Source organism: Henckelia pumila, chromosome 3 (genome assembly GCF_033568475.1).
Source record: "Henckelia pumila isolate YLH828 chromosome 3, ASM3356847v2, whole genome shotgun sequence".
In the NCBI taxonomy this organism is placed as follows: Eukaryota; Viridiplantae; Streptophyta; class Magnoliopsida; order Lamiales; family Gesneriaceae; genus Henckelia; species Henckelia pumila.
Genome location: NC_133122.1, coordinates 185,033,942 through 185,106,030, shown reverse-complemented (window position 1 = coordinate 185,106,030; position 72,089 = coordinate 185,033,942). Strand labels below are relative to the sequence as shown.

The following is a 72,089-nucleotide window of genomic DNA, read 5'->3' as shown; positions in this document are numbered from 1 at the left end:
TGGAAAGATTTGGCGGTAAGGCCAAACGATATGCAACATCTCCGATCTTCTCCAGTATCTGGAAAGGTCCAATAAAATGAGGAGACAACTTGCCTTTCACGCCGAATCTCATCACCTTCCTGAAAGGTGATACTCGGAGAAACACATATTCACCAGGCTCAAACTGAAGTGGCCTGCGGCGAATATTAGCATAACTGGCTTATCTATCTTGAGCAACTTTGATCCTATGCTTGATCAAATCTACCTTGTCTACAATTTGCTGCACCAATTCAGGACCCTCGACTTGTCGTTCCCCGACTTCATCCCAGAATAACGGAGTACGACACCGTCGACCGTACAATGCCTCGAAAGGTGTCATATCAATACTACGATGATAACTGTTATTGTAGGCAAATTCGATCAAAGGTAACTAATCCTGCCAAGATAAGCCAAAATCCATGACAGAAGAACGTAGCATATCCTCCAGCATACGAATCGTCCGTTCTGACTGCCCGTCAGTCTCCGGATGATATGCAGTACTCAAACTTAGAGTGGTACCCAACGCCTCCTGAAAACTATCCCAAAAATGTGAGGTAAATCGCGGGTCTCTATCACTGACTATGCTCACTGGAATCCCATGTAATCGCACTATCTCCTGGATGTATAAACGTGCCATGCGATCATAAGAATACTCCCGGTTATAAGGAATAAAGTGTGCTGATTTTTTCAGACGGTCAAAAACGACCCAGATAGCATCACACTAACATGAAGTCATAGGTAAGTGGGTAATAAAATCCATAGTTACGTGCTCCCACTTCCATTCGAGAATCTCAAGATTCTGCAGTAATCCACCTGGTCATCGGTGTTCAGCCTTGACCTGTTGACAAACCAAACATCTTGAAACAAATTGATACACACTTCGCTTCATCCCCTTCCACCAGAATCTAGTTCGCAAGTCCTTATACATTTTCATGCTTCCAGGATGAACAGATAATCGACTCCTGTGAGCTTGAGATAGAATATCATTCCTGAGCTCCGCATCATTAGGTACAACCACTCGATTAGATAAGCACAATAAACCATCTGCCTGAAAATGGAATACAGATGTATTAACTCCATTGGCTAGACGTGCCAAACGCTGAGTCTTAACATCAGATATCTGAGCATCTCTGATTCGAGAATACAATGCTGGCTCAGACAAAATAGTATACAACCGAATCCCATTTCTCCCTTTCTTGTGCTTGAGCGTAAAACTCAATGAACAGCACTCTTGAATCATATGAGATATTTCACTAGTCTGAAGTGCAGAAAGTCTTACTTGCCGACTCAAGGCATCAGTAGTAAGATTAACAGAACCTGGATGATATTTGATTTCACAATCATAATCCTTCAGAAGATCCATCCAGCGTCTCTGTCGCATATTCAACTCCGTCTGAGTGAATAAATACTTCAAACTTTTGTGATCCGTAAATATCTCAAATTTCTTGCCATAAAGATAATGCCTCCAGATCTTGAGCGCAAATACAATGGCGGCCAAATCGAGATCATGCACTGGATAGTTAGTCTCATGCGTCTTCAACTGTCGAGAAGCATAGGCAATAACATGTCCATGCTGTGTCAGAACACATCCTAACCCCTGACCAGAGGCATCAGTATAGACAACATAACCTCCTGATCCAGAAGGTAGAGCTAGTACAGGTGCAGTAGTAAGACGTCTATGCAGCTCGTGAAATGACTCCTCACAATCCGAGGACCAAATGAAGGTAACATCTTTCCGAGTAAGCTGAGTCAAAGGCCTGGCCAACTGTGAAAAATTCTCGATGAACCGACGGTAATATCCAGCTAGACCCAAGAAACTACGAATCTCAGCAATCGTCGTCGGACGAGACCAGTTCAGCACTGCCTATATCTTACTAGGATCAACAGATATTCCTTCATTAGAAATCACATGACCGAGAAACACTACCCGATCAAGCCATAATTCACACTTGCTCAATTTCGCATACAGCTGCTTATCTCGTAACGTCTGCAATACAATTCTCAAATGATGTGCATGCTCATCCTTGTCATGAGAATAGAAAAGAATATCATCAATGAAGACGATGACAAATCTATCCAGATACTCTCGAAATATCTGATTCATCATATTCATGAAGACTGCCGGTGCATTCGTCAAACCGAATGGCATCACCAGAAATTCATAATGCTCGTATCTGGTCCTGAAAGCAGTCGTAGATATATCTGAGTCTCGTACCCGCATCTGATGGTATCCAAATCTCAGATCTATCTTCGAGTAGACAGAAGTACCCTGTAGTTGATCGAACAGATCATCAATCCGTGGTAAAGGATACTTATTCTTGATGGTGACACAATTCAACTGCCTGTAATCAATACATAATCGCATCGATCCATCCTTCTTTTTGACGAACAAAACAGGTGCTCCCCACGGAGAAACACTCGGACGAATATATCCCTTATCAAGCAGATCCTGCAACTGCTGTTTCAATTCCCTCATCTCTGACGGTGCCAGACAATAAGGTTCTCGGGATATAGGCGTAGTTCCTGGTACTAAATCAATACCAAATTCAACCTCTCGCACCGGAGGAAAACCAAGAATCTCATCAGGGAATACGTCAGGAAACTCGCTGACAACCGGTAACTGATCAATACCCGTACTACTTGTGGACATATCAACTGCATAGATGAGGTAGCCCTCCCCACCTGACTCCAAGACATGACATGCCTTCAGAGCCGAAACAAGTGGCATCGGAGGTCGCGCACCCTCACCATAAAAATACCAGCTATCACCCTCATCCGGATGAAACTGTACTAGACGCTGATAACAATCCACAGTAGCGTGATACAAAGTCAGCATATCTATTCCCAAGATACAGTCAAAATCTGCCATCGCTAATATCATCAAATTAGCCGATAACGTATTACCCTCAAACTCCAGAAGGCAACCCATCACTAGACGCTTAGTTACTATCTCTTGCTCCAACGGAGTAGATACAACTAAATCCATATCTAATGATACATAAGGTAATCTATGTCTCTTAACAAAGCGACTAGAAATAAAGGAATGCGATGCTCCAGTATCAATTAATACAAGTGCAGGAATACCACATAACAGAAAGGTACCTGCCAACATGCGATCGCTTCCCTCTGTAGCCTGCTCCTGAGACAGAGCAAACACCTGCCCTTGAGTCTGGGGATGATAACCAGAAGAACTCTGTGGTGCTGGCTGCTGACGTGGAACAATAGAAGCCTGAGATCCAACCTGTGATCCCGATCCACTAGCAGAACCCATGCGCTGAGGACAATCTCTCCGCAGATGTCCCTGCTGACCGCAAATATAACAAGCACCAGTAGCTCTCCGACATGAAGCTGCAGGATGCTTCCCTCCACAGTGACTACAAAACTCCTCCTTCTTCTTCTTCTTCCCAAAACGGAACATACCTCGTGAACCACGAGATCCAGATGAAGTAGTAGGAGTAGAAGAAGACGTAAGTCCAGATTGCACAACAGATTGAGCTCGAGGCTCAAAAGATCCACTAGGCTGTCCTGGCATCATCAACTGTACCCGCCTGTTGCTAGTCTCCACAAGACGGCAACGGTTCACCAAAGTCTCAAAAGATACCGGGTCATCACAGACGACAACCTGAGAGTAGATATCTTGGTTCAAACCTTGTAGAAAGATATCATACTTTGACGCATCACTCTCATTAATATGAGGACTGAAAGGTTGCTGATATTGATCAATAGTCATTGATCCTTGCCTCAGAGTAAGAAACTCCATAGATCGTGCTTGGCGAACAGCCGGAGGAAAATACAATTTCTGGAACTCCCGACAGAAATCCCCCAAGTCACCTGTCCTCTCTTAGTACGTGCCTGAACAGCTTTGGCATCCCACCAAAAACGTGCTCGATCCTCTAGAACAAATTCTAGAACTTCCAATTTCTGATCCTCAGTACAATCGAAAGCACGAAAAGTACTCTCGAGTTTAGACATCCAACTCCTCGCCTATTCAGGATTCTCACCTCCCACCAAGGGTTTCGGTCCTACTTGCATGAATTTATTGATAGAGTAGCGACTTCTACCCTCATGATGACGATGATGATCATCATGATAATGATGGCGACGATGATGATGACCACCTCCCTGGCCAACACTACCATGACTCTCGTCAGCCATATCCTGAAAAGAATTGCACAATAAAATCCCAATGCGCAAGAATTACTCAAGACTAAACTAAATCCCAAGTACTAATCCCAAAATCTAAGCATGCTCTGATATCAAAAATGTAGTGACCCTGCATGGAATCACCTACTAACTGGCAACTAATAGCATGCATTAAACTTAATACAGCAAAATACTTAACAGAGTAAAAACATGCGGAAACATAACCATAAGTTACATATCAGCTTAGTAACATAATCCAGGCTTAAATCTGTAGTGATACAACCAAATCGAAAACTTAAACAGTAAACATTATACAGCTATATCGAATCCTGTTGTATAATAAAATCCTCAAGGCTCCTGCTCCCTAGTCCTGCCTTGAACTACCAGCTCCGTCCAACCTGCGACCTGCCCCATGGAATAGGGTGTCCAAGATAACAACTAGGACGTGAGCGCTAACGCCCAGTACATAAACATGAGTACACGTAAATATATGATGCATGCAACATGATGACTGGTAACGGATCATCCAAAAATCATGCTCAGTACCGGCGCCACATGAGTGCTGCCACCGCACGGATCAACCTCTGGGTGCAACCACACTCGTCCAGTACACCAGAGTAGACAGACATAAATGCCCCCGCCGTCGTGGTACTCTCAGTGACAGACTATCGAATATAGAGCTGAGCGGCTCTATAGTCAGGTATAACAAGGTATAGGCTCAACGTGTATATGCACATGACATATGAATATAGAAAGCGGTAAATCATATATCATGCCATATAATAATGCCAAATAAATGAAATATATAAACATGTATACTCGCTGGCAATCTCAGTCAATGTGTACGTACCTCTAGGCTAGTTCAAGTATAATAAGATCCTAGGTTCCAAGCCTATATTCAAAAGTTCACCGTATCACTACATAAATTCTATAAGCCTTAACTAAGCTAATAAGTACTCCCAAAACTTAAATAGATTCCCGGACCATACCTTCGTCCGTAGTTAGCCCTTTGGAGTCGCTAGTACCGGATGACTATAACCACACCTTGGTTATTCCAGAACCTCTATTATAACCGATAGGGCCCTCAAGTGTATATCTCACACTATATAACTGAAGAAAGAAACTCGGGAATTCGTATTTCAAAATGAAATCGAACGAGCCCTATTTATAGGCAAAATTCTCGGCCAAGATCGGAACTTCCGATTTCAGGATCGGAGCTTCCGATCCAGCTTATTGCGTGCATGCAGGACACGCCAGGATCGGAACTTCCAATCCGACGATCGGAGCTTCCGATCTCACCCCCGATCAACACTTGTCAAAACTCGCGACTGAGTCATCGGGCAAAGCTGGCAGCCGGAGATCGGAACTTCCGTTCCTGGATCGGAGCTTCCGATCTCGGTGCTTCCGTTGAGCTTCCGAAGTGGCTGGGATTGGAGCTTCCTATCTGGGTTCGGAGCTTCCGATCCGGCCCAAAGTCAAAAGCCCAAATTCTCTTACGAAGTCCAATAATACTCCGAAATTGATTAATTACCAACCCTTAATCATGTTTAACATATTATTATCTTAAAATGGTCTCTGGGTTACTACAACAACCCTCTGACAATCAGGATATTTTGAATCAAGACCAGATAGCTTTTGAAAAACAAATCGACATGGTTAACTCTCCCATAAATCAGCCAAAAAACATTCAGATCAACTGCTTGAACTACCATTAACATCAACAGATGAGATGTTGAAGACTATCGATGAAATTGCTCTGCCTACATCAAATTCTACCACTCATTCGATGCATTCAATTATTCATGTCATTCCATCTCTACTGCATACAAATGATCCATCTGAAGATATGACTGTTAATGAACTCGCCTTAGTGGTTATACCAACTCCTCTGAGAAATCATCAGGAAGCAATGTCAGTTGAGGATACTACTCTCTCACCATCATCATCCGATCCACATCACATTGCAATCATTGATAATCTCTCTATTCATTCTCCGGTTTCTCTACAAGACATCAGTGAACCAACAATTGATCCGGATCTACCCAAAATTGCAGGACACTTACTTGGTTCCTTACTCACTGATTCCTTAGCAACCTGAACTGATCACTGCTGCACTTTTTCAACTATTTGAGGCCATCTCCTCTTTTCTATTAGACAAAGCTCTCACTCCTGATGATTTTGCTGAGTTTAAACACTCTGTTATGGAGAAGATTGCTGCCTTAACCACTTCTATTCAACATATGCATAATCTTCAACTCAGAGGAAACACAAATATAATCTGCCATATCAACAATGTTCAAGAATCAATGCAAGATCAATTTCAGGAAATGAGGTCTACTTTTGGCACCCAGCTCACAGAAATTATGGATTTTCTCCAGCACTCGGGTGATGATAAAAAGGAGAAAAGGGAGCCTCTGCATCCAAAGGAAAATGAAAGACCAAGCAGTAAGAGGACTTCATCCAAAGAAAAAGGAAAGACCAAGCAATAAGAGGACTCTATAGTCAAACAAACTCAGAGCAAAGATTATAGAATATCAAACATCTATACGCTTTACAGAAAATAGATTCTACCCTTCTTGTTCAAACTTATCTCAATCTATTAAAGTGATATTTGATCTACATTTATCAGTTTACGATATAATAACATTACTTGGTTTTGACATCACCAAAAATGGGGGAAATTCATGAAGAACACTTCGTAAATTTTGGTGATAGTTAAAACAGATAAATTGAACAAGTCAAAACAAAATCAAGAACAAAGTTAAATCAGACTGATATCAAATTCATACATTGATCTGGACATATTAAATAAAAGCTTATGGATCTCTCTTTTAACATACTCTTTGATCAGACAAGATAAGAGAGAACAAATCAATACCAGATTAGATCAAACTCTACAGCAAGTCGGTATCTTGATTGATAGGACAAAAAAGAGCAACACCAGACCACATCAAAGCTACGTAGCAAAGTTGTTAGAATAATAGACAAGGAAATTTGTTGATATATAGGCGTTAGTATCTGTACCCGACACTGATTCAAATGTTCCACTATATTTGGAAAGGTACTGTGAGAACCCAAAATTTCAATTAGCAGAACTAAGGTAAACGGATTTGAGGTAGACTGATTTTATGTAAACTGAATTGAGGAAACTAAGGTAAAGTGATTTGAGTAAACTGAAATGAGGTAGACTGAGTTGACCAAGATCAATCTAGTAGCTAACCAGATCTGTAACCGATACATTAAATCGGATTAATGACAGTTATGTCAGTTAAGGGCAATAAATAGGAAGTGTAATAGTTAGATTTGTGCTATAAATGGCACTTAGATTTCTGAGAGATGTTACACAACATTCTAAGCAAATACATTGTATAATTAGAGCAAGAAAATTCAGTTGAACAGAAGAGTTTAGTTGAAGCAGACCAGTTGAGCATACAGTTGAGTAAGAGAAACCTTTCAAGAACAACCGAAATCCTTTAGCAATAACTGTAAGTGGGCGTTTTAAAGTACCGAATTGTTTTTATATGTTTTAAAATTGATTCTAACATGTTATTGTATTCAAAATCCTGATTTTACGAAAACTGAACTACTGATTTCTCATGCATTAAATCTTGTGAATTACTGGTAGGAATATATATTTTGAACACTACTGAACTCTGATTACTAATTATTGGTCTCACCCTTTAGAGGTTAACATATAAAGGACTTATATCAATTAGCCACAAATTCATAATACAGTTTAGTGCAAAAAATGATTACTGTTATTTCTGATTACCGAATTTCTGTTCTGTTTTGATATATTTTTGTACATGAGATCACTATTAAAATGATTTTAAAAATCTGGGATAGTTTTTCCTCGTTTACTGAGTGACAACCATATCACTCACCCACCCAAAACTATCTCAGATAAAAACGAGAAAGAACTAGAAGAAGATGAGCAAATTCAGTTTTGGGCCTGTTAAATAATGACGATGTCAACTAGGCCCAGTTTCGGGGCGTGATAGATATGAGAACACGTGTCATCTTCTGATTCAATGTCGAATGAAACAGAGACAGACATTCTACTGACTACTTTTTTGAACGATAAAGAAAAGTGTCTATAAATACTTGATGATACTTAAAGATCAATAACTTTTGCCAACTTTTGCTTTCGTAATTCTAAGCTTAAAGATTATCAAGCTTTCCTTTGTGAATTTCACTCAGTCAGACAAGTAGCAGATCAAAGTTCAATACACAGAGTTCAAGCTCACTGCTTATACCAGATCGATTGATCAAGATCACTCTGTGATACTTAGACTAGATTGTTGAAGTCTATCTTACTTTGTATTCAAAGTTGTAACTCAGACAGATAGTTATCTGTATTTAGAAGTTGATACTAAGAGTTCCTTTCAAGGGTTGATCGGATCGGATTTGTACAAGTTGTTGTGTAAATCAAACTTTTATAGTGAAATACTTCTGGAAACAGAAGAAGGGGACGTAGAAGTAAACGTTTTAGCTTCGAACTTCCATAAAAAATCTCTTGTTCTTTATCTTTACTTACTGCATTTACATATTCGATCTGTCTTAAGCTTTCCAGTTCAATTTTGCAAGGAAGCTATTCTGCTTGATCAGATCAGTTCTTTCGAGCAAAATTGCGTTTAAGCAAATTATTTCAAATCAAGCAGTTGAGTCAGCTCAAGCTATCAAAATAAAAAGGTTTTTATAAAAACTTTTATTAAATGAAAGAAGCTATATTTTTGTCATTTGTTAATGACAAACTTGTACTTTGTTCATTAGATAGTATAGATATACAGTGTGCATCCTTGTTAGCAAGCTAATTAGGTCACGATTAATTCGACCCTATACTTTTAAATACATCCGATATATAGCTGTGCATGCTACGATTAATTTCGATTCCTTTCATGGCTCTTCATATGTATAAAAATCCTTTCATATGTATACAGAAAAATAATATTATTTTTTTACTTTTAAAGCGTTAAACGTTTAAAATATAATTGACTCGTTTATTTTTACTTTTATTTATATGATATAAACTTATATGAATAAATCATTAAACATAAAATTAAATAGGATGCAAAAAAATCACACTTATATATGTGCCCTGATTCGTCCCTAGAATTAATCTACCTGTTACTTTCCTTCATACTTCGGATAAAATAAATTGGGAATAGAAATAATTTTTAAGTTAAAAGGTTTGTTTGGTTCCATGGATTTCATGAAATTTGGTGGGATTTAGAATTGAAAATCCTATTTTTCGAGTGTTTGACATAATTGAATTTTAAAATGAGATTGGTATTTGGTGAAATTTGATAGATTTAATATAACTAAAATTAAAATCCTAGCAAAAATGAAATGATTTTACGAGATTTGAGTTATGTGGATGAAATAACTAATTTTTTCTTTAAAAAAAATAAAGTATCATTTTCTTAAAAAATATACATTTAATCACACATACTTTATCATACAAATGCAAAAATTATTTTGAAATCATTTAAAAAATTTATATATTTTAAATATTATGTAATTCTTTTTTTTTCTTTTTCTGATGGACTAGATTACTTTTTCAATATTAAAATCCCAATTATCATAATTTAACGACTTATCTTAGTTTTCTTGATGAACCTTTTTCAAATTAAAAAAATTATTTAATAAAAAAATATTTTTCTTACATTTATAAATCATTTTTCTCGTTTTTCTTCCAAAAAATCATTTTTCTCGTATATTATGTATAAACAAATTATTAATTAGAATGAGATTTAAAAAAATAAAAAGTAGAACAAAATTATAAAATATCAAATAACATTAATTTTAAGTATCAAATCTTATTTTTAAATAAGATTAGTCAAACATTATAGCTATGAAAATTTAAATCCATAGATTCCAAATTCAATTCGAAATTCCATTTTCAAAATTTCCAAAGAACACAGTGATCGGAACGCAACCAATTTCGCAGTTTTATTTCATAATTAAATTCAACAAATTTTTTTTATTATTATGTAAATTAAATTCAACATTTTGGGACGGTGACGCCGCACGCGGCTGCAACTTTTGGGCCGTTGGCTGAGTTAACATAAGGTGCGAGGGCTGGATCCTTGATGTAAGTGCAGAGGCACGGCACTTGCTCTCTCAGCTTCACACAACACTCCGCTGATGGTACGCCGGAGCCTTCCATCGCCGCCGTGCACGGGCTGAGCACCGTCACGTTGCAGACGACATCAGTTGTTTCCTCTGCTTCGCATATCAGCGCCAACACTAGGAACCAGAAAGCAACATTGGCAGCAGATTTCTTCATTTCCAGGTTTGTATTGAATATTGAAAATTTTGTGAATCATGGGAAAGATTTATAGGACTTTGATTTTTGTCATCTCGTAAGTGAATAATTAATTTATTGATATTGTTATGTTATGTTATATAAATTTATTTAGTGATAAATATACATTAACAAACAAAAAAAACAGACTATTACATTAATTAAAGCACGAGATTTTTAATAAAAGCATCATTGATACAGTCAATGACCATTGTGAATGTGACCATCTTATCCTAATCGTCGATGTTGAGACATCTAGATTGAAACATTTATATATAATGAGATTTTGTAGGACTTAGAGTGATTCAGTTATAAATTTCATAATAAATTATTTATACAAAACTGTAATTAAATCATAAGATGATCATATATAGACATATATTAATCCTGATGTGATTATAGATTCATGTTCATTTCTATACGATTCTTAATTTTTCTGTTTAAAGTTTGCAATTGTGCACTCTCAACACTTTCATTTTTCAAGAGTGGCTGAGAATATGAATTCACAAACACAAAATCTATTCGTTCTTGTGGGATGTAAAAAGACGATTATCTCATTTGTTTAATTCTGGAACTGAGTGTTAGGTCCAACTAGTTTATAACTGTGTTAGAAATTGAACAATTCACTATTAAATTAATGATAAATGAAGATAAGAAGTAATTAGAGAGATAAAATAAAAATTCTCAAGCAATTACGAATTGCCTATGGGTGATTAATCCATATATAATGATATCAATGGAATGCTCTTCTAGTCGAGCAAAATATTGCATGATAAATAAGAGTTCAATCCCATATTTTTAGTGGAGTAATAATGAAATTAATAAGTTGGATAAATTTTTTAAGGAGTTTAATCGTTTATCTGCTTTATTAGAACTTTTAATTATGGGTCGGTGGTCTCTAGCTAGTAAGCTTTCTTAATTAATAACTGACTTGAAATGCAATTTATAAATCAAATGTGAAGATGAAAAAAATATCTACTAATGTAACAAATATACTTAAATTTTAAACATTAGTTTAAAAAATTATTATATAAAAAATATTAATATCATTTGAGATAACACTAAATTAAGTATATCAATATTTTTACGGTCAAATTGAATTCTTATTATTATATTCGATTCTTAGTTAAGTTGAACTTGTTGGGGTGCAATAATTGTCTATTTTAGGTGGAAACGATCGAACTATGGCGCTTGGGCTACTGTTCGGTTTAAAAGATTTGAGTTACACGATTATCACCAACTATACCTTTTGATAAAGTGGCAAACACTCAGTCCTACGATTGGTATCAGAGAAATAATAAAAAAAAATAGAAAAACATATCTTAAATATAATTTATTATTTTATCTATCAAATTTTTAAAAAAATGAATAAATATTTTTCAAAAATTCAAAATATTTTTGTCATTAATTATATGAATATATTTTTTGAAAAATTTTTTTATAGATGAATAAATTTTGATTAAAAATTTAAATATTTTGAGAATATGTTAAAAATATATTATATTAAATTTTCGATTAAGATACATAATAATATTATAAATTTACAAACAACCAGTATACCAAAAATTATTGACGTTAGTCTTCAACAAAAATTTTGAAAATGTAATATCAAATAAAAATTTTATTTTATTCAATATAATATTTTAGAGAATAATGAGAAAATATATAAAACTAACGTATAACTAAAAATATAACCAAAATTAAAATTTTATAATAAATGCAAACAATTAAATGTAGCTTATATTTTAAAGGGACTCCAAATTCAATTTTGAATTTTTTTTCAAAAAAATAGAAAAAATTTCACATTTAGAGGGTGTTTGGGACTTGAAAAAGCTTATAAACTCTTGAAAACGACTTATAAGCTTTTTCAGAGCTTATAACCTTAGTTTGGAAAAAATTATTTTCCAAATAACTTATAAGCTGTCAAAATAAATTGTTTGACAACATATAAACTCTTTTTTAAAAAGATGTTCCACCCTTAATTTTTTAGAAAATTTATTATTTTAATATTTTACTCTTCCATACAATCCTTATAAATTTTCTTAAAATGTCCACCATACCCTCCATCTATTTTATTAGAATTTAAGAAAACAAAAGTATCAAGGTATAATTGAGAGATTTTAAAAATATCTTTTAATTGAACATATTAATGATAACATTAAATATATTTTTTTAAAAAATACCAACGAATATCAATTGTTCTAAATTAAAATATAAAATAATTTTATTTTTAATATATATTTAATTTTTATGATAAAATTCTAAAACTATTTTTGTATATATATAATTATTTGTATTATCTTTATAGTATTGTATATTGATCTTTTGGTGATTTTGTCAATAAAAAGATTTTTAATACCAAACACATCAATATTTTTAAGTTTAAAATAAACTCACTCAAACACTTTAACAAATTATTTTTAAAATAAGAACTGAGAACTTATAAGCTTCTAAACCATTTTATAAGCTTCTAGAGCATATATGATGTTTTTAATAAGTTTAGTCAAGCACCACGCACTTATTTACATATATATTTATTATATATTTTCTTTCAAATATTTAATACTGTAAATGTAAACATATATATTGATAATGCTTTGCTTTTATAAATTGTCATTTACATAGATTTACTATTTTTTACAACTCTGTTTTTATATGAGTAGTATATAGATAGATATAAAACAATGTGGAAACTTTCTAATATATATGCAAAAAAAAAAAATTAACTAAAATTAAAAAATAATGATAGAATTGGTTCAAATTTCAAATTTTAACTTGAAAATTTGAATATTATCCACATATATATTTTAAGCAAATGTTCGATATATATGCAAACATAAAAAATAATTGAAATTTAAAATTAGTGATAATATCTAATCAAAATTTGAATTAAAAAATGATATATTATCCATCATACATAACATTGATGGAAATTTTAATAGGGACACAAAAATATTAACTGAATTAAAAAATTGGGATAACACTCGATCAAATTTTAAATTTTGAATCAAATATTTGTACGTTATCAACTTATCATGTATAACATTTATGAAAATGTTCTAAAAAAAACAATTTAAAAAATTTAATACACACACATATAAACACAAAAATTAACTGAAATTTTAAAATAATGATAATTAAAATCTCATTAAATTTCAAATTTCGAACCAAATATTAGTATAGTATCATATATAGAGTTTATAGAAAATTTCACACATACCAAATTGCAAAAAAAAAATTTGGATAATTGCATATACTACCCCTATGAAATCATGACATTGCTAAAAACCCCTATGACTATAAACTCCTTGTGTTTTCAAATTTTGTGCACAAATACCTCTGAAAATACGTACGGACAAGGGGTTATGTGCTCAAATTTTGAAAACACGGGGAGGTATGTGCTCAAGATTAAAAAACACAGGGAGCTAGTAGATCATTATTTTTTCATAGGGGATTTTTAGCAATCTCGATATTTCACAGGGGTAATGTATGCAATTACCCAAATTTTGTTTTTTTACCAAAAATTGGTACATTATCATAGCATTTATGAATTTTTTTTTTTACATTTATATGGATTAAAAAATTAAATAAAATTAAAAATTAGTGATAACATACAATCAAAATTCAAATTTTGAATCGAAAATTAGTGCATTATCGACATAACAATACATAAATGTTCACTTATATATAGAAAACAATTAACTGAAATTAAAATGTTATGATAACATATCCAATCAAGTTTTGAACCAAACATGAATTAACACTTTATCATATAGTTTATTTATTGAGATTTTCACATGTATAAGAACATAAAAAAAGTGACTTAAATCTTGCTAAAAAAAAGTGACTTAAATTAAAAATTAGTGATAACGCCTGATTAAATTTCAAATTTTGAACTAAAATTTGTATGTTACCATATATATCATTTATGAAAATTTTCACAAATATATTAACACAAAAAATTAACTGAAATTTAAAATTAATGATAACACAAGATCAAATTTCAAATTTTGAACATAAAATTGGTATATCATCATATATAACGTTTATGTAAATTTTCACATATATTCGAACAAAAAAATTAACTAGAATTAAAAATAGTGATAACATCCGATTAAATTTTAAATTTTAAACAAAAAATTTGTACATTGTCATATGTAGTATTTATGAAAAATTTTCACATACAGGTAGACACAAAACAAATTAACTTTGAGACATTATTATATATATATATGTATATAATTTATTGATATTTTCAAATATATTTGGACACAGAAAAATTAATTAATTTTTTTTAAAAAAAGTGATAACATTTTATCATATCAAATTTTTGAACCGAAATTTGGTATATTATTATATATAATATTTATGGATATTTTACCCACAAAACAACTAATTCAAATTGAAAATAGTGACAATATATCCGATTAAATTTTAGATTTTGAATCGAAAATCATCATCATTATATATAACATTAATTAACATGATATTTTTAGTAAGTACGTTTTGACAAAAAATTACTATATTTAGTAAAAACTCGACTTATATAAAAATAATTAAATTTGAAAAGATAGCAGATCGCCTGTTAGCTATTGGAAGGGATTGAAATCTTTTTTTCAATTTTTAAAATTTGAATTTCGAGAATCTCTCAAACATCAAGATTTGCTCATCTCGGTTTTTTATATATAGGGGATAACATATTCATAAAAATTAAGAGAGTTTTAATAATAATAATAATAATAATAATAATAATAATAATAATAATAAAAGAGATATCGTAGTGACCCTACGCGGATCACCTAATAGGTGAATTAATAAGCATGCAATCAATATAACTTAATCATAGCGATAAAGCGAATTAAACATGGAAACTATAATCGGGTTTACAAACAAAACCGGCGGAATACAACCGATGACTAAAACCAAAAACGATAAATTGTTTATACAACCAAATCGAAACTCAATAACAACACCACTAAAATGAAAACTCATTGCAACCATAGCACCAACTTTCAACCCTTGGTAGTCATACCCCTTGCTGTGACTGCATAAAATATCGAGATTGAGGTAGCCTTCCCTAAAAGCCCATTTGGAAAAATCCTCCCAGAAACACCGGCATAGGGTTGCGCCTCCTCATCCGTCTCAATCAAAAACAGCAGAGTCCACAATATCTGGTACAAACCACCACCGTGCCCCTGATGAAACCTATCATCCATGGCAACAACCAATCAAGGTATTAATTTAAATCAACTGGTCTAGGAACCTACCCAGATCAAATCATACAGCAACTAGTATGAATCACGCCCCTGATGAAACGCATCATCCCTGACAACAACCTAAAAATTCGCATACTTACACCATCATTTTAGGAAAATGCCTAGAACTAATCACATGGTAAGTACTCACAATTGATTTACTCAAAAAATCTATGAATCACAATAGTTGAATACTAATCAACTAATAACAAGTAGATCACCCGAATGATCCAACACTGATAATAAACATTAAACCATTGAACCAGGTTTAACAAAAATTTTATTACAAATCCTTAGTTACTACCACCAATAAATTCTCAAAAATTTGGAATCAATAATACAATGATCCAAAATGCTTAAAACAGAAGTACTAATTACAACAAATCTTAATACAGTACTTTAAATCTGATTATATGCAGAAATCATACATCTTGTCTAACATACCCCATACAAATTATTGTCGTATGTATCTTGATCTTGAATGTGAGGTTTTCCGTCTGCCTGTACCAAGTGTCCATGCAGACTACTGGCAGAATCTCTTCCTCCCAAGATCTACATGACCTTACTAATCTACTGGATCCTTCCAATATTGTTGGGATCATTATCTGGTATATGAGCCAAGATTCTCATGACAATCTATCCAAATACTTGTGAAAAATCTATAAAAATGCCCTCCTAGGTCAAAACATAATGGAAAGTAGTATCTCATATGCTCCAACCAATCTTCTGCTACTCCTAAGATCTCGAACACGATCCTTATCTTAGGTCCCTGTTGGAAAAAACTGGCGGTCAGATCAATCACGATTGATACCCGGTGCAGCGAAAGTTTAAAAATTTTATCATGGAACAATTCCATGGTGTGGGTATCAACCATTCAACGATTAAATTATTGTGTGTGTAAAATTCAAATAACAATTAATTAAATTTTACCTTCAATCTCGAAGCGAGATTAATGGACACCACACAGATTTCTCTGCGCTTCTTGTATCTCCCAGGAACTGATGAACTCCTTCAATCAGGTCCACGAATGGGGTTTAAATCCCTCTGATAGATTGCACTAGAAAATCTATCAGAAGTTTTCTGCGAAGAGATTAAACGAATCTGATTCGTTATTCCTGACTGCGATTCAAAATCACAGACCGAAATTTTCTCTGACAGAGTGGGAGTGTTCGGCCGAAACTTTATGAGAGAGGGGCTAGGGTTCGAAATTTTTGCTCTCAAAATAATGACCTGTTATGTCTAATTTCTGTACTGCAATAACTTATTTATAATGCAGGCCACTAACACCTTAGGGCCCATTAATCATAAGTTAGGGCCCGACTAGCAAAGCCCGCACGTTCAGAAATTAATATAAAATTCATCGTGACTCCGATTGATGAACCAATTTCACCAATGTGCACAGAAACCATTTCTGCACATTTTAAAGTCAAAATAAATTTTCCTGAATCCGAATTCAGTGGTTTCCAAAAATGTCCATCCCTATGTCATTTTAGGAAATCCTACTCCCTTACTCTTATTTAAGAAGTCCAACTTCTTTGTTCATTAAATTTAACTCTTTAAATTTAACTATCTCAACGGGGATTAAAACTCCATTACACTGTGTGACCCTCAATGGTTCAGGGATACAGCTAGCCGTGGGCTCACAACTCCTTGTGACTCGGAACAACACTTTCCGACTTGCCCAACGAATCATGGTAAAGCGCCTAGCAACATCGCCCCATGATTCCCTAGGTATCACTGATAGTGCCTACAAGAACCAGTAGATTTTGGTTAGCGTACAGTACGGTCCCTTCATCCAAATATCCCGATCGAATCAACAACCATTGGTATATCGAGAGTCGCTCAAGATTCGATAACTATGCAATGCATCTTGAAGATCAAATTAGTGACATCGCATGTGCTACTAAGAAACCATTTCTTAAATCACATCAAGTACTCTGGCCAGAGATTTGTCACACTAATATCTCCTCAGATCGCATAGGATATCCACACTCGCAAGTATGTGGTGAATCCTTGACAACAATGCATTGACTCCTATATGTGTCGTAACTGTACCCAATCTCGACACCTGATGACCCCCATAGAGTCGGTAAACGAGTCAAAGCACAGCACTAGCATATAGAGTCTCCATGATGTTTCAAGTCGTAAGGACTAATGGTGTACAACCAAAACCGCGGACTTTATCCACTCGATAAGTGATAACCACTTGGAAAGTCCGGATAGGGTAGTCCGATTATTCATCCTATGAATATCCATTTGCATGCTTCGAACATCTCCATGTTCCCTACCAATGAAACGTGGTACTCCGCATCGCAAATGCTAGTCTCAAACTCGAGCGATCCTTATCCTTATTATCGGACGGCTCAATCGACTAGGAACGGTTTTTAGAATATACAGTGACTATAAGATGTATTTCATGATAGACATCTCCATGTTCTACCACATCTTACATACACTATAGTATATTCAAGGTCTTTATCAAAACAACAATAGTATATCACAATATAACAATATGAAGTAATATAAAGTCATTGCCATAAAAGTGTAAATAATATTAAACAAAAGATTGTTTATACAAAGAGTCATCAAAGCCCATAGCCACACAGTTGGCTCACTGGGCACCCACTCTTACAATCTCCCACTTGCCCTATAGCCAACTAGTCATACTACGTAGACCCATTGCTTCGCGATGTTTGTCAAACAATGGTCCTGGCAAGGGCTTAGTAAGCAGATCAGCGATATTGCCTGCAGAGGCCACTCGTTCGACAATGATGTCTCCTCTTTCCACAATCTCCCGGATTATGTGGTATTTCCTCAGTACGTGTTTGGATCTTTGATGAGACCTTGGTTCCTTTGCTTGAGCAACGGCACCCGTGTTGTCACAGTACACCGGGACTGGACCAACAAATTCAGGAATGACGCCCAACTCTTGGACGAACTTCCTCATCCAAACGGCCTCTTTAGCAGCAGCTGATGCTGCAATGTATTCAGCCTCAGTGGTGGAATCCGCTGTGGTGTCCTGCTTGGAACTCTTCCAAGAGACAGCACCGCCATTGAGCATGAACACAAATCCAGAGGTTGACTTCGAGTCATCCACATCACTTTGGAAGCTAGAGTCGGTATAGCCTTCCAATTTGAGTTCTCGTCCTCCATAAACCATGAACATATTCTTAGTCCTTCGCAAGTACTTAAGAATGTCCTTCACGGCTTTCCAATGCATTTGACCAGGATTAGACTGATATCTGCTCGTGATACTCAGAGCAAATGCTACATCCGGTCTGGTAGATATCATCCCATACATGATACTACCTATAACTGACGCATATGGTACATGTGTCATATTCTCTATCTCTTCATCAGTCTTGGGACACATAGACTTGGATAGAGAAACTCCATGACACATGGGTAGATGTCCTCTTTTGGACCCATCCATTGAAAACCGTTTCAATATGGTATCGATGTAGGTTGATTGAGTGAGTCCTATCATTCTCTTAGACCTATCTCTATAGATCTGTATCCCAAGAATGTAGGATGCCTCTCCCAAATCCTTCATCGAAAATCTACCTGATAACCATATCTTTGTTGACTGCAACATCCCTACATCATTCCCAATGAGTAGGATGTCATCAACATAAAGTACTAAGAATGTCACCGCATCCTTAACTACTTTCTTGTACACGCAAGGTTCCTCCGGGTTCTTGATGAAACCAAAATCTTTTATTGTTTCATCAAATTTCTGGTTCCAACTTCTTGATGCTTGTTTTAGACCATAAATTGATCTCTGAAGCTTGCATACCTTATGCTCGCTTCCCATGGATGTGTACCCCTCAGGCTGCTTCATATAGATTTCTTCCTTAATGTCTCCATTAAGAAAAGCAGTCTTCACATCCATTTGCCATATCTCATAGTCATACCATGCAGCTATGGCAATCAGGATTCTTATGGACTTGAACATTGCAACTGGTGAAAAGGTTTCATCATAGTCAACTCCTTGCCTTTGAGTATAACCTTTCGCCACCAATCGCGCCTTGTAGGTCAATACCTTACCATCAGGCCCAAGCTTTCTCTTGTAGATCCATTTACACCCTATTGGAACAATTCCATCGGGAGGATCTACTAAAGACCAAACTTGGTTTGTATGCATCGAATCCAATTCTGACTGCATAGCTTCAAGCCATAAATTCGAATCCGCATCAGAAATTGCTTCCTTGAAGTTTCTTGGATCACATCCAATGTCGGGTTCATCTTGATCCCCTTCAAGAAGAAGACCATATCGAACTGGAGGTCTAGAAGTCCTTTCGGATCTTCTAGGTGCAGGCGTGTCCAGCAATGGTTCCTGAGGTGTAGGATCGTTATTTTGTATTTCGGGTTCTTCTCGAACTTCTTCGAGTTCCATCATCTCGCCTTTCTTATCCAATAAGAACTCCTTCTCCAAGAAGGTGGCATTACTAGAAACAAACACCTTTGTTTCAGCAGGATAATAGAAATAATATCCGATTGAATTCTTCGGATACCCTACAAAATAACATAAGCTGGATCGACTATCCAACTTATCTCCCACTGTCCGCTTCACGTAAGCAGGACATCCCCAAATCCTCAAGTACGAATACTTAGGAGCTTTGTCATTCCATAACTCGTATGGTGTTTTGTCCACTGCTTTAGTGTGGACGTTGTTCAACAACAATACCGCCGTTTCAAGCGCATAGCCCCAAAACGAAGGTGGAAGCTCAGTGAAGCTCATCATAGATCGAACCATGTCCAACAAAGTTCGATTACGACGCTCCGATACACCATTAAGCTGTGGTGTCATAGGAGGAGTCCACTGAGAGAGAATCCCATTCTCTTTCAGATAGTCCAAAAACTCGGTACTCAAGTATTCTCCACCTCGATCCGATCGAAGTGCTTTAATACTTTTACCTAGCTTGTTTTCTACTTCAGCCCTGAATTCTTTGAACTTTTCAAATGCTTCAGACTTATATTTCATTAAATATAAATACCCATACCTTGAATAATCATCAGTAAAGGTAATGAAGTAGGTGTGGCCATGTTGAGTCCCTACTCTAAATGGACCACAAACATCTGTATGGATCAAATCCAACAGATTCTGACTACGCTCAGGTTTCCCCTTAAAAGGAGATTTAGTCATTTTTCCTTTTAGGCAGGATTCACAAGTAGGTAGAGAATTAATATCAGACATATCAAACATGCCCTCTCCCACTAGCTTGTTCATCCTCCTTGAGGAAATATGACCTAGCCTAGCATGCCAAAGGTTTGCCGGGTTTTGACTATCGATTTTCCTTTTGTTTGTTGTCGCCGGTTTATCAACATAATTCACTGGAACGTCTTTTAGTTTTAAGTTGTATAGATCGTTTTCAAGTTGTCCATTTCCAATTAAACATTCATTCTTGTAAATATTGCAAATCCCATTCACAAAATTGCAAGAATAACCATCTCTATCAAGCATAGAAATAGAAATAATGTTTTTAATTAAATCTGGCACAAATAAAACATCTCTTAACAATAATTTAAAACCATTCTGCAAAGTCAAACAAACATCTCCAATGGCCGTAGCTTCAACTCTGGAACCATTCCCGAGCCTCAGCTGGGTCTCACCCATTCTAAGCCTGCGACTTCTTGTCATCACCTGCAAATCATTGCAAATGTGAGATCCACATCCGGTATCCAATACCCAAGAAGTTGTATTAAGTGACATGTTTATTTCAATATAGAACATACCCTTTGCAGTTCCCAACTGCTCAAGATATTCCTTGCAGTTGCGCTTCCAATGACCCGGCTTCTTGCAGTAATGGCAAACATCCTTGGATTTTCCATTGTTTGAAGCCTTTGTCTTTTGCTTCTTCTCGGGCTCGACTTTCTTGGGTGGGGTAGAACGTTTCTTGCCCTTCATACTTGGCCCCTTCTTAGCAGAAGATGAGGAGCCCACCAAGAAAGCTGACTTATCCTTCTTAAGTGTGGATTCATATGTAACGAGCATATTGACCATCTCTTCTAGGGTGGCCTCTATCTTGTTCATATTAAAATTTATCACAAATCCATCAAATGAAGAAGGAAGAGACAGAAGCAATAAATCCACATTGAGTTCATGCTCCAACACCAAATCTAGGGTTGCCAACTTCTGTATGAGCCAAATCACTCGTACCCCATGATCACGGACCGAAGTCCCTTCACGCATGCGGCACGTCATCAACTCCTTAACAGTAGCGAACCTTTCAGCCCTCGACTGAGCCCCAAAAAGTTCCTTGAGTTGCGCGTGAATGTCAGCAGCATTCACCGTGTCCTCAAATCGCCTCTGGAGTTCATCAGACATCGAGGCTTGCATATAGCATTTGGTCTTGATGTCATGGTCACACCATGCATCAAGTTTGGCCAATTCCTCCGGACTTATGTCAGCTGGTGCTTCCTTCGGAGGTGCTTTCTCTAACACGTAGAGCATTTTCTCCGAAGTTAAGACAATCTTCAACTTCCGGAACCATTCCGTATAGTTGGCGCCAGTCAACTTGTTTTGTTCGAGGATCGAGAATAATGGATTTCGCGAATTCATTGTATGAAATACTGAAAAGAAAAACAGACATATATCAATGATTGTTTAACAATTTACTAAGACATAAAATAGGCGAATTTAATTTTATGAATCTCACTCCCACTATTTTAACGATTTCACCACCCTCTAGTGAAAACGGGAAACTTTTTCCTTAGTGAGAACATGGAGTCCAATTGACAAACTTATGGTCCCGAATAATATCAGCCAACCATAATTCTCAAAAGGTAGAGCCCAATTGCTTCCAAAGCAACCCCCATGTGTTTACCTCATGTCCAATAAGGGCCCAATAATATGACGCCGTTTAAAGTGACATGTCAAGATGACCCATCAATATTAAGTTGTGATGGACGGTCGTCATGTGGATCCCCCAATAATATGAGCCGATCCCATGGGAGTTCCACCCAACTTACAACATTTGTCGATCCAATGTACAGCTTTCCGACGGACGGGCCCCCCCAATAATATGAGCCGGACCGTATCCGCGGGTAGCATCACATACATTGACCGTTGATGGAAGGTGGGAACATTTAAACAAATTTAAATTTCCTTTATTTATCTTGATATAAATTTTAAATCATATTTAAAATGAGGGATTTTTAATTATAAAAATATTTGTCTCATCATATTCATTTTATTGCATGCTTGCCGGATTCACGCAATTTATGTCTAAACATGCATACAATCATAATATCAAATATTATATAGGATGATCGATTCCATTTCTAATTGACCCGTGGTTGCCAATCACGGGTCTTAGTCCAATCCTAGGTAATATGCAGTATGCAATGCAATCCTATTACATGTGCTTCCAATTTACATTTCTTCAGTCTTTATTGTCTGCTGGGCCCACCATCTTCAAATCTTGATCTCCCACTAAATCTAATGCATTTACAATAAATAACAATGACAAGTAGGGGATACATTTTTAGGGGTGGGAACGGGCTATAAACCAAGCCCAATTTTATTACATATGACATTCATATCGGGCCATAAACCAGGCCCATTAATAAAACCAACAACAATAAAAACAAAATGTAAATTCCTAACATACACCTACAAAATTGGTCATGGCAATCGATCATCCTTATCCAATAACATTTAATTCAAAATTAATTTATTGGATAACATGCAGTGGCAATTCAAATTTAAACAAGATAAAATCATATTTTATATATAAAATCTCATTTCACATATAAAATCATATTTTATCTCTATATCAAATAAAATCATATTTTATCTATAAAATCCAATTTTACAAATAAAATCATATTTTACTCAATATATCATAAGATCATATCTTATCATCAATTGTACCAAAATAATTGATTTCAAAATTCAATTTAAGGATAAAACATTAAAATTTTCCAAAAATTCAAATTTATCCAAAAAATCAATTTTAAAATTTACGGACTCGAACAATTCGATCCGAAATCTCGTGAAACAATCAAAAACAATTTTTGACCGGACCAAAAATAAAATTTTATCACATTAAAATTAATTTTAAATAAAAATTTAATTTTTCCCGCGGGCCGCCCGGGACACTCCCGGGCCGGCCCGCACCCGGGGCGCGGGCCGGGGGCAGCTCGGCTGCCCCCTTAGGGCAGCAACAATTGCTGCCCTGGCGGCGCCGAGCGCCGCCCCTGGGCGGCGCCGAGCGCTGCCCTGGGCGGCGCCGTGCGCCCCCTTTGGGCGGCGCCGTGCGCCTCCCCCGGGGGCAGCGACCATCGCCGCCCCCTCCGGGCAGCGATCCAATCGCTGCCCGGGTTTTGCCCCGAAAAAAAAAAATTTATTTAAAAATATTTATTTTGTTTCAAAAACCGAGACTCAAAAATTTTGTACAATTGATTAATTCAATCGTTTGATCTGAGCAACCTGGCTCTGATACCACTGTTGGAAAAAACTGGCGGTCAGATCAATCACGATTGATACCCGGTGCAGCGGAAGTTTAAAAATTTTATCATGGAACAATTCCATGGTGTGGGTATCAACCATTCAACGATTAAATTATTGTGTGTGTAAAATTCAAATAACAATTAATTAAATTTTACCTTCAATCTCGAAGCGAGATTAATGGACACCACACAGATTTCTCTGCGCTTCTTGTATCTCCCAGGAACTGATGAACTCCTTCAATCAGGTCCACGAATGGGGTTTAAATCCCTCTGATAGATTGCACTAGAAAATCTATCAGAAGTTTTCTGCGAAGAGATTAAACGAATCTGATTCGTTATTCCTGACTGCGATTCAAAATCACAGACCGAAATTTTCTCTGACAGAGTGGGAGTGTTCGGCCGAAACTTTATGAGAGAGGGGCTAGGGTTCGAAATTTTTGCTCTCAAAATAATGACCTGTTATGTCTAATTTCTGTACTGCAATAACTTATTTATAATGCAGGCCACTAACACCTTAGGGCCCATTAATCATAAGTTAGGGCCCGACTAGCAAAGCCCGCACGTTCAGAAATTAATATAAAATTCATCGTGACTCCGATTGATGAACCAATTTCACCAATGTGCACAGAAACCATTTCTGCACATTTTAAAGTCAAAATAAATTTTCCTGAATCCGAATTCAGTGGTTTCCAAAAATGTCCATCCCTATGTCATTTTAGGAAATCCTACTCCCTTACTCTTATTTAAGAAGTCCAACTTCTTTGTTCATTAAATTTAACTCTTTAAATTTAACTATCTCAACGGGGATTAAAACTCCATTACACTGTGTGACCCTCAATGGTTCAGGGATACAGCTAGCCGTGGGCTCACAACTCCTTGTGACTCGGAACAACACTTTCCGACTTGCCCAACGAATCATGGTAAAGCGCCTAGCAACATCGCCCCATGATTCCCTAGGTATCACTGATAGTGCCTACAAGAACCAGTAGATTTTGGTTAGCGTACAGTACGGTCCCTTCATCCAAATATCCCGATCGAATCAACAACCATTGGTATATCGAGAGTCGCTCAAGATTCGATAACTATGCAATGCATCTTGAAGATCAAATTAGTGACATCGCATGTGCTACTAAGAAACCATTTCTTAAATCACATCAAGTACTCTGGCCAGAGATTTGTCACACTAATATCTCCTCAGATCGCATAGGATATCCACACTCGCAAGTATGTGGTGAATCCTTGACAACAATGCATTGACTCCTATATGTGTCGTAACTGTACCCAATCTCGACACCTGATGACCCCCATAGAGTCGGTAAACGAGTCAAAGCACAGCACTAGCATATAGAGTCTCCATGATGTTTCAAGTCGTAAGGACTAATGGTGTACAACCAAAACCGCGGACTTTATCCACTCGATAAGTGATAACCACTTGGAAAGTCCGGATAGGGTAGTCCGATTATTCATCCTATGAATATCCATTTGCATGCTTCGAACATCTCCATGTTCCCTACCAATGAAACGTGGTACTCCGCATCGCAAATGCTAGTCTCAAACTCGAGCGATCCTTATCCTTATTATCGGACGGCTCAATCGACTAGGAACGGTTTTTAGAATATACAGTGACTATAAGATGTATTTCATGATAGACATCTCCATGTTCTACCACATCTTACATACACTATAGTATATTCAAGGTCTTTATCAAAACAACAATAGTATATCACAATATAACAATATGAAGTAATATAAAATCATTGCCATAAAAGTGTAAATAATATTAAACAAAAGATTGTTTATACAAAGAGTCATCAAAGCCCATAGCCACACAGTTGGCTCAGTGGGCACCCACTCTTACAGTCCCATCCTGCTGGAACCTACATAAATCGAGTCTCTGACGATCATCTTGATGACAACAACCTTGAGAAAACCTAGGTGTCTCGTCATCCCACATCTAATGTCCCAATCGTCACTCTACAGGATAACCAAATAATTCAAAAACTATGTCCCAAAGAATCATATTGCATGCTCTGATACCATAAATGTAGTGACTCATCCCGGAATAACTAAGTAACCAAATATTAATCATGCAATTAAAACTTAAATAACAAAATCAAATACTGACCCAAGATCGGAGCTTCAGAACTGCTCGATACTTCCGATCACCAACTCTATCTTCAGAACCTGTTCGGTGCTTCCGAACTACTCTTCGGAGCTTCCGAACTGTCCCAACACTTGAAACCCTCAGAACCATTATTGATCATTCTAAATCCGATTTCTAACTTCTTAATCATGTTTAGGGAGTAGATTAACTTAATTAAGAGTCGAGCTACTAAATTCTCCCCAACTTAAAAGATTTCGTCCTCAAAATCTAATGCTAGGATAATCAGAACAAAACATCACCAGAACAATCTTATTAAAATACCGCAGTTTCAAATAAAACTACTGCTAAAAAAACAAAATACAATCAAAACAACTCTGGATGCTCGGAACGCATACAACTTTCTAACTCCCAAGTCGCTTCCTCGGTGCCTCAGCGCTTCCATTGAACCATAACTAGAGGAATGTGTTTATTCCAAAGTACCTTGTCTTTCCTGTTGAGAATCCTGAGTGGTCTCTCCACGTACGACAAGTCGTTCTCAAGCTGGACCTCTGTCGGCTGCAGAATGTGCGACTCATATGCAATATACTGACGGAGTAACGATACATGGAACACATTATGAATGCTGAAGAGATACGATGGTAATGCCAAACGGTAAGCCACATCTCCAACCTTCTCTAGTATCTCGAACGAACAAATAAATCTAGGCGCTAACTTGTCGTTCAGACCGAATCTCATCACCTTTCGAAAAGGCGATACTCGTAGGAAAACATGTTCTCCCGCCTCAAAATGCAATGGTCTGTGCTTGGTGTTGGCATAATTGGAAAGTCTGCGTTGTGTAGTCTTTATCCTTTTCTTGATCAACTAAACCTTGTCTACGATCTGCTGGATAAATTCCGGTCCTTAAACCTATCGTTCCTCTAATTCGTCCCAAAATAAGGGTGTCCAACAACGGCGACCATAAAGAGCTTTGAATGGTGTCATGTCAATATTACGATTATAGCTACTGTTGTAAGAAAAATCTATCATCGGCAAATGATCCTGTCAGGATAACCCAAAATCCATCACTAAAGTCCTCAGCATATCCTCTAATGTCCTAATTGTCCCCTCTGACTAACCGTCGGTCTCTAGGTGATATGCAGCACTCAAACTCAATGTAGTACCCAAAGCTCATTGAAAGCTACCCCAAAATCATGACGCGAACCTCGGATCTCTATCGCTGACTATGTTCAAAGGAACTCCATGCAATCGCACAATCTCCTGAATGTATAACCTCATCATGCGATCAAAATTTAACTCGCGGTTATAAGGAATAAAATGGGCAGATTTGGACAACTTGTCCACAAAAATTCAAATGGCATCAAACTGCCTGGATATTGGCAAGTTGGTGACAAAATCCATCGTCACATGCTCCCAATTCCATTCCGAAATATCTAAGCTCTGCATCAGACCATTCGGTCGTCGATTCTCAGCCTTGACCTGCTGACAAAAAATACATCGAGAAACAAACTGGTAAACGCTATGCTTCATACCTTTCCACAAGAATCTTGTACATAGATCCTTATACATCTTGGCACTTCCTAGGTGCATGACGAATCTACTACGATGAGACTGAGACAAAATCTCGTTTCAAATGTCAAATCGTCGAGTACCACCACTCTACCAGACAAACACAACAATCCATTTGTCTGAAAATGAAAACCGGATGTGTTGTCTCCTTGAGAAAGTCTCGCTAACTTTTGTGTCTTTAGATCATAAACTTGCACTTGTCGGATGCAGACAAACAATGATGACTCAGCTAGTATTGAAAATACTGGGATCCCCTACTTTCCTTTCTTGTGCCGAAACATGAAGTTCAAAAAACAACACTCCTAAACTGTACTAGCCACTGCACTAGTGCAGAGAGAACTAACACTCACCTTATGGCTAAGTGCATCTGCTACTAGATTCGTAGTACCCGGATGATACTTAATCTCACTATCATAATCCTTAAGAAGATCCATCCAATGACGTTGTCGCATGTTCAACTCTGCCTGAGTGAACAAATACTTCAAACTCTTGTGGTTCGAAAATATCTCAAACCTCTTGCCAGACAGATAATTGCGCCAAATCTTCAGTGAAAACATGATTACTGCAAGCTCTAGATCGTGCACTGGGTAGTTCTCTTCGTGGGTTTTCAACTGTATAGAAGCATAGACAATCACATGTCCAGTCTGTGTCAACACACAGCTCACTCCTTGAAGAGATATATCGGTGTAAACCAAATAGCCTTCGGGTCCAGATGTTAACGCAAGAATAGGCACGGTAGTCAGTCGACTCCTCAACCCGTCGAAGCTCTGCTGACACTCACTCTGCCAGAAAAAAAGAACATCCTTCCTCTTCAACTGCATCAGTGGTCTAAAAATTTGTGAGAAATTCTCAATGAATCTTCGGTAATAGCCTGCTAAACCCAAAAAAACTACGAATCTTTGAAGCTGTTGTAGGATGGGACCAATTCAATATACCTTCAGACTTACTTAGGTCCACTGATACGCCCTCCCGAGAAATGACATGACCAAAGAATACCACTCAGTCTATACAGAACTCGCACTTACTGAACTTGACATATAACTGCTTCTCACAGAGAATATGTAGTACAAGTCTCAGGTGTTACGCATGCTCGTCAATTTTATGAGAGTAGATCAAAATATCGTCAATACAAGCTACGACAAACTTGTCCAGGTAATTGCGGAAGACTCTGTTCATCAAGTCCATGAACACTGCAGGTGCATTTGTCAATTCAAAAGGCATCACTAAAAACTCGTAATGACCATATCTGGTATGAAACGCTGTCTTCGAAACATCCACTTCTCGAACACGCAATTGATGATACCCTGACCTCATATCAATCTTAGAATACACGGAGGTACCCTGAAGTTGGTCGAACAAATCATCAATCCGCGACAAAGGATACTTGTTCTTAACTATCGCTTGGTTCAACTGTCTGTAATCAATACAAAGACTCATGGAACCATCTTATAAGTTATTTGAAAAAAACACTTTTTCCAAACAAAGGTTATAAGCTCTGTAACAGCTTATAAGTCGTTTTCAAGAGTTTATAAGCTCTCCCAAGTCCCAAACACCCTCTAAATGTGAAGTTTTTACTATTTTTTTTTTAAAAAAATTCAAAATGGAATTTGGAGTCCCTTTAAAATATAAGCTACATAATTGTTTGCATCGATTATAACATTTTAATTTTGGTTATATTTTAGTTATACGTAAGTTTTATATATTTAGTTCTCATTATTTTCTAAAATATTATATTGAATAAAGTAAAATTTTTATTTGATATTACATTTTCAAAATTTTTGTTGAAGACTATCGTCAAGAATTTTTGATATACTGGTTGTTTGTAAATTTATAATATTATTATGTATCTTAATCGAAAATTTAATATAATATATTTTTAATATACTCTCAAACTATTTTAAATTTTTAATCAAAATTTATTCATCTATAAATTTTTTATCAAAATATATTCATCTAATTAATGACAGCAATATTTTGAATTTTTGAAAAATATTTATTCATTTTTTTTTCAAAATTTGATAGATAAAATAATAAATGATTTTTAAGATATGTTTTTTTATTCTTTTATTTTATTTTTTTGATATCAATCGTAGGACCGAGTGTTTGTTACTTTATAAAAAGCTATAGTTGGCGATAATCGTGTAACTCAAATCTTTTAAACCGCATAGTAGCCCAAGCACTATGGTTTGATCGTTTCCACCCAAAATAAACAATTATTATACCACAACAAGTTCTGCACTTTTAAGTTGTTTAAGTGCCTTCAAAAGTTAAGAACTTTGGTCTTGTTGTTTAACATCGACTCGACCGGTTAAAGCATTTTAAAGAAATTTTTTTAAAAGTGACACACATCTTCGATATCAACAGTATGATCCTAGTAGTTAAGTTTTATTAATTATTTTAACTAAAATTTTAAAATATCATTCATCTATTATGTATAGTTCTAATTCTTGTAAGATATTTTAAATAAAATTGTTATTTCAGTTCGTTAGAAATTTTGATTGATTGTCATTCATTAGTAATATTGCACAGAGAAATATTTTATTTATAATGTTTTAAGAGAATTTTAATGCAATGATCTTCAATTGACTCAAAAAAAAAATGCAATATGATCCTCAAGTTAAAATAAAAAAAATACAATTTGTGGCTATGTCCCATGTGTTGTAAATTAATATTTCTTTCAACAAAGTATTGTGTTCCAATAATGATATTTGCATTAGTATTAATATTTTTATTTGTCAACTCAATATATGAGCCGAGCTTGAGTATGCCTACAAGTCATATAACATATATACAAATATATATATAGAGTTCTTTTATGGTGCCCAACTCATATGCCCAACTCCATGCCCACCATGTACAATATGTGAGTTGACCAACACAATTGATGAGTTGACTTATCACATATTGTACATGGTGGGCATGGAGTTGGGCATATAGAGTTGGGCACCATAAAAGAACTCTATATATATATATATATATATATATATATATATATATATATATATATATATAAATCAAACTCAAACTAGATAAACGAATCGAACTCGGGCTTGCAGTCATATGATTTAAATGAATATATTCTTGAGCCACCTAAACGCTCCGACCTTGAGTGTGCAAGCCACCTTAACGAGCCAAGCTCAAGTTCTCGAGCCTAGCTATTAACGAACATGTTCGCAAGCTCATGAGCCGAATATCCTTAAACTCAAGTTCGGATCGTTAAAATTATCGAGCTCAAAATCTAGCTAGGGCTCAGCTCGATAAGCTTAATAAATGAGCTTTTTACTGAGTCACGCTTCGAATAGCTCGCGAACAGTTCGGTTCGTTTACATACATACGTCTATATGTTTTATTTCTCAGATCTAAAAAGTTGATAATCAATGTTAATTTTTAAATGCATTTTTTTTATTTACAAAATTCTATATCAATTTATCCATCGATGTATTTTTTTTTTCTTAAAGATTTGTATTTTTTTTGGCTTTTTGGGCTGTTTTTCCCGGATGTGATGAACATGTTATATAGTTTATTTGCATTGATCTAGTAAAGAAAAGTTGATATTCATCGTTGATTTGCATTTTTTCGTGAGTTCCAACTTCCAACACAAAATCAGTGTATTTTGTAGATGACTTATTTCTCTTACGAAAATTATTTTTTAATAAAATATAAATTTTATTTAAATTATTATTTAGTTCTCACTACTAAATTTTTCCCGAGGAAAAAAATAAATGTATCATTTCATTTAATTTTGATAATTGTTTTGAATTTTATATTACTCTTATATATTTAGTTTTCACTACTATCTAAAATATTAAACAGATCGATCGAATATAAATTTTGTTATATATCTATATAATATATGACGTTTTCCAACGTTTTAGTGAAAAGTGTGGTCGTTTTTATATAAATATATTCATTATTAATAAGTTTAATTATTCTAAAATTTATAATTACTAATTCTTCATTATTAATAAAAAGAACATTTCCCGCATCGTCGGAATAAAATACTAAATTTTTTTTATAGCATGGGTTGGCCATATAATTAGTAGAAGCGCGAAGTGATGAGTTTTCGGATAGAATTAACCTAGCCAGGTAGATTACTTCCCCAGGTTTGACCCGTCTTAGGCGTATCTGCTGCCACGTGTACAAATTCTCATGGATTATAAATTCTCCTATGCGGCGCATCGGCTTCGACATTCATCAAAAGCCCAGAAAAATAGCGATATTATTTAAGAATACAGGGAAATTTTTTTGAATAACCCACGATTTTAATTTCATCTATTGATCTTGTGATTTGATTGATATAGATATAGAGTTGTTTTTAGTTTTGAATAAAGATGGCCACTGATCTCTCAACAATATTGCCTCGTGTTCTTATTGTCTCCAGACGAAGCGTGCGCAAGAACAAGTTTGTGGATTTTGTGGGTACGAATCCATTAATTTCTCAGCCTTCCTTTCTCATCAATGGGTTTTTATTTTTATTTTTTCCTGTAAATTTATACGTTTTAATCCCTTTCTTTTTCTTTTTTATCATCTGTTGATTTGTTCTTTAAAAAAAAAAAATAATCCCCAAGAAAAGGTAACGCATGCATACCTTAATTTACTCCCATATTTTACATGACTATACCAATAAATTTTCCTGTGATAAATATGAAAATGGAATTGTTTTGCAACAATATTATGCAGGTGAATATCACCTTGATCTCATAGTAAGTTATGGGGCCGTACCGGTGATCGTTCCACGAGTATCTGGCGTGCATATGTTGCTCGAAAGCTTCGAGCCGATTCATGGCGTCCTCCTCTGTGAAGGAGAGGACATTGATCCATCTCTTTACGAAGCCGAAACCTTGAATTTGTCCTCTGAAGAATTGGAAGAAATTCGTAGGATACATGTTAGTGACACTGCCATTGATAAAGAAAAGGACACCATCGAATTGAGACTTGCAAAACTTTGCCTCGAAAGGAACATTCCTTATTTGGGGATTTGCAGAGGTTCACAAGTTCTGAATGTGGCTTGTGGGGGTACTCTTTATCAAGACATTGATAAAGAATTGCCCAAAGAGGTTCCTGAAAAGCAGAGAGTTGTGCATATGGATTATGATGATTATGATGGGCACCGGCATCCGGTTACGATTTTAGAGAACACGCCTTTGCAACAGTGGTTCCGCGATTCTTTGGACAAAGATGGGAGAATGGAGATTTCGGTCACTAGTTATCATCATCAAGGGGTCAAGAGATTGGCTCAAAGATTTGTTCCTATGGCATTGGCACCGGATGGCTTGATTGAAGGATTTTATGATCCGGATGCGTATAATCCAGAAGAGGGGAAATTCATAATGGGACTTCAGTTTCATCCCGAGAGAATGAGACGTCCGGATTCTGATGAGTTCGACTACCCCGAATGCCCTTCTGCTTATAAGGTGATCAGTTGATTTTTTTAATGTATATTGATCCGAACGATTATGGAAAATAATAGACAAGCTTAATCCTGTATTGGGAATTCTACAGGAGTTCACCAAGGCAGTTGTTGCCTATCAGAAAAAGCTGAATAGCGTGACAAGTGTGCCAAAGTCGCTGAAGCTGGACGGAGAAATGGAGAAGAGGAGAAAGATTATAGTCAGGAGTTTTTCTCTTGCGAGAAACATATATGAAGGTGATCATAAGACGAGTTCATCTAAAGAATCCGAACTTGAGGCTGGTGCTGAGTTTTTAGAGGTATCAACGTAGGGCAGTCCATCATCTGATTTTTACAATTATAATTTATACATATCCCACATTTTGAATCATTTTGTGCTAGTACAATGGTATACTACTTCATGTTCATTAGCAGCTTCAGGGATGGAAATCTAGTCTATGTAATGTCAAACAACTAAGTTTGAAAACAGAGAAATGAAACTAGTCCTAGTTCCCTGACATCACGTAGACTTCGGTTATAATGAAACAATGATTCTAAATCATCTTATAATAAGGTGGCAGGAGTCCTGGAGTTCGATAGTGAAAATCATATGTTTGTTTGAAATTCGAAAAGAGAGACACGCATTATCTTCTGTCTGTAATGGATGTGTGTACATGTACATATCTGGCCGGTCGGGGATATTAACTCGTCTTGCTATTGTTTCTTGAATGTTACAGTCCAACACAGCTCTGAGTCTGCAGCAAGAGACTAGATTAAAGCAAATGGGAGCAACTGTGAGGAATGCATCTTCATACTTGGAGAGACTGAAACTGAATGAAGAGAAAGAGAAATTAGCACGAAATGTGTTGGGGAAAATGTCGGTAGAACGGCTATCGGATCTCATGTCGTTTTATCACATGATGGGGGAGATTTGCTTCGAAACTTTAGAGAAAAAAATTCTAGAAGCAGTCAGGGATCCCTAAACTTGATCCGTTTAAGTAAATTTTTTGTGTGTTCTTTTCCGACATGTTTGTGTCAATCAATCAAGTTTCTGGCAAGAAAATTGAGTTTGTTGGCGATATTTAAACCGACCAATTTAGGATGTATGATGATTTCAAATCTTCAAACAAAATACTGAGTTTGCAAGCATATGTTATAGAATTCTAAATAGTAAACAGCTGCTTCATTACGTAGGTCCTGCTCCATTTATGATACGGGTAGTGTTGAAAATTCAAAATTTTGTATGGAAAAACTCTTATTCGCCTATTATTTTTAAGCATTTCCAAACACTACCATAGTACTACATTAACAGTTTTCTGGTAACTGTCCGAGCTCTTAAGTTCTCTTGCCTTGTGTTAACAGGATTACAATAAATTTTTTTTTTTATTGCAATCTTAAAGTATCCGTTGGAGACGAACCATATATGAAATGCTTAAACTATCTATCACCAACCCCCCACGATAGTTTTTCTTGCTTTAGTGCATCTTCTTCCAGTTTTAACAACCCAAGAAAACGAACTATACACAACGTGTGTGACGACCAATTCATCTGTCAGATCACCAGAATTTATTACCCTTTCTGGGGCCTCGACGAGCCACCCCGGACAGTATATCTAAACTGTGAAAATCAATCCATATACTGCAATCCAGATTATAAAACGACATAAAATATCGTGTTTTGGTCATAAAGTACCGGATTTATCAAATCATCGTGACTTTCATGATCACTTGATCAGAAGATTAATGATCTTTCAGAAAGTAAAACAGAAACACGGCGCTGGAATATCTAGGGTTGTTGGGAGATTTGCGAGAGACGACGATGGAACGGGGATTCGAGAATATCCAATGCAGACTGCAGATAAAAGTAGGTCCTAATTTGAATTGGGGAGGGAGGTGCGGGCACGATGCTGCAGCCTGCATGAGTTGCTTGTGCACCACCTTGCATGTATTCATATATATATTTTCTTACCGCCCATAAGGAAGTGTCCAAGTTGATGGATTAGGTGAACTTTTGTTCATAGGTCAAGAGTTTGATTCCCCCTGCCAACACCTTCTTGGACTAGTCTGTCACACAGAGCTTACCTAGTATGGTTTACCGTAGTTTGCAGACTATTGCGTTAGTCCGGGGGTTTACCCAGAATACACCGAAAAATAGCGTCTGCGGATTCCCACTATTTCCACACACACAATATATACTAGTACTCTAAATCCATTTTTTTTTAAAGAAAAACAAAAAATAAAAGTAGAGAATAATTTTAAAAAGTGTTTTGTTGTATATAAATAATTAATTTTATAAAAGTAGTATTTTAGTAAATTAGTAGTTATCATTGGATAAAAATAAAATGATATTTTGATAATTAAATATACATTAAAGGGTAAAAGTAAAAGGGTTGGACATATCAACGTATCAACCTCTCAACTTTAAGAAAATATCAGCGTCTCGGAGCACGCGTTGCGTGCCCGTACAATCATAATTTTATTTTAATTTATTTTTGTTTTCTAAATATTTGTAATTAAATTATAAAATAAAAATATTTTAAAAAAAAAAGGTAAATAAAAATTTAGAAAATAAAAAAACTAATTAAGGGTATTATTGACATGTTAAAAAAAACCTCGTAAAAATTTAGTTATTATTTACCCTTTTTCCTTCATTAATAGTATAGATTTAAAAAAATGATTACCCGTTTTTTCTAAGATAAAATTTTTGGTTTTAATGCAATAAATAAATAGTACTTAGTTGTCGCACGTACATGTTGAAAAGTCTTTTTCGCAAGCGAAAACACCTCACTCCAAATATGTAGTGCACATCAATCAATTATGATCATTATACTGTCTACTTCTTTAGAATTTATAAATTTTTTCGCGTCAAAAAAAAAAAAGAGTAAAGAAATAGTTTGTATATTTTCCACTCAAACAAGGTACATTTAGTCAACTTCTTACCAACCCACATAGCTAGAAGACTCGGACGTGCTGCTTAAATTAATTCACTATATTTTCATCTGTATCGTCAATTAGGTGCACAAAGATCAACAAACTACCAATTTCTTTTGTCGAGACTAGCAAGTATTATTATGAGCTAGCTTCTTTATAATGGTTTTCTTTTTTTCCTCAACCACTTAATTAAATTTGTTGATGTAAAACTTTTTGATCAAATATTATATTGTTTATTAGGGATCCTGGAACTTTAAGCAAGAGGGATTCTGATATATATATATATATATATATATGCCTCTTTGTTGTATTAGATATCTTGAAGATTAATTAAGCCACAAACATAGATATTGACTTCTTGTTGCTATTCAACTTTCAAAGTCATGATGTATTCCAAATTTTATCCTTTGGAACCATATTTTGCATATCGTAAAACGTTTACCATTTCTTCCAATAATAATTGACTTGCAAACTAAAGTAGTAGGTGAACGATTTTATTTTATTTTTAAATCATTATTTAATGTCATTTACCAAGTCCATGGTTTTATACAACTTAGTTGCTTGAGTAAGTGTCCAATCTCAACATTTCCATTTTATTCACTTTCTTGAATTACTACCAAGTCCTTTCCATATGATCAAACTCTTCTTCGAATCTTAAATAATCCATATCATCCATTTCTTCCCAAAAAATTTTCTTATGATGAACGCTCCAATCCCTTCCTGGATTCCTAGGTTCCTTAGTCTCGTATTAGCAGTAAAATTCTTAGTCATATTCCAAGCCCCGAGTGGATCCAGCAGTCCCCAACAACTCTACAAGTCATGCAGCAATGCATTCAACTGCGGCAATACAATCAAAGGAATCGGCTACCCTTTCCGGGATATCAACGATCCTCCCTACTGCGGCCACCCGAGTTTCATCCTCAGCTGCGACCCCGAAAACAACGTGACAAGAATCATCCTCATGGGCACAATGTATCAGGTCCTGGAAATAAACCAACCCGCTCAAATCATGCGAGTCGTGCGAGACGACATCTTGGTGGAAGCTTGCCCACAGCAGATGGTCAACACCACTTTAGACTACAACGTCTTTGATTACGCATCATCCCTATCGTATACAAACTACACGTTCTTGTACGGTTGTCCGGCCTCGAAATATCAGGATTTGGTCCCTCTTTCTTGTTGGATGGGAGGAATAATCGGCGGCGATTTGATAAACGTGTATCTGCTGCCCGGAAATCTTGGCCCTGGAAAGTGCAACACGAGTGTGGTAGTTCCAGGGCCTGGAAATGGACACGTTGGGACCGGGAATTCAACAGGTTTGGTGGATGAACTCCGAGTGGGATTCGAGATTCAGTGGAAACTCGATGCCAAAGCTTGTGTTGCGTGTACTGAATCCAAGGGAAGATGTGGATTCAATTACGAGAATAATAAAACGGGCTGCATTTGCCCTGGTCCTCCATTTTTAGGTGACACTTGCTCCACATTTGCTAATGGATCGTCGCCTGATCATATCCCCAACTCATCTCCGTCTCCTGCTGGTACGTACGCATGAATTACATTTGTTTTGCTGCATCTTATTTATAAATTGCAATCACTTCATTTCATGGTACGTACAAATTTGTGAGATATATAATATCCCCCAAAATTTTGAAAGCTACTCTAATCAAGAAGATATGTACATACAAATCATTTAATTAATTGGAAGACTTGGTAAAATTAAGGTTACAAGTGAGAGTATTCTATATAGAAAACAAAATGAATTATAAATGTCAGCTCCATCGGTCCACCAACCACACATCATATATGATCATCAACTCGCACCAAATTTGGACCCATTCAATGGCAGTTGCGACAGATTCCTTGAAAAAAGTATTCTCCTATACGTTAGGTCCGTTGGCCGAGAGCTTGTGTGACGCACAAAAAAACAATACGTAGTACCGTTGAATATTAGAAATTTTATTTTTTTAAAAAACAAATCTGATCTCTTGCCAAATCTTGGATATATTTCAAATATATATCTGAAAGTAGGAATCGAGAACAAAGACGACACAAATGAATCTCATATTGGAAGGGAACTTGAGATTTTTTAATGCCAGTTTGTGTTGTGTCTCATCACTTGTTTTCAATATATCAAGGCTAGGTCATGTCTCGAATTTAGTATTGATTTGGTTCACTCCCGATTTTAAAGACATTTGATCTCCAAAATTGTTTGGGCTCATCGGGTCGCCGTGGGATGGATAATTTCCCAGACAGTCCAAAGTCCAAACGATGGGTCGGTTAATTTGTTCTAGGCGTGTTCATGGTTGGTTCGGTTCAATTTTCGGTTTTTTATTTCGATTTTTTCGATTTTAAAAATATATAATTCACTATCCGAATTGTTTTCTTCCGGTTCGGTTCGATTTTCTATCAAAATGATTTGGTTATTTCAGTCGGTCAATTCGATTTTGATATAATTATTTTTATTAATAATATAAATATATTTTAAAATATATTATGTTATCTTTTTACCTGATTTATTTGTAAAATCTTTAAAAATTCAAAGTATAAATGACGTAAATAAAAAATAATCAACTAAAAATTTATTATAAATGATCCTTCATTCACTAACTATTATCTCATAAAATATATAATATAAATAAATTTTTTAATTTAATGAAATTTTGGTTTTTTCGATCAGTTTGGTTTTGACATATATAATCCGAAATCGAACCAAATAAATTTAGGTTTTAACATGTATATCTGAATTTCAAATTTTGGTTTTTGGTTCGGTGTTTGGTTTTTTCAGTTTGGATTTACATTTTTCGGTTTTATCCGAAGTTTGAACACCCCTAGTTTGTCCTGACCCGCCCAGCCAAATGATGTGGTTTGTAGTGGGTTGTGAGGCAAGACAACCTGTCCCGTTTGATATCACTAAAAAGTAGTTAGGCTCACCCAGTCCGTCAACCCATTTTAACAATTTTATATAGAGACTCTAACTATTATAACGTTAATTCTCGATTTCTGCCCACAGGGATATAGGCGAGTTGGTAAGGCCTGAGGTGACGTGGGAAGAAATTCTCCAGCGTTGCGGGTTCGATCCTCGTGTGGAGCATATTTCTCATTGAAATATTTGGAGGTATGCTCTGGGGGTTGGACCATGTTGTTCTCTCCCTCAGGTCCCTACCTACTCGTGCACATCCCTCGATTTAACCCCGCATGAGTCAATGGGCCTCTGACTCATGTGAGATGGGGTCGCCTTCGAGATCAACCCTTTTAAAAGAGTTAATTCTCGATTTCTAGCATTGCGAAAGGCGCAATTCTAGATCTTTACCCTATCAAGTATCAGGAGATGCAATTCTTGACTATCATCAGGTACCTAATAATTGGCCAGAATCGTTGCCAATTCTACTCCAAGTCAAGCGGGGATGTTAACATTTGTTCCCTGCAAACCCGTTCATTGGTAAATAGAGGTATCAAAATAGGCTAGGCTCGTCGGGTTGGCCCGCCCCGTCGCCATACAAAATAGGTGGGTTGGGTTGACGATTTCTCAACCCGCCTAAAATTGGGCCGGCCCGTCCCGCCCCGCCACCTAAAATAGGTGGATTGGGTTGGTATTTTTCCAACCCGCCTAAAAGGTGCGCGGGCCCGCCCTGACCCGCCTAATGGTGGGTTGCGACGGGTTATGGACCGACCCGCTTCGCTCGACCATTTTGACATCTCTATTGATAAAACGGATTGCGACTAATTTTTTTCACATTTGGCTATGATTTTACCAAAATAATAGAAGACACAAAATAGTCATTGAATTCTTATATATGTTTTTTGGAATTATCCTCAAATTTTAGATAAAGGAAAGTCATATAGACACGAGCCATTCATATTATAAAGAGAATTAACATACTCTCAAATATAATGATTCATGATTTGTTATAGCATTATAACATTAATTATACTCATATATATCAAATCCGATATCAAAGCGGATACCTGATTCAAATATTATCCTAAAAGTTTGCCTTCAAATGAGAACATTGTTTTTTGGTTACCATACATTAATAAAAGAATCACATTTATTATTGCTGCAATTACTTTTTTTTAACAGAATATACTTGGGAGAGTAAAATAAAGAGCCGCCAATCACATCACAGCTTCTAAATTGGAAAACCAAATAATTCAGTTATCTTTTAGAATTAATAAAATAATTGTTTCATTCCATTTAAAAATAATTAAAAAACATAATGGGTCCCTCTAGTTATTATTTTTCCATGGACCGGTAGCCTAACAAAAACAAATCACTGTTAATCGAGAACTGAGATAGATCTAGCTGGTTAAAAATAAAAATAAAAATAAAAATAAAAATAAAATATTATTATTCGGAAATCAAAATAAGATATGTGTAGGGTAACAATGTGTTTAACAAAATTAAAATAGAAAGAAACCTGATTGGCAATGTCAAAATCGAAATGTGACTAATTTTGACCAACGTGGAAGTATTCAATGGGATATTACCTAATCCTGTTGCCCTTTAAAACAAAAAAAAGTGGGCTATGGCATCAATAGGTTCACCACCCTATAGAGGATTTAATAAAGATTATAGTCTATAAACCAATGCTAAATTAATTAACAATAAGTAAATATCTTCACTAAATTAATGTTATATATTTATCCTTTTTTTTTTCAAATTTTTATAATCTAGTCTGGATGTATCCATCGTAATTTTTATTTTTTTTCCAAGTGATGCATGAACAAACAAAAATTAAAAAATAAAACACATGTTGACCAGCATGACATATCCCGCCTTCGAACTCTTCATGAGTCCACCAAAGCCAACCAAATATTCAACGTTCAAAATTGGTCACCTTTTTATTATATACAGTAAACAAAATGCCTCCGACACCTCATCACTTTCCACTTCGCACCACCAAATGCTTCCCTTTCCTCTTTTCATCACACTGGCGGCCACCCTCTTCGCGGCGGTGCATTCCCAGGAGGACGCCGCATTCCCCGACTGCGACCGCACCTTCTCATGCGGCTCCATCACCAACGTAACCTACCCTTTCAGCGGCGGCGACCGCCCCTCCTACTGCGGCCTTCCTGAGTTCTCGCTCACCTGCAGAGAAGACACGGTCACCGAGATGACGCATGATTCGCTCTCTTACAGAGTCCTGCGACTCGATCAAACTCAGAAAACTCTCGTTCTGTCTCGCTCCGACCTGTACGATACCACCTGCCCTTCGGAATTCCGCAACACCACCCTCAATTCCTCCTTGTTCTCTTACGACGGTGGCCAGAATGAAGATCTCAGCCTGTTCTACGGCTGCAACACTACCGGGAGACAGATGTCGGCGACACCGACCAATCTTTTCCGGTGCGATTCCAGTGCCTTCAGCTTCGACGATGCGTATTATATAATCGGACCGGTGCCGACCGACCCGGTTTTGAGGATTCTATCCTGTAACGTGACCATTAAGGTGCCTGTTTTGAAGGATTTTGCCAATCTGCTTTCAAGTTTGCAGCTGACGCTTGGGAAGGCATTAACGGAAGGTTTTGGTGTGAATTATGTCGACCCGTATGAGAAGTGGTGCTCCGAGTGCAGTAGATTAGGCGGGCGATGCGGGTTCGATTCGGGTTTGGTCAAACCCGTTTGTATTTGTGGAGATATCCCTTGTCCTTTTGCTGTAACACTTTCTCCAGAAGCTAGTGCAAATGCTTCTGCAGGTAATAGGGACTTGTCATGCAATGTTTTGACCCACGAACTTAGCTGCGACTTTAATTTACATGTCTTGCTTTCTTGGTTTATCGTATATATATATGATGTTTTCTATGTGATGTTTTGAGAAAATTGTGTAGTTGATTTTCTTCTCTTAATGATGCACTATATATATCATCTGATTGTTTTATAAACTAAGCTTTCGTGGATTGTCACTGCAGGAAATAGCTCTTCGAAGAAAATGGGATTGATTGTTGGTACGATCTCTATTAATAGAACGAAATTATATCCACATTCGTAAAATATTGCATAACACCTCAAGTTTTGACTTGATGTTATTTCTCTGTGCTGATCCAGGTCTGGCGGTAGCTGGTGCAGTTCTTGCTGGTGTTGGTTCCGGATTCTTGATTTTCTGCTGTAAACAGAGGCGTAAAAAGCAGATTGCAACTAAATATGCTGACAAATTGAGCAAGGATATTGCCGCTCCTCCCTTGAGCAAAGGTCTCTCGTTTCCCAGTTCAATCAATTTCACTAAAAGCATCCCTTCATATCCGTCTCCGAAATCGGAACATGGTTGGGGAAGCACGTACTTTGGGGCGCATGTTTTCGACTTTGCTGAGCTGGAAGAAGCTACGAATAACTTCGATCCTTCTAGGGAACTTGGAGATGGTGGATTCGGCACTGTGTATTATGGTACATACACACGAGCTCTTTTTATTCCCTTTTGACTCTGTTAATTCAGCCGAATATGAGATCTTCAATTTCTTTTTTTTTTTCTCTCGAAACAGGGGTGCTAGCTGATGGTCGTGCCGTTGCAGTGAAGCGTTTATATGAAAACAATGTCAGACGAGTGGAGCAATTCATGACTGAAGTCGAGATTCTGACCCGGTTAAGGCACGAAAACCTTGTGATGCTTTATGGATGCACGTCCAGGCGCAGCCGAGAACTAATACTAGTTTATGAGTACATCCAAAATGGAACAGTGGCTGATCATCTTCATGGGAAACGAGCCAAATCGGGCTTGCTGTCTTGGCCAGTTCGGCTAAATATAGCCATTGAAACCGCTGAAGCACTCGCATATCTTCACAAATCAGATATCATCCATCGCGATGTTAAAACCAACAACGTTCTTCTAGACCACGATTTTCACGTAAAAGTTGCTGATTTTGGGTTGTCAAGATTATTCCCCACGGATGTCACCCATGTATCGACCGCCCCACAAGGTACTCCTGGCTACGTCGATCCTGAGTACTACCAGTGTTACCAACTCACGGAAAAAAGTGATGTGTATAGCTTTGGGGTGATGTTAGTCGAGCTTATATCATCATTACAGGCCGTGGACACAAGCAGACACCGACAAGATATCAATTTATCGAACATGGCTATTAACAAGATCCAGAACCGAACATTGTGTGAGTTGGTGGATCCAAATCTTGGTTTTGACACGAATTTTACAGTGAGAAGGATGGTTACGTTGGTCGCGGAATTAGCTTTTCGTTGCTTGCAACATGAAAGGGATATGAGACCATCGATGGAAGATGTTCTTGAGCTTCTGAGAGGGATTCAGAACGAGGATCTGAATGCGAACAAGGCAGAAGTCGTCGACATTTTGGTGGATGAAGATGCTCGACTGCTCAACGTCATAGTGGACCCTCCATCGCCGGATTCGGTTGTCGCCAACAAATGGGGAAGTAGCTCTACTACACCTAATTCTAGTGGCTGAACTTGTCCATTTATAATCTGCTTGGTGTTTATGTCGCGGAGAGATGGACTTCATGAAACTTGGTTAAAATGTGATCGTATGCTGTAAAAATTTCATCAACTTCCATGTATTCTAATGTTATATGTATTTGCTTTTAAAAACATATTACATGGTTTTTAACCATATGTTTCAAGGGAATGTATATAGCTTAAGTTCAATTGCTGAGTAGGTTTTTCCCAATAATATTTGGAGATAAAATTGGTATATATGGTTTAATTGTTAATTTCTGTTTTCGAGATTTTCTCACATCTGATCTAATATATATATAGGATTTATTTAACTAAATAACCTCCGTTTGACCATGATTTGAAAATATAACCTTCTCAATTTTTTTTCTTTGTTTTGTTTTTGCATTTCTTTTGTATTTGAAGGTCATTTTGCAAATTTTTTTTTAAAGAAGGTCATAAATCAAAAAATTTGGTTGACTAAGGTCATTTTTCAAACTCTCCCTACATATATATATATATATATATATATATATATATATATATATATATATATATATATATATATATATATATATATATATATATATATATATATATATATATGGGGGAATTTGTGATAAATCTATAATAGTAAACATGAATTCCTCCTCAATCCCCGTTTCAGACATTATTTGTTCTCAATCCCTGACAAAAGCATGCTCTTTGTTTGAACTCCCTATTGTGGCCAATTTACCAAAATGTCCCTAAAATGATTTACGAAAAAAAAAAGAAAACAGGATGGTTCCACTGTAATCGTTATTTTCCCTCTGTTCTTCTTTTGATTCTCTTCTCCTGAACCTTTCTCTCTCAATCTTAAACGTTTAATCCATCAACAAAAATGTCGCAGATCTGTGTTTACTCGGTTAATGTTGAAGATCTACATTGACGTGGGTTGAGGGAATTTCCCATATTTGTGCTCAAACGAAAATTTTCACATATTTGCAGGTTAGTTTTTAGATTAGAAATTTTTTAAATTTTGAGCGAATAAATTATTATCACAGCTTGTTGTATGTCTTACAAATTTAAAATGTTGAATTGATGGAATTGTTTGAGCTTTTTATGATTATAGAGGTGGTGTTGAATTTTCAGGCATCGCGTTAGTTTTACAGATTAACTTACTAATATCAATTTTCACGTCTGTTGCTGGGAATGCAGTTCATTTCATGAGCATTTGTGATATATTAGCTTATATTTCGTATTATTCTCGATTATAATGTTTTAATTTTTAATTTTGGGGTTTTAGTTCTATAATCTTACATTTATACCGTGATTTAAATTATTAGAATTAAAATCTAGTATTCTGAATTGAATTTGTTATTTTGTACTGTTTATATGTAATATATGATGAAAAAATATATTAATTCTTTGATTTACTGTAATGAAGAGCATTCCCCTTTTGTAGTTTGAGAATGGAGTTTTACAGATTAGCTTACCAATATCAATTTTTACGTATGTTGCTGGGAATGCAGTTCATTTCATGAGCATTTTTGATATATTAGCTTATATTTTGTATTAATCTCGATTATAATGTTTTAATTCTTAATTTTGGGATTTTAGTTCTGTACTATTACATTTATATTGTGATTTAAATTATTTGAATTAAAATCTAGTACTGAATTTGTTATTTTGCACTGTTTGTGTGTAATATATGATGAAAAAATATATTATTGCTTCGATTTACTGTTTTGAAGATCATTCCCCTTTTGTAGTTTGAGGATGGAATCTGGAAGTGGTCCTTGCAATCTTTCGTTTTTGGGTTGCTGTAAATTCAAGAAGCATCTGTTTGTCATCTCAATCTTCAGTGGTTGTAGCTTGATGGATGTTTTTACTAGTCTGAGCAAAAAATGTGCAGAAATATCTCCGAAATCCATTATGCTTCAATACGTAGCTCCACTGCATAAGATGCTTGTGTCTTTGAATGATGATGATAATGTTCTTAATATGATTCATCTTTATATGTGTGTAAAGCTTACGATGATTGAATTGAGGGCAGAGAAAAGAAATGAACACTTCAACACCTTGAATGATGGGAGGTAAAATACATTTACTTATTATTAGACGTATTTTCATTCTCTTATTTTGATATGTTTAGTAAAATGTTTAATAAAAAAAATTAAAGGTTAAATATTGTAGATTGCATTGTATAAATTATCAATTAGCTGTTTGAAACCAAGATTAATTTTTTAAATTTAAAATTTGTTTTTGTGGTTATTGTTCTTTTTTATCTTATTAATTGTATATTAAACTGGTAAGGGTTGATGAGAAAGACATGTAGTCGAAGAGTGACAACGAGGTTGAACAGCCCCTTTGCGCCAATACTATAGATGCCTGGATTAATTGTATTCATGGTGTAGGACAAACATTCAAGGGTGCTGATGAATTTAGGAATTATTTGAAAAACTTTTCTGTTGCCACAAGACGTTCATTTATGTATGTAAAAAAATGACAGCGAGAAGGTTATTGTGATTTGTAGTGAAAAGAGCTGCGGTTGGAGAATTTATGCTTCGAAATATAAAAGAGACAATCTTTTTGCCATCAGAAAATGTAAACTGCAACATAATTGTTGTGAGAATAATCTACGTAGCAGAGGGCATCCTAGAGCCGATGCCTATTGGATAGCGAATGTTGTGAAATAAAAATTGAGAGGAGAGTCCTCTTATCGTCCGTGTACAATGCAGATGGACTTGCAAAGAGATTTTGGGATAGAGTTAGAATACCGCAAAGTGTGGAAGGGTAAAGAGTTGGCGATGCATGATATTCATGGCACAGATGAAGGATGCTATGATAGATTAAGATGGTATTGTGATGCTGTTAAAAATACTAATCCTGGTAGTGTTGTAGAGTGTGAGATTGAACCTTACTAAAAAATTCAGACGGTTGTTCATTTGTTTTCCTGCATGTGTCGTCGGTTTTGTTAGTGGTTGTAGGCCATTGATATTTTTGGATGGTACTCATATAAAGAATAAGTATAAAGATGCATCTTAGTTGCTGTGTCGAAAGATGCGAACGATGATCTTTTCACAATTGCTTATGCCATAGTAGATGCGGAGAATGATGCGAACTGGGTTTGGTTTTGTTATCATTTGAGTTGTGTGCTCCTTTACTATCAATGCATTCCATTCGACGAGTTCACATTTTTCTCGGACAGACATCCCAGTATCATCAAGGCAGTGAATCAAGTATTTGTTGGGAGTCACCATGCTTATTATTTGAGACATTTAGTGGATAATTTCGTTAAGCAGGTAAATTCCAAATTACGAATCCCTGAGCAATTTTACTTTAATTTTTTCATATTATCTGATCATTTTAAGCTCGATCTAATTTTTTATTAATCTTTTTAGGTGTTGAGAAGTTATCCCAGACATAACAAAAAACATTGGTCTTCGGTATTCAAGAAAGTTGCGTATGCTTCGTCTTTTCAAGAGTACGAGCAACATATAAACAATATATTAGAGTCAATGCCACTTGCCAGAGGGTTTATTGTAAATTCTGATCCACAGAGTTCGGCCAATGCATTGTTTGTTGGCAATAGATGGGGTGTTATAAATAACAATATAGTCAAGTGTAGGAATAGTTGGGTTAGGCCAGCTCGTCATCTGCCTATTATTGCTATGGTTGATCACATACGCGTGCAGATAATGAAAATGATGCACCGACAACGTGAATCAACTCTACTCATGACCAAGGAATTAAGCTCAAGAAAAGAAAAGTCTGTTGTAAGCGCATATATGGAATCCCGAACATTAAGAGTTCAGCATTCGTGTGATTGGAAGTTTGAGGTTGTTGATGGTAAAAAGTCATTTGCCGTGGATTTAGTGGATATGACTTGTTCATGTAGAGTTTGGCAGATCAATAAGATTCCGTTCAAGCACGCCATTTCTGCCATTGAGGCGAAATCTCTGTCTGTGTATGATTTTTGTGACAAGTATTTCAAGATCGAAGCGTATCGCGCTGCGTACAAAGGACATATTAATCCTATCCCAACCTTTGACATCAGTGAGTCATGTGTTGTTGAATCCGATATAATCCAAGCTCCTTCTGTGCATAGTCAGCCGGGTCGCAGAAGGACGAAGAGAATACCATCGCAAGTTAATACACGTGTCTCAACATGTGGTCGTTGTCATGCGAGAGGACACAATAGACGCAGTTGCAAGGAACCGATAGAGTAGCTGTAATTGTTTTAAAATATGATGTTTCAATTATTTGTTATTAGCATAACTTTTTAACAGAAATTATTCAGAAATTAATCTTGACTGTTCAAAAAATATGCAGGGGCAAGCGATTACTGTAAGCTGGTTCGATCATGAAATTGCCCTAGAAAAGGCACACACGTTCGAGTGGAAGCATTGCTGGATTGCGCTTGGTTTGAGGCTTTTGTGGAACCATCTGCTGTCACATTTTAACTTGATCTGGGGTCGTAGTGTAGTTAAGTGTATTGTATTGTCTTAAGTTATTTTAAAACCAACTCTGTTTGTGGTAAACAAATATGTAATGTTCGAATTTGATAAATGATTTTTGTCATTACTGTTTCAGTGAATGATGTCTTCTCAGTTAACTAATCAAGTAAGTCGTTGCTTTAAATTTTCAAATGGCAGGTGCTAACTGATATGTATTTCGTACAACTTGTATTTAATATGGAATAAAGCTGCATAAATTTGAAACCTAATGTCTGATTATTACAATAAACAACGCTACAAGTAATATTAGCACAAGAACGAAACATGTGCAACCAAAACAACAACATATTTCTATAATGTTCGAATTTGAGAAATGCTCTTTTTCATTAATATTTCAATGAAATATGTTTCTCCAGTCACAAACTAATCAAATTAGTCGTTCTTTTTAAATTTTCAAATGGCAGGTACTAATTGCTATGTATATCGTAAAACTTGTATTTAATTTGGAATAAAACTGAATAAATTTGGAACTTATTGTCTGATTATTACAATAAACAGAGCTAGAAGTAAAATTAGTACAAGAACAAAACATGTGCAACCAAAACAACAACATATTTCTACGATATGGTCGAACCCTGGTGTTCTAGTAGACTGGTTGTCTAGCACATCAGAGGACGAATGCTCCTTCTTCTTATAATTCAACTGTTCTGTTGAATCATGGATGAACGATAATGCAGATTGTTGATTCATTGAATATGCGCAGCTCTCTCTACCTTTATTACTTGGGTCTGGTTTAAAATTTGATGATTTTTGGAGAGATTCACCGTGATAATCATCGTACCAAAAAAATCTATTTTTATGTTGCAGCTCACGAGGACAAATATAATACAACTCTTCCGGGCGGGTCGAACGTAGTCCGGCTCTTTGTAAAATCATTTCTCCGAAACCACATAAACATTGTGGTGCAATCTTCATTTCCATTGTGCTCGATCTTGAAGAATGAAATTTTATTTTGAAAATCAAAACCCTAACCAAACGAGAAAGAAGAAGTGAATGGATAAAGTGTACCGACAGAGTTAATAATGAGGGGTAGGTGAGAGTCAAAGTATTATTTTTGTTTTATTGTGAGGGTCAAAAGAGTAATTATAATACATGCGACATGTCATCTTGTTCCGTAAATCAAACAGATAATTCCGCATAATTCAAGGATTGTTCCATATATGTGACATTTTGAGCCGATACACCTTGGCCATCTTGGTACATTTGCAAACGATAAATCTCAAGTTCACAATGACATGTCATCTTATGCCTTAAATCGAACAGATTATTCTGAATATGTATTGGGTTGTTTGAAATATCTGAGTGTGATCCCCATGACCCACAATTTTTGTCCTACAATTGGAACACATTGTTCTCGATTGAATAATATTTATCCCATCCATGCGTACTAGTTGTGTTCGATCTCTCACTGACTTGTTCTTAAAGATGAGTGGAATTAGAGTAAATGATAGTCCTTAAAGACGAGAAAACATCATATTAAACAAGTTATGAGTTTTGATTTCGGACAATATGCCCATATTATATACATTGGATGGAAATGAACATCCACAAATGGTGCTCTCATTGGGTCATGATCAATGTCTCTCTCCTACACCTTAGACAATGTAGAGCACAATACATTACTAGACAAATACTTGGGTGATGGTTCCAATAATCTCTAAGTATTGAACAATCCTCTTCACTTGTTTCATGCAGTGTATTATATGATTTTGGTCCATGTTAACATGGACATGCCTTATGGTTCCTCAAATCGAAAATTTTATTCTTCATAATTTAAGATTGTTCCTAATACATGACATTTTGATCCAAAGCCACTTTCACTAGGAAAGTGTGATCCTCATGGCCCACAATGTTTGTCCTACAATTGGAAGACATTGTTCTCGATAGAATAATATTTATCCCATCCATGCGTACTAGTTGTGCTCGATCTCTCACTGACTTGTTCTTAAGATGAGTGGAATTAGAGTAAATGATAGTCCTTAAAGACGAGAAAACATCATATTAAACAAGTTATGAGTTTGGATTTCAGACAATATGCCCATATTATATACATTGGATGACAATGGACATCCACAAATGGTGCTTTCATTGGGTCATGATCAATGTCTCTCTCCTATACCTTAGACAATGTAGAGCACAATACATTACTAGACAAACACTTGGGTGATGGTTCAACTAATCTCTAAGGATTGAACACTTCTCTCCACTTGTGTCATGCAGTGTATTATATGATTTTGGTGCATGTTAACATGGGCATGCCTTATTGTTCCTCAAATCGAAAAGATTATTCTTCATAATTCTAAGATTTTTCCTAATACATGACATTTTGATCCAAAGCCACTTTCACTAGGAAAGTGTGATCCTCATGGCCCACAATATTTGTCCTACAATTGGAAGAAATTGTTCTCGATTGAATAATATTTATCCCATCCATGCGTACTAGTTGTGTTCGATCTCTCACTGACTTGTTCTTAAAGATGAGTGGAATTAGAGTAAATGATATTCCTTAAAGACGAGAAAACATCATATTAAACAAGTTATGAGTTTGGATTTCGGACAATATACCCATATTATATACATTGGGTGGCAATGGACATCCACAAATGGTGCTCTCATTGGGTCATGATCAATGTCTCTTTCCTACACGTTAGACAATGTAGAGCACAATACATTACTAGACAAACACTTGGGTGATGGTTCCACCAATCTCTAAGGATTGAACACTCCTCTCCACTTGTGTCATGCAGTGTATTATATAATTTTGATGCATGTTAACATGGGCATGACTTATTGTTCCTCAAATCGAAAAGATTATTCTTCATAATTCTAAGATTAATCCTAATACATGAAATTTTGATCCAAAGCCACTTTCACTAGCAAAGTGTGATCCTCATGGCTCACAATGTTTGTCCTACAATTGGAAGACATTGTTCTCGATTGAATAATATTTATCTCATCCATGCGTACTAGTTGTGCTCGATCTCTCACTGACTTGTTCTTAAAGATGAGGGGAATAAGAGTAAATGATAGTCCTTAAAGACGAAAAAACATCATATTAAACAAGTTATGATTTTGGATTTCGGACAATATACCCATATTATATACATTGGATGGCAATGAACATCCACAAATGGTGCTCTCATTGGGTCATGATCAATGTCTCTTTCTTACACGTTAGACAATGTAGAGCACAATACATTACTAGACAAACACTTGGGTGATGGTTCCACCAATCTCTAAGGATTGAACACTCCTCTCCACTTGTGTCATGCAGTGTATTATATGATTTTGGTGCATGTTAACATGGGCATGACTTATTGTTCCTCAAATCGAAAAGATTATTCTTCATAATTCTAAGATTAATCCTAATACATGAAATTTTGATCCAAAGCCACTTTCACTAGCAAAGTGTGATCCTCATGGCTCACAATGTTTGTCCTACAATTGGAAGACATTGTTCTTGATTGAATAATATTTATCTCATCCATGCGTACTAGTTGTGCTCGATCTCTCGGTGACTTGTTCTTAAAGATGAGTGGAATAAGAGTAAATGATAGTCCTTAAAGACGAGAAAACATCATATTAAACAAGTTATGAGTTTGGATTTCGGACAATATACCCATATTATATACATTGGGTGGCAATGGACATCCACAAATGGTGCTCTCATTGGGTCATGATCAATGTCTCTTTCCTACACCTTAGACAATGTAGAGCACAATATATTACTAGAAAAACACTTGGGTGATGGTTCCACCAATCTCTAAGGATTGAACACTCCTCTCCACTTGTGTCATGCAGTGTATTATATGATTTTGGTGCATGTTAACTTGGGCATGCCTTATTGTTCCTCAAATCAAAAAGATTATTCTTCATAATTCTAAGATTGTTCCTAATACATGACATTTTGATCCAAAGCCACTTTCACTAGAAAATTGTGATTCTCATGGCCCACAATGTTTGTCCTATAATTGGAAGACATTGTTCTCGATTGAATAATATTTATCCCATCCATGCGTACTATTTGTGCTCGATCTCTCACTGACTTGTTCTTAAAGATGAGTGGAATTAGAGTAAATGATAGTCCTTAAAGACGAGAAAACATCATATTAAACAAGTTATGAGTTTGGATTTCGGACAATATACCCATATTATATACATTGGGTGGCAATGGACATACACAAATGGTGCTCTCATTGGGTCATGATCAATGTCTCTTTCCTACACATTAGATAATGTAGAGCACAATAGATTACTAGACAAAAAATTGGGTGATGGTTCCACCAATCTCTAAGGATTGAACACTCCTCTCCATTTGTGTCATGCAGTATATTATATGATTTTGGTGCATGTTAACATGGGCATGCCTTATTGTTCCTCAAATCGAAAAGATTATTCTTCATAATTCTAAGATTGTTCCTAATACATGAAATTTTGATCCAAAGCCACTTTCACTAGGAAAGTGTGATCCTCATGGCCCACAATGTTTCTCCTACAATTGGAAGACATTGTTCTCGATTGAATAATATTTATCCCATCCATGCGTACTAGTTGTGCTCGATCTCTCACTGACTTGTTCTTAAAGATGAGTGGAATTAGAGTAAATGATAGTCCTTAAAGACGAAAAAATATCATATTAAACAAGTTATGAGTTTGTATTTCGGACAATATACCCATATTATATACATTGGGTGGCAATGGACATCCACAAATGGTGCTCTCATTGGGTCATGATCAATGTCTCTTTCCTACACCTTAGACAATGTAGGGCACAATATATTACTAGACAAATACTTGGGTGATGGTTCCACCAATCTCTAAGGATTGAACACTCTTCTTCACTTGTTTCATGCAGTGTATTATATTATTTTGGTGCATGTTAACTTGGGCATGCCTTATTGTTCCTCAAATCGAAAAGATTATTCTTCATAATTCTAAGATTGTTCCTAATACATGACATTTTGATCTAAAGCCACTTTCACTAGGAATGTGTGATCCTCATGGCCCACAATGTTTGTCCTACAATTGTAATACATTGTTCTAGATTGAATAATATTAATCCCATCCATGCGTACTAGTTGTGCTCGATCTCTCACTGACTTGTTCTTAAAGATGAGTGGAATTAGAGTAAATGATAGTCCTTAAAGACGAGAAACCATCATATTAAACAAGTTATGAGTTTGGATTTCGGAAAATATACCCATATTATATACATTGGGTGGCAATGGACATCCACAAATGGTGCTCTCATTGGGTCATGATCAATGTCTCTTTCCTACACCTTAGACAATGTAGAGCACAATACATTACTAGACAAACACTTGGGTGATGGTTCCACCAATCTCTAGCGATTGAAATATCCGCTTCACTTGTATCATGCAGTGTATTGTACCATCCTGTAGTGGAATTATAAGGACATGTCATCTTGTGCCGGATTTCGAGAAGATTATTCCAAATTCATATTGGATTGTTCTACATAACTGACATTTTGATCCAAAGACACTTCCACTAGGGGAATGTGATCCTCATGGTCCACAATGGTTGTCCCACAATCGGAATGAATTGTTCTTATCTCCGAGTCACGTGTTATTAAAGATGAGTGGAAGTATACCAAGTGGTAGTCCTCAAATTGTTGTAGTAGATCAGACAAAATAGTATGAAACAACTCGCGGGTCTGGAATTTGGAAAATATACCACTATAGTATACATTGGTTGTTAGTTGACATCCACAAATTGTGCCCTCCTTGGGTCATGATCAATATCTTCCTCCAACACCTTAGACAAAGTAGGGCACAAGACATTACATGACAAACACTTGGGTGATGGTTCCACCAATCTCTAGCGATTGAAATATCCGCTTCACTTGTGTCATGCAGCGTATTGTACCATCTTGGAGTGGAATTATAAGGACTGGTCATTTTGTGCCGGATTTCGAGAACGCATTGTTCTCGATTAAGTGACATTTATCCCGTACCTGGTTACTAGTTGTGCTCGATCTCTCGGTCACCTGTTCCTAAATTTGAGTGGAATTAGAGTAAATGATAGTCCTCAAATTATTGTAGTAGATCAGAAAAAATAGTCATCATATTGTATTCTACCACTGCATATGTCTTACAAATTCAGTTCAAGTTCATGAATCGCACCACGCAAGAGAGATTATTCCATTTATTAAGGAGATTATTCTTAATATGTGATAATATATTCCAGAATTAAATTGTACAAAATATGAGGCTACTCGAACTTGTTTCATCTCAAATGGAGGTTTACAAAATAATATAAACAGAGTTACGTACTATACATATTTCCATCAATCACAAAACCTTACAAAGACAGTTATGTAGAATTGTTTTTTAGCAATCCCCTTTCATGAGATAAAATATTTGCAGCCAGTCGAGCACGATATGTGTCCATCTTCACTGTATTCTAATATTCCCACATCTCAGCCGAGTCACGGGCTAGACACTCTACACACATGCATGCAAAAACACCACAATCAAGTGATTCACCTTGATGACGCGTACGTTCTCTCAACACATTAGAGTCGGGTATGACGAAATTTGAATTATGGCGAACCCAACCAACCAGAAAACGTGCCTTCAAAGATAAAGGTTTGTAAAAAAAACATTCGTACAAATCACATGACATGACACAATAAAGACTCACCAAAGTTCTACACGCCCCTAAGCTGAAAGAATCGGGAAGTGAATTCTACATTTTGAATATCCCCTCTTTTGCGTGAAATACTAGCAGAAACCAATGCACTCTACTATTAATTGGGAAAATGAGGTATTTGCATCTCTTGAACGTATCTCCGTTAATTTTCTGCAAACAAAACTTAGAGGAAGCTGAGAGTTCCGCAAAAAAGGAGTCGTAGTCATTTTTCTGGACCTTCATTTTTTTTCCCCACTCTTCCGAGGAGATTAAACACTTCTCTCTACGTTAGACAAAATAAAATAACATTAAAAACCAAAAACGAATTCAAATGTATACTAACTCACCGATGACGCTTTTATATTTCTACTAACCTGCACCAAAGTGTCCATGAAAAATATTTCATTTTCTTTATCCACACTGTATTTTTCCATCATGCACATTTGAACATTGATAATTTCACTGCTAACAAGCTTACCAAACAAGAAATCACAGAACACGAACCCTGACATATGGACAATTTCATCTTGCCAAACATCGACACTACAAAAATAAATGAATTCTATTGTATTAAAAATGATTATAAAAAAAGTGATAAACAAATAGAGAGAGCTTTCAGTGAGAAAATTCATACGTGATGTCATCCCTAGAAAGTTAATCCGTCAACAACTTTTTCTCTTTGGCAGTGGCTTCTTCATGTCCACAGAAATTTGTTCTACCTTAATACTGACTAGTCCACTGGTTACTCAAATCATTATTTTGTTCATGCTCAACATCAATTATTTTTCCTCCCTACGGCAGAATACACAAATATGATCAACATCAGTAACACGAAGTAAAATATAGGACCTCAAAATCAATTAACCAAGGTTAAAGTTGGTTTCAACCAAAGTCAAACCTTTTTCCTACCCTTTCTCTTGGGTGTGGTACTGGGTGGAGTCACAAAGAATGATGGCTTTCTTTTCTTCACCCGATCCCCCCTCGTTCGGACATTATCGACGATGGAAGATGGGAAATTAGTGTTTTTCGCAACCTTCTTCGAATTATCATCACTCTCGTTGACCCCACCACTTTTTTCAGAGGTATAGTCACCAGTATCCCTCTCAAACACATTGGTTAATGCAGTTGTTGAAATATCAACCTCAGAAACATTATTTTCCTTAACGACTTTTGATACAAGATTATCCAACATTTGATCAATCTCAATCAGATCCTCAGTACAATAATTCTGTCCATCGGCTTCGGTACTTTTCGTTCCCAATGGACCACTTTCTGCATTTTTTTTCACCCTCAGGCTCAGCACCAACAACACTTTTTCCATTTCCAATACCCAATCCATCATCACATGCATCTTCACCTATCTTCAATTTACCAATATCTGGAACATTGGTCTTATCTAATTCACCAACAACACTTTTTCCCTTCACCGAGTAATCAACACAATTCTTGACTGGCACATCAAAAAAATCATATAAATTACCCCTAGGTCATGACTCATACTCAACTCCTCTTCCTCATTGGTTTCATTGATTCAATCAGCAGCGTCATCATCACTCGAATCATTATCAACTACAATGTCCTTGCCATTGAGATTTCGAGCAAATTCTTCCTCCAAAACCAGATTTTCTTTCAAATCAACCAGCTTCCTCTTAGCGCCAACTCTCTCACGTTTCAACTGCGTACAAATTCTTTTCAAAATTTTAATCTCAGCAATTTGTTTATTCACAGTTTTTTCTAGTTCACAATTATCTCTCCTGCCTTCTTTTTCCTTTGAAACCGGCAGCAACAACTACAACAACAAATAAAATAATGAAGAATATTTCTTTTTTCTAAAACATGAAATAAAGGATGCTACTCATATTACCTTGTTCTCCAACAACATTTCCTCCTCAGGAAAAGGATGAATCGACAAAACCTGATCCAAAAACAAATATATATAATGCAAAGCTCCAGCATTCGAAATATGATTAGTAAAATAGAAGATACCTTGGTTGACGATATGACATCAAAAGCCACTTCATCTTTCACAGCATCCAACTGGATCTTGCTTTTTCCAAAACGAAACAGGCGGGGGCAGATATGAACACCACGCGGCACGGCTAATGACGACACTCTTTCATAGAACCAAGCCTAAGCAAAAAATCATATAAGTAAACAAATTCAACAAATTAATAGAACAATAACTAAGATAATTATATACTCGCCATCAATCCAGCCGTGCAACCATCCAAATACAGTTTACTCGCTTGATTGTCTAATTCTTGATATAAAAACCGATACACAGCATCTCCCCATCCAAACTCAAAAAACGTGCTCAGTTAATCAATATAGGAAAAGATAAAAGCAGGAGTAATGTAATTACCAGTCGAGAATATTACAGAATTAAATATAAACAAAATGAACATTCTAACAAAGTCATCAATGTCAACTTCGACATTACTACTCGCAAGTGAAACAAGCTTTTTTTTTATAACAATCCTGTGAGTGTTGCTTATTTTCCCTCCGAAGTGTCGAGACAGGAAGTTTGATTCAAGCTTGAGGTCCAGATCAACTTGTTGACCTCTCCGATGCAAACCAAGCACAATTGAGAAGTCTCTTGATGTGAAAATAATGGAAATATCACCACCAACAACGAACGAGCATGAAGAACTATCAAATCTTTTAAACAGATAGTCTACCCTGCCACTACTCACAGGTAGAACAGGCATGTCTATCCATTTACCGAATGGAGTTTCTTTTATTTTGCTCATTTGTTCATTCCCTATGATCACCTTCAACTCCTCCATTATTTTTTTACAATAGGCGGGGAACATCGAGTAAATATAACCTTGCCACTTTTGATCGAATCAAAATCATCACATATTTCCTCTTCATCAGCCATTTCTAATATTTAAAAATCATTAAAAAAATTTCATTATAAAAATAACAGAATGGAATATTGCATGGAAAAAAACAAAAACTTTAAATTTGGGAACAATTGGGTACTTCTATACATACATTTATCAATTGTCTTCAACAATATAACATTATTGAATATATATTCAATAAATCAAAAACATCACAACAACATAACAATATAACATTCATTTACCAAGATATACTTCATAAACAATTTCAAGAACAAAACCCTAAAAATTGGGGATAAATAATTTAAACTGAGGAACTGTCAAAATTAAATACAAAAATTAGGAATAATGATGCGAATGTTTCGATAAATATATGCAAACAAGAACGGTAGCAAGACATTTGAGCCACAAAACCCTAAAAATAATGGAAACACAGAAATATTAAAGATTCATACAATGAGGACCAAAATTATTCCTATAAATGAACAATTTTCTCAGTTACTCGAGACGAATCATATATAGCGGCCGATTTAAAAAAATTAAAACAGGGTTCACCTATTTTTGATTTCTTCGACTTCTTCACAGTGCTTGATTTATTTTCCTTCCGGACTCTACAAGCTCCTTCAACTGACTTATCTTTTGAATGTCTGCTTCGTCTAGTCAACGGTGCCATTTTCTGAGCTCAAAACCTTGTCGCAAAAGATCACTGCTTTCCTGCGAGAAGAATCGGTTGGGTGAGGGAGGGAAACTATCGATCGTCCCTATTCTGGTTTTTTATTTATTTTAAAATTAAAGTGAGGGATAGTGTTGGGTGTTTAAATCATTTTAGGGGCATTTTTGTAAACTGACCCAAATAGGGAGTTGTAACAAACAACAGGCTTATGTCAGAGATTTAGAACAAAGAATTACTGACTTGGGGACTGAGGAGGAATTCATGTTTACTATTAGGGATTTATCACAAATTTCCCATATATATATATATATATATATATATATATATATATATATATATATATATACACACACACACTTCTCCATTAATACTACATAAGTAATGTGTTTTCTCAATTGTTTATTTATGTGACTCTTCAAATAAGTAATTTATTAAAAAAAAGTATATCATGATTCATGCACTCTTTCAAATAAAAAATTAAAATATTGTACATCTACTATTTATTATTTGGTTTTGTTCTTATTTGACACACACTCTTTCAATCGAATAAAAAAATGAAAATTTTGTGCATCTATTATTTATTATTTGGTTTTTTTTCTTATTTGATTTATTTTTTTTATTATATATATCTAATATCTAATCTAATACTATAATCTATATTATCTATTATTCTATTCTATTCTATTCTATTATATATTATATTATATTATATTATATTATATATATAAATAAATATATATATATATATATATATATATATATATATATATATAAATATGCAAGTTTCATTGTTAATTTACAAATATGACTTTCTGTGTCTGATAAATTTATTTAATGATTTCTCTTTATTACTTTCTAATAAATTTAATTTATATGATTTATGTTTGTACACTACTTGCATAAAATATAGTGAAAAAATTATTGTGAACTATTTTTTTTTTTCATTTGAATTCTTATTTCTTATCTCTTTAGTTATTCTTGATAACTAAAACTTAGACTTCCAAATATTAGTTTTTATATAAAATTTATTACATATATAAATATGTGAGTTGAATTATGAATTTACTCATATGTTCTTCTTTCATTAATTCTTTCAATTTAATTTGTTCTTTGTTTTATTATTATTATAATGATAATGATAATGTATTACATATATCTATTATTATTATTATTATTATTATTATTATTATTATTATTATTATTATTATTATTATTATTATTATTATTATTATTATTATGTGAGTTGAATTGTAATTTTAATCATATATCCTTATCTCATTAATGCCTTCAATTTAATGTTTTATTTGTTTTATTATAATTATAATTATAATTATAGTGTATTACATTACATATATAAATATGTAAGTTGGGGGTTTTTATTATTTTTAATGTAAAAATTAAATTCAATTTAAAAAATAATGTGAAATTAAAAAATTTGCAACAATAACATAAAACGCCACTGTGAACGGCGGACGCTCGATTATTTTAATCGAGCGTCCGCCACGCTTGTAAGCGGATGCTGCCACTAACGGCGGACGCTGCCAGCGTCCGCTCGTAGACATGGCACGTCCGCTGGCCACCCACCCCGCTGTCAACCACCATTCCCACCCACCATGCATCTACCCATAATCATCCATCCCCCAACCACCCATCTACTTTTTTAATAAATGATCGGAACATGGTCTTTACGCGTACTTTTTCTTGACGCGTAAATAATTGAATACGATACCATTTTTCACGCATAAATAATTGTGACGATTTGACGCAAAAAACACGCGTACAAATCTATTATATATAAACGTACAGATCTCATTCGAAATATATCATTCAACAAATTCAACAAACTTTATTGCTCTCCTGTTCTTTCTTTGTTTTTCATTTTCTCTCGTTTTCTTTGTTTGCTTTTCATTTTTATATCCAAAAATTTATATCGAAAATGACAAACATTGATATATTTTTATATTTTGATGGTCATGTTATTGTGGATAATGGATCAGTTATGTATAGTATTCCTTATACTAGACCGATGCGAGTATTACGATCTATTACTCTGTTCGAGTTGGTTGAAGCTGTGCATCAAACATTGATGATTGATCCAATGCATTTTACTCTCAAATTGTCAACGAAATATTCCTTCATGGAAAATTCATATTGGCATGAAATTCAAGTGAATCTTGTCGATTATAATGCGCTGGAGTTTATGATGCAATCTCCTAATATACGTATACTGCATTTGTACGTCGAAGCAAACCAAATTGTCCATCACGTTGGTCATGTCGGCCAAGAATCATATATTTTACACGTTACTGAAGGAATGAACAACATGTATCTGCATCCTGAAAGTGGATCGTGGGAACAATATATCGCTGGCACATCCGAACCTGATCCTGCAAATTGGCCACATAACGGCTATATACTGATCAAACCGGAAACACAGACATCAGTACAACATTGCAAACAACTCAAACCAATGCTAAAACATCCAAAACAATTCAAATCCAACACATCTCAAAATCCACTTTTTCGAATTATGCTTCCAAAAATCATAACAAATCCGAACGACGCTCTATTTCAAAACCGACTGAGAATAATCGATAAGAACTATCTCAAAAACTACATAACCGAAACTCAATCGATTCTAACAACATCCAAAAATAGAAGTATAACTGATCGAAGAAAAACTTACTATAGAACGAAGCTCTCGCTGCCGTGATCGCTAATCTACCTTCGGATTAAAATTCTAACGGACGGATCGATCGAAAAATGAAATATGAAAGCTTGTGTAAAAGCTTAGGCATCTTCAATGGAGGGAGGAAGAGTTGGAGGAGGAGGGTGGAGTGAATAATAAGTCAAACTAGCTATAAATATCAAACAAACTCTATATTTGCGTTTTAGTCCTTGAAATTTCCAAAAATTGCAAAATAGACCCTGATCAAAATCAAATCAGCTCTTGAATTTTATAATCTTCGATTATCTCAAATAAACTCAATTAAGATAAATTTGGGGCGTTACAGAGTTCTTTTTGCCACTCCTGCCTCTGCCCCTGTTATCGAGATTTAGGGCAGATGATGATGCCCCTTCACTCGAATCCCTCCTTCGAACTTCTTCGCCAAAAATTCGATCTCGGACATCATTGAATTGTAATTTTCCTTTTCCAAGAGAATTGCTAACCGCTGCCCGCATCGGCTCCCAAACATTTGGTAAAGACGCTAAAAGAATAAGTTCACGGATCTCATCATCAAAATTGATTTCAACCGATGTTAGCTGGGAAACAATCGTGTTGAATTCATTGATGTGTGCCGCCACCGAAGAATCTTCCTCCATCTTTAAGTTGAATAACTTTTTCATGAGGAACACTTTGTTATTTACTGATGGCTTCTCGTACATGTCCGACAAGATGGACATCATCTCTTCCGTGATTTTTGCCTCCGCCACATTGTGTGCCACATTCTTTGTTAGGGTCAATCTTATTACACCTAACACCTGTCGGTCAAGAAGTTCTCAATCATCATCCTCCATATTTTTTGGCTTTATTCTGGATAGAGGTTGATGCAAATTCTTGCTATACAGATAATCTTTAATATATAACCGCTAGAACGTGAAATCTGTACCATCGAACTTATTGATTCCAGGTCCCGATCCGTCATTTCCGGCCATCGCTTCTCTTGCCTTAAAAATTAAAAAATCTTTTCTGATGTGGAAGATCAGTCAAAGCTGCAACCACAGAGCATACTCAGAATTTTTTAATATTAACAAAATTTCAAAAAAATCTTTTCTGATGTGGAAGATCAGACAAAGCTGCAACCACAGAGCATACTCAGAATTTTAAGAAATTTTTCACCAAGTCTCTCGTACACAACATGGCTCTGATACCAGTTCTTATGGATTATATATCGAAGCGATCATGACGATAATAAAATTACGGAATAAAATAATCAATAAGAACACCAAGAATTTACATGGTTCACCCAATATAAGCTACGTCCACGGAGCTGCTTCAAATATTTATAACCGAGAGAAATATTAAAAGTGTATACAAAACACTATATCTCACACTATCCCATACCCACCCCGAGTATAACCGAGAGAAATATTTTCTCCAACTCTCAATTGACACAAGAAAACTCTTAGTATTTTCTTTGTATTGCTCTTGAAGAGAGAAAAGAGCTTGATGTGATGCTCTTCAAGGCAAATGACACAACCTATTTATAGGCAAGATTTGGGGTACACAACAAAAATAATACCTCATTGCTTACATAATTTCAACTCAATAATTTTGCCCAACTCAACCATCTGTTGATTTGTTGTCCAACTCAATAATGAGTTTGAATTATTGTAGCATTCTTTTACCCAACAATTTTAAATGCAGTAATATTAATTAAAGATAGAGTAGTATTAGTTTAATTATTTTTTTCACTCTTAACAATATTTTTCTGCTGTATATAATCTTTTGAAAATTAATACATAGTGTGTGTGTGTGTGTTATGTGAATTTATGCATATTTAGTCAGTACTTATAATTTTATTGTTTAAATTTAAAAGTTAATTTTACTATAATTTGAAATATGAATGTCTTCATCTTATGATTACGAGGGGTCACAATTTATTTTTAAAAGAATTATAGTTATTTATTTGTTATTATTCTATGATGAATTATCTTGCGTTTTTTCCCCCATCAGAATCCTTGTGAAATACTGAAAATACACTTCTCGCTTATGAAAATTAAATAGGCATCTTAGCCCTTAACCTTTTATAATATTTTCAGGTTTTACCCCTTGTCACGACGACTTGTTGAACATGCATTTTTCTTTTGCGTCTATGCTACTATTTTCTCGACAATATTAGGTCTATGACACGATAAATCCCTTATATTTTGTAATACTTATCAGATATTCTCAAATATATCGCCCACATTAGAATACACAAAATTTCTCAACGAAGTATTGCTATGTGAGTAATGTATTTGAGTCGAATTGAAAAGCATTACAATAATATATATAAATGAATTTTTAAAGCATATACCTAATATTGTAAAAAAAATGGTTATTGTTGGGGATCGCGTGCGTGTGTAGAGGGGGTGAGGATGAATACACTCAACTCGGTAGATGTCTTCTTGTTACTACATTTGAATGACGACAGTTTTATAAGAATAATATATTGTTTTGTTATCACCAAAAGTTAAGATTCAACAGTTACTTAGGCAGAAAAACAACACATTTGTAACAAACTCGTCATGTATTTTTGGTATTTCACAGGATAATTTGATGAAAAAACCTTTTATTTCTGTATTTTTTTAAAAAATAGTTTATGTTAGTTTTCATTGGAAGTGTTGATGTGAAACTATATGTAAATTAACAACAATGTGGAATCATCACTGCATTGGTCTCATAAAAAAGACTAAACGTGAAAAAAAAAGAACTAAGATAGCAGACTATAACAGAAATTTGATCATAATATAGAAGATCAAATCGCAAAAAAAAAAAACATAGTAAAACCAAAATTAAAATTTTTTTTTCGGTGGTTGTACAATGAAACTGAGCATTCATAAGATAATGAATTTGAAGTACTCTTTTGTAAATTTTTCTAATTCTTATTTGCAGTATAATTTGATTAGTTTTAAGTGCTATTTTGATACACTTTCAATTTTATTCATAGAAAAAGAAATTAAAGGAGGCATTTAAAAACATTAAAATTATTATCAACTTTTGAATTTAATGTATGAGATAATTTTTATAATAAATATTAATTATAAGGATAATTTATTAGCATTTGTTAGAGATTTACTTTTACATATGATATTTTAATTTTTTTTAAAAAATGCATTATATTTTTATATGATTATTTAACGTGTTATATTTTATACATATGTGTTTTATTACACGTATTTATTTGATTCATATCATCTTCACATATCAATACTAATTTCCAAAAGAAACATTCTGATATAAAATTATTATCTATAATATATAATTCTAAAAAACAAATAGAGAAAGATAAACAAAATCCATAAGAGTTTTTCAATTTAGCACAAGCATAAGTTATATGAGTTTAATAACATTTTAGTGTTTTATTTTAATATTTGTACGAATATATTTCGTAATCATGTTTTCACTTGTTAGTCACCCACGTGCAACACACGTGCACCTTCCTAGTATCTTAAAAAATATAAGTTTAATTGTATAATGTTCACTTTATCCTTGTGGCAATATTAAAGATGGTGATAATTTAATTGTGTCATGCCCATTTTGTCCTTGTGCCAACATTAAAGAAAGTGATTGCCTCTTAATCGCATTCCTCTAAATTTATTGTCAACTTATATTCAACAAAATATAGTGTAATATATATATTTTTTGCAATATTCATATTGAAATTCATAAAAAAATATTTATGTAAAATTAGTTAATACTATATCTAATCTAATCTAATATATATATATATATATATATATATATATATTATATTAAAAAGTGTGAGTTTAATTGTGTAATGTCCACTTTGTCCTTGTGTCAATATTAAAGATGGTGAGAGTTTAATTGTGTCATGCTCATTTTGTCCTTGTGTCAACATTAAAAATGTGAGTGCCTCTTAATTGCGTTCCTCTAAATTTGTTGTCAACTTATATTCAACAAAATATAGAGTAATATATATATTTTTTGCAATATTCGTATGAAAATTCATTAAAAAAATATTTATGTAAAATTAGTTAATACTATAATGATTAATGTTATAATATTTTTATAATTAATTCAAAAAAAATTATTTAAAATATATAGAATAGAAATATTTATAATTTATTTTTTGAGATTTGAAAATTAATTACATAAAAATATTTATTTAATTATATAATTATGATTACGTTATAAAGTTTTTTATTTAAAAATAAAAATATATATTTATCAAAAAAATAAAAAAATTAAAATGTAGTAGTGAACGGATTGTTAAATAACACGATAATAATAATATTAATAATAATAATAATATATTTTTAAAATTTACATTGTTCAAGTAAAACAAAAAATTTATATAGTTAAATAAAAAAAATAAAAAGGACAACTACTTTGTGAGATTTTTAACCAAAAACATGGATGATAACAATATTGAAGTAAATCAAATGGTTAGGTATTTTGAAATTGATTTCAAATGTGAAAGATATATATGAAGTAATTCTATCTTTTCTATATTGTTGATTAATTATTTTTACTTAACACTCAACGAGGTGGACTTGGTCTGCTTGGATCGCTTATATGTACTTGCACCGTTCTCATCGTGTCCTTTTTGACGTGCTTGGAGGTTTTCTTACAAACCTCTCTGTCGTTTTGTTGGGCTTCTGACAATATTAGGTTGGACTTATCAGTTAATCCAACAATTTTCCAAGATTTGTTCAAAGATGTATAGTCCTCTGTTTTTTTGTTCCGTCAAAGTATCTGGTGTATAATAATATATTTTGAAGTATTTTCATTCACTTCTTTCAATAGTCGATTTTATAAGAATGTATTTTTGTTGAATTATGGGGTGTATACATTTCATGTGCCAGGGTAAGTGTTTTATTAATTATTTTCTAGCTCATAACCTTTCAAGGACGAAACGTTCTATGCCTGATTTTGAAGGGAGAGTTTTTCCCCTGTCTCTTTCGTTGTCGATGTAACGTTGTAAGATTTGATGCGATGAAATTAATTTACTTCCTTTTCAAAAAAAAAACTTCAATATATAATTGCCTATATTAGTACCCATGATTCTGAATATTACGCCACATCTTTCATATATAATTGAATTGTCTAATTGCGATATATATGTATTTCTAAGTTTGTTATATAAAAATTGATGGAATAATATTATTTGATATATACCCAAGAATGAATACAAGACGTGTTTATATACACCTATAACCTAAGAAGAATAAAATTAAATATAATATACAAAATATACAAAGATAATATAGAATATATTCTAAGATATAAAAATATATTCCAATATGTTATACCTTATTATTTTTCATTGATCTATTTGAACTAATAACTATTTAACATGTATATCAGTTTGAAATAACTTTTCTTATTTATTAATATATATATATTTTACTTATTTAAAATTTAAATAATTTTAATCCTTACATATACGTGTATGCATGTATATGTTGACTTTTTGCATACAATTAAATTTTTTAAAAAATATATGTCATTGTATTAAATCAGTAACCTTATGTTTGAATTTATAATATATATCTTCATGTCAAAACAATATTTAAAATATTATTTACAATTGTGTAAATATAATACCACCTAATGTGGGACCCAGGTGCGACATACAAAACGACAACGCAAAAAAATTTCGGGACAAAATTTTATATTTTTTCAGGACAATTGGCGACACAAAAACCTTACATTTGGCGACAAGATTTTTTTTTTTTTTTTTTCAAAAAAGAGACTCTAGTTCATGTTTGTGCGCTCCTAAAAATATGTTAGTTTACATAATAATTGAAAATACGAAGAAAAAAATCAATTTGATTCAAAGAGTTAACAAAAAAATTTTGATTTTATTTACTGGAAAATTTAACATCTTTCAATTCTGTGGGCCAACAAAATTTTATGATTTTTGTAATAATTTTATTAAAATAAATTTTAATTTTAATTTGGTTTTGATTTCAAACTATTGTAAAAAAATTAATGACTTAAGAAAGTATTTGTACCTTGTTCGGCCAAAAAACGAAAAAAATTCCAAAAATAAAAATTATAATTATATAGTGCAAAATATAAAAATACATTTTGAAGATAGGTGAGAGTGAGATAGAGAGGAGAGGAGAGGAGAAGAGATGTGAGGAAAGAGAAAAAGAAAGAGAATATTTGTACGTGAATTATGAGTTTTAAAAATTCATTCAAATGTTTGGGTTGGATAAAAAAAAATTATTGATAATTTATAGTTTTACTTTATGCTTTAATGTTTTTATTTTAATGGATTCAATAAATTTGTTAAATGTTTATTGGAATTTTGAATACTACCGGTAGACTTTTGTAAAAATTTTAAAAGTTAAGGTCGAATATCAATTGATTTTTTAAAACTCTAGGAAAGTCTATTTTGAATACTGCTAGACTTTTATAGATAATAAAAAAGTTTGGATTGAATACCCATGAATTTTTAAAATTTACAAAAATAATTAAAAGTAGTCAAATTTTCATATATTGAAATGAATTAATAATTCGACCTATTCACAATGATCAGATAACCTTCATATAGGACAAATATAATTAAATCAAATAAAGCATAAATTAAATTGAAAATAAAGCATTGTCGTGGTACAAGGCTTGTAGTAATCGTTATAAAGATGTTATCAAAACTTGTGGTGGATTTAATTGTGAAAATTGTGTTAAGATCAATATAAAAGGCATCATAAGGTACTCATCTATGTTAATCTATATATCGATTCTTAATCAAAAAAATTTAATTATTTTGTGTATACATTCTCACAATTGATTTTTCAGGTACCGAATAACAATAATCGTCTAAGATCAAAGTGAAACGTCCAAATTAAATGACATTGTTTGAAGAGACGTTGCACTTTCATTTATTGGTTGTTCTATTGAGAAATATATCGACACACACACTTATAAGTTAATTTAAAAATTCATTCCAATATTTTTATATTTATCTTATAGTATTTCAAATAATTACGTATTTTATATTGTAGCAACCATGTACATTGGAGCAAAAAAACATATTTTATCACCCAATAAAATAATATCACAAGATTCTTTTCAAATTACACAATTTCATCTCATATAAGAATGCGACACTAAAAATAATTGGGGATGGTTTCGAGAAACCAGAACAGTTAAAGAGAAATATTATAGATAATAAGAAAACGAAATACTAATACCATCAATAAAATACAAACTGGTGATAAGAGAAGAATACGCACAAACAAAACGACAAAACCTCATAAAGAGAATCGAAGTCAGTCATCTCCAAAAAAATTATCACAAAGATTCAAGATGATGAGAGGATTGGTGATTTTAATAGAAGAATGAAGAAACTCAAACAAAAAAAAAACATATTCATGACCAAAAGGTGAAAATTAAGCGGCAGAAGAATTAATAATGCCTTTTAATATCGAGAATTTAGAATGAACACCATGTTTTTTATTCAAGTTTCAATGAACAATAAAAGTTTGTTTTTGAAAATAAATCTACATATATAAATATGTAATTTCCCTTAACTTCTTATAAATTTTGTCTCTTCAGATCGTATAACACGTGCAATGCATGTCGTACTTACTAGTTTGATGATGTCGAAAATTTCCTCCGGGTTCGGTCTGGTAGAGCGAATCTCCAAATTCTCCACAAAGAGGGTCGGGTCGGGTTTCACGTGCACTGCACAGACAAAAGCTGAGTTAGGGGGCGCCGAAGGTGTTTTTGGCGTGACCCCTCTGATGCCTAAGTCAGTACTTGAAAGTGAAAGAGCTTGACAAAAAGTAAGAACAAGAGAATATACGTGCGTGAGTGTGTGATCAAGAAGTGAATAAAAAGATGAATGAGTAAAGCATAAACCATACCTGTATTTATAGGGGCTGGAGGGGTAAGTTACTTTGATGAGGTAGAATATGTGTTAGAGTAGAACTCTACTCGAGTAGGAGCCTTGACCAAGTAGGACTCTAACATCTACTCATAGATCATATCAAATCTTGGATTTGTTGAATATTATCCTTATCCTTTACAAATCTTCATATATCCGAGAATAATAGAAGATTCTAGATACTGGCCCGTCTTGAGCCCAGGTCGGGCTCCGACCATACCAATTAGGGCTCAAGCCTATGAATTTATAATAATGAACCCATTCCCTAACAAGGCCATCCCAGACTGGGCTTTTCATAAAATAAGATTAAATGGAACTTAAAATATATTTCCAGAAATATTAATTATTGGGCTCGGGTCAGGTTAGATCCATTTAATATTGAGGGACATCAATAGTACCTCCCCCTGCTGGTCTAAAAGAAGTATGAATTTTAGACCATATAGTCGTCTGACCTGATCCCGAACCTCACGTATTATGCCTGTGATATAATATAACACGCTACACTTTCCATTAACGGCCTGGATCTCAATCCCCATCATGTGCTTTCTCTGGACAGTCCGGATCTTGATCCTTGTCATGTGCTTTCTTTGTACGGTTGAGATCTCGCAACGGTACGATTTCCGAGAGATTCCCTGAGTGACATGGCCCGCCCCGCACCGCTGATCAAGGCTATCATCGGTCAGTCGAGATCAGTTCAATCCTTCTATAAATAGGACGGTAAAAAACTTCATTTTTCACTTTTACAGCGTGGGCGTTACTCTATCAAAATTTCGAGAGCTCTCCCGACCCGAGATACTATTCCCGTGTCCTTTCCGATCGGTCAGTTATCAAGCTTCTCCTTTATAATTCCCGACCAACCATCTTTTTTCGTAGTTTTTCTATTAAATATTAAGTTAAGATGTCCTCCCCTGATGAGTCCAATGTTAGGGAATTAGCCCTTTTGTAGATACTCCTTCCTCTCCTCATCCCGAATCCCCTGAGCCTTCTGATCAGGAAGGATCGGATGCCGACCCGAGCCCTTCTGAGACTCGGGAGGCTAAAATGAGGAGACTTCACAGGCTTAGGAATGACGAAGCCCAGTTAAGAGAAGATGAGAAGCATTGGTTTGAAGTGCTTGCTTCCCATCTTAGTCCGGACACGGGTCCAACCATTAGAGAGAGGTCGGGCATGCCCGAAGCCTATACATTAATAATCCCGGGACGTCATGACCGGGCTCATAAACCCCCCAAGGGTTTCCTAAGTTTTAGCATAGACCAAGTGAAGATGGGTCTTAAATTTCCAATCCCGCACATCATTTTGGCCTTGTGCCAATTTTTTTGTATATGTCCAAGCCAATTGACCCCTAACTCTTTTAGCTCTATCTTATCCTTGTTGTAAAACTGGCGGTCAGATCAATCACGATTGATACCCGGTGCAGCGGAAGTTTAAAAATTTTGTTATGGAACAATTCCATAGTGTGGGTATCAACCGTTCAACGATTAAATTATAAGTGTGTAAAATTCAAATAACAATTAATTAAATTTTACCTTCAATCTCGAAGCGAGATTAATGGACACCACACAGATTTCTCTGCGCTTCTTGTATCTCCCAGGAACTGATGAACTCCTTCAATCAGGTCCACGAATGGGGTTTAAATCCCTCTGACAGATTGCACTAGAAAATCTGTCAGAAGTTTTCTGCGAAGAGATTAAACGAATCTGATTCGTTATTCCTGACTGCAATTCAAAATCACAGACCGGAATTTTCTCGGGCAGAGGGGAGGGGTCGGCCGAAATCTTTTGAGAGAGAGGAGGGTTTCGAAATTTTGCTCTCAAAATTATGACCTATTGTGTGTAATTTCTGTACTGCAATAACTTATTTATAATGCAGGCCACTAACACCTTAGGGCCCATTAGTCATAAGTTAGGGCCCGACAAGCAAAGCCCGCACGTTCAGAAATTAATATAAAATTCATCGTGACTCCGATTGATGAACCGATTTCACCAATGTGCACAGAAACCATTTCTGTACATTTTAAAGTCAAAATAAATTTTCCTGAATCCGAATTCAGTGGTTTCCAAAAATGCCCATCCCTATGTCATTTTAGGAAATCCTACTCCCTTACTCTTAATTAAGAAGTCCAACTTCTTTATTCATTAAATTTAACTCTTTAAATTTAACTATCTCAACGGGGATTAAAACTCCATTACACTGTGTGACCCTCAATGGTTCAGGGATACAGCTAGCCGTGGGCTCACAACTCCTTGTGACTCGGAACAACACTTTCCGACTTGCCCAACGAATCATGGTAAAGCGCCTAGCAACATCGCCCCATGATTCCCTAGGTATCACTGATAGTGCCTACAAGAACCAATAGATTTTGGTTAGCGTACAGTACGGTCCCTTCATCCAAATATCCCGATCGAATCAACAACCATTGGTATATCGAGAGTCGCTCAAGATTCGATAACTATGCAATACATCTTGAAGATCAAATTAGTGACATCGCATGTGCTACTAAGAAACCATTTCTTAAATCACATCAAGTACTCTGGCCAGAGATTTGTCACACTAATATCTCCTCAGATCGCATAGGATATCCACACTCGCAAGTATGTGGTGAATCCTTGACAACAATGCATCGACTCCTATATGTGTCGTAACTGTACCCAATCTCGACACCTGATGACCCCCATAGAGTCGGTAAACGAGTCAAAGCACAGCACTAGCATATAGAGTCTCCATGATGTTTCAAGTCGTAAGGACTAATGGTGTACAACCAAAACCGCGGACTTTATCCACTCGATAAGTGATAACCACTTGGAAAGTCCGGATAGGGTAGTTCGATTATTCATCCTATGAATGTCCATTTGCATGCTTCGAACATCTCCATGTTCCCTACCAATGAAACGTGGTACTCCGCATCGCAAATGCTAGTCTCAAACTCGAGCGATCCTTATCCTTATTATCGGACGGCTCAATCGACTAGGAACAGTTTAGAATATACAGTGACTATAAGATGTATTTCATGATAGACATCTCCATGTTCTACCACATCTTACATACACTATGGTATATTCAAGGTCTTTATTAAAACAACAATAGTATATCACAATATAACAATATGAAGTAATATAAAGTCATTGCCATTAATAAAAGTGTAAATAATATTAAACAAAAGATTGTTTATACAAAGAGTCATCAAAGCCCATAGCCACACAGTTGGCTCACTGGGCACCCACTCTTACAATCTCCCACTTGCCCTATAGCCAACTAGTCATACTACGTAGACCCATTGCTTCGCGATGTTTGTC

The 72,089-nt window shown here is 35.0% G+C and overlaps 3 protein-coding genes across 5 annotated transcripts; all 3 read left to right on the top strand.

The window, feature by feature from the left end:
- Window positions 1-32,071: 32,071 nt before the first annotated feature.
- LOC140892849 (putative glutamine amidotransferase GAT1_2.1) lies at window positions 32,072-34,375 on the top strand. 2 transcript variants are annotated; one of them, XM_073301869.1, is made up of 4 exons: window positions 32,072-32,266; window positions 32,528-33,261; window positions 33,350-33,556; window positions 33,974-34,375. In XM_073301869.1, exons 1-4 carry the CDS (start codon window positions 32,179-32,181, stop codon window positions 34,217-34,219), a joined length of 1,275 nt encoding a protein of 424 aa, XP_073157970.1. In that variant the 5' UTR covers window positions 32,072-32,178; the 3' UTR covers window positions 34,220-34,375. The 2 variants fall into 2 exon arrangements, with proteins under 2 accessions (XP_073157970.1, XP_073157971.1); XM_073301870.1 differs by lacking the exon at window positions 32,072-32,266 and adding an exon at window positions 32,326-32,420.
- A 2,387-nt stretch (window positions 34,376-36,762) lies between these two features.
- LOC140887356 (LEAF RUST 10 DISEASE-RESISTANCE LOCUS RECEPTOR-LIKE PROTEIN KINASE-like 1.4) lies at window positions 36,763-43,775 on the top strand. 2 transcript variants are annotated; one of them, XM_073294563.1, is made up of 4 exons: window positions 36,763-37,704; window positions 42,077-42,112; window positions 42,213-42,548; window positions 42,644-43,775. In XM_073294563.1, exons 1-4 carry the CDS (start codon window positions 36,864-36,866, stop codon window positions 43,576-43,578), a joined length of 2,148 nt encoding a protein of 715 aa, XP_073150664.1. In that variant the 5' UTR covers window positions 36,763-36,863; the 3' UTR covers window positions 43,579-43,775. The 2 variants fall into 2 exon arrangements, with proteins under 2 accessions (XP_073150664.1, XP_073150663.1); XM_073294562.1 differs by lacking the exon at window positions 36,763-37,704 and adding an exon at window positions 40,803-41,863.
- A 2,501-nt stretch (window positions 43,776-46,276) lies between these two features.
- On the top strand, window positions 46,277-48,163 carry LOC140890143 (uncharacterized). Its single transcript, XM_073297902.1, has 5 exons — window positions 46,277-46,448; window positions 46,590-46,846; window positions 46,946-47,644; window positions 47,877-48,036; window positions 48,138-48,163. Exons 1-5 carry the CDS (start codon window positions 46,277-46,279, stop codon window positions 48,161-48,163), a joined length of 1,314 nt encoding a protein of 437 aa, XP_073154003.1.
- The last annotated feature ends 23,926 nt before the right edge of the window (window positions 48,164-72,089 follow it).

Coding starts and splice junctions, on each gene's coding strand:
- LOC140887356 (XM_073294562.1), top strand. CDS start 40,918: ATGTTGACCAGCATGACATATCCCGCCTTCGAACTCTTCATGAGTCCA. Junction 42,113..42,212: donor GAAAATGGGATTGATTGTTG/GTACGATCTCTA, acceptor GTGCTGATCCAG/GTCTGGCGGTAGCTGGTGCA. Junction 42,549..42,643: donor ATTCGGCACTGTGTATTATG/GTACATACACAC, acceptor CTCTCGAAACAG/GGGTGCTAGCTGATGGTCGT.
- LOC140892849 (XM_073301869.1), top strand. CDS start 32,179: ATGGCCACTGATCTCTCAACAATATTGCCTCGTGTTCTTATTGTCTCC. Junction 32,267..32,527: donor CAAGTTTGTGGATTTTGTGG/GTACGAATCCAT, acceptor AATATTATGCAG/GTGAATATCACCTTGATCTC. Junction 33,557..33,973: donor CTGGTGCTGAGTTTTTAGAG/GTATCAACGTAG, acceptor TGAATGTTACAG/TCCAACACAGCTCTGAGTCT.
- LOC140890143 (XM_073297902.1), top strand. CDS start 46,277: ATGCAGATGGACTTGCAAAGAGATTTTGGGATAGAGTTAGAATACCGC. Junction 46,847..46,945: donor TGGATAATTTCGTTAAGCAG/GTAAATTCCAAA, acceptor TAATCTTTTTAG/GTGTTGAGAAGTTATCCCAG. Junction 47,645..47,876: donor ATATAATCCAAGCTCCTTCT/GTGCATAGTCAG, acceptor AAAAATATGCAG/GGGCAAGCGATTACTGTAAG.